General features: G+C 45.7%; 3 protein-coding genes across 3 annotated transcripts; 1 reads left to right on the forward strand and 2 right to left on the reverse strand.

Moving 5' to 3' along the window:
• Nucleotides 1-8,301: 8,301 nt before the first annotated feature.
• Nucleotides 8,302-14,544, reverse strand: LOC136508146 (uncharacterized). Its single transcript, XM_066502776.1, has 3 exons — nucleotides 11,890-14,544; nucleotides 9,373-9,683; nucleotides 8,302-9,007 (listed from the first exon to the last, which is right to left on the reverse strand). Exons 1-3 carry the CDS (start codon nucleotides 14,331-14,333, stop codon nucleotides 8,661-8,663), a joined length of 3,102 nt encoding a protein of 1,033 aa, XP_066358873.1. The 5' UTR covers nucleotides 14,334-14,544; the 3' UTR covers nucleotides 8,302-8,660.
• A 10,436-nt stretch (nucleotides 14,545-24,980) lies between these two features.
• LOC136506773 (probable catabolite repression protein creC) lies at nucleotides 24,981-30,938 on the reverse strand. Its single transcript, XM_066501662.1, has 11 exons — nucleotides 30,512-30,938; nucleotides 29,769-30,086; nucleotides 29,577-29,685; nucleotides 29,375-29,477; nucleotides 28,523-28,607; nucleotides 28,338-28,421; nucleotides 27,369-27,465; nucleotides 27,183-27,270; nucleotides 26,570-26,675; nucleotides 26,392-26,481; nucleotides 24,981-25,801 (listed from the first exon to the last, which is right to left on the reverse strand). The coding sequence occupies exons 1-11, from the start codon at nucleotides 30,683-30,685 to the stop codon at nucleotides 25,373-25,375; spliced, it is 1,683 nt and encodes a 560-aa protein (XP_066357759.1). The 5' UTR covers nucleotides 30,686-30,938; the 3' UTR covers nucleotides 24,981-25,372.
• Nucleotides 30,939-45,448: 14,510 nt separating this feature from the next.
• LOC136508636 (transcription factor PCF3-like) lies at nucleotides 45,449-47,500 on the forward strand. The gene has a single exon (XM_066503369.1). It carries the CDS (start codon nucleotides 45,686-45,688, stop codon nucleotides 46,928-46,930), a length of 1,245 nt encoding a protein of 414 aa, XP_066359466.1. The 5' UTR covers nucleotides 45,449-45,685; the 3' UTR covers nucleotides 46,931-47,500.
• Nucleotides 47,501-71,861: the final 24,361 nt, after the last annotated feature.

Consider the following 71,861-nt stretch of genomic DNA (forward strand, 5'->3'; position numbering starts at 1 on the left):
CCAATATAATTGCCTTTGCCAACCAACTCCTGGGCGGCTGCTGACTGCTGTAGTGACCATTGCTGCACTTTAACTGCCACCAAACAAGACGGCGCGAAAATCTGGTGGTAGTTAAAGAGAAGCCGCGTGGATTTTACAATGCTCGATCAGGAAAACCACGTTAGCCGAACTTATTAGCCCGGCTGATTAGTTATAGTACAATTTTTTTTTCTCTCGTAACAAAACAACATTAGTCGGTTTATCAGTCGCAAATACCGTCCACCGAACTACCTCATAGATTGTGTATCCGGGATGTGCTGCTATCAAAATTCTTGTAGCGTAGCAGTACTATGGACACCCGTTGTCTGTCGGGCTATTGGTTGATTGATTTCTGAACTGATAAGTCCGGCTGATACTGATTTGTTGTGAAAGAAAAACACTGTTGACTGACCCAACAGATAATCTCTAACTAAACTTTCAAAACAAGAAGAGGGGAAGTGCACCTGCATCTATACGGCCTTGATCACTGTGCCCCTGTAGTCTTGGGTCAGCTGCCGACCGTTGCCTCCTGCCTGCGCTCTGCGGAAGCCAATGCCACTCGTGGTGCCCAGGCGGCCAGGCCCATTGCTCGGCTTTTCTGCACAGGAGCCAAAAAGGCAGAGGAAGCATGCATGCAGGCTCGGTGCTCCAGCTCCAAAACGTTTTTGCATCTCATCGATCCTCTGTTTTTTTTTCAATTACATAACACAACACTCAGACACTTACCACGTATGCATACTCACCCCTAAAAACACATGTATAAAAAAACTACCTTTATGAGCATCTTCCAAGACTTCGACAAATACTCGAGATTGACGAAATCACCACAGGCGAGGCGCTGTTGACCGGAACGACGCCTACCATGAAAGTCTAAAAGCACAGATGCTATTAAATCCTATAATATTTGCTTCCACAGGTTTTCCCTTCGTCCACAAAAGAATATAATTATCGGATATGTGTGAGTCAAACTAGTTTAGTTTTGACAAAGTTTATATCGAATAGTATTAACGTTTTATGTCTCCAACTAAATTTATTACGAAAATATATTTCATAATAAATTTAATATTATTTATTTTATATTATAATTGTTAGTGAATTTTTATATAATTTTGGTCAAACTTCAAGTCAGTTATTTTATGGGTGGAGAGAGTACTTTCTCCGGTCGTGTCTAACTATCTAAAATTTACCGAATTTAAACGGGCCTGCTAGCACCCTGATGTCCGAACGGACGGGGCATCTGGACGCCCACGCCTGCAGTGATTTTTCCGTGCCATTTTGCACGCCCACATGGAGGCCGCGCCGCCCAAACGTCACCAATATCGAAAAGAGAGGGAGGAGTCGGTGGATGCCCAGCCAGCGCCGGGAGGAGGAGGAGACACCAAGACGAGGTAGCAGAAGATGAGGAGGGAAATGCAACACATGATTTACTTTTGAAACATTCAGATACAACACTTGCAACATACGTTTGAAGACAGATAAAACATTTGAAATATTTGCAAAAACACCTGACAAACACTTGAAACCATTGCAAAAACATACATAACATCCATATAAAACACTTGCAAACATATGTGTGAAACATAACATCCAGATAAACAACTTACAACATACATATGAAAAAACAGATGAAACACTGGGAACAAAAGCTTGCAACATACGTCTAAAACCATTGCAACATATGCATCATCTCGGTCTACTTTTGCAACATCCATATGAAACACTTGCAACATACCTCTAAAACAACTGAATCACTTAAAACAAACGCATGCAACATGCGCTTTCAAGCGCAACATGTACTTGTTGCTTGGACAAAACTAGAGGCTCGTCGACATGGGGCTCGACGCTGGCATGGAGCTCGATGCTATGGAGCGGCGCAAAGGTTGTCGGTGTGGAGCTCATCGGCAGCACGAACCTCGACAGGGGCCGCGGTAGGCGGATGGAGCATAGCTGCAACAGAAGGCGTGAGTACGGGCGGGGGCGCGCAGGATCCATCCCGCGAGCAGGGGGGCGCAGCGGGGGTACGCGGCGCGAGCGGGGGTGGCACGAGGGAGGGCGGGATCCGTCCCGTGAGCAAAGGCACGTAGCGGGCAGACGCTGCAGAGCGAGCGGTCAATGCAAACGGGGGAGCACGGGCGAGGTCCGTTGGGCGACGCGGGTGGGGTCCGTCTGGACGGACGTACAACAGGAGCATTACTGAATTTATATAAAACTAGGTAGCGTTTTCGTGCGTTGCTATGGGATAACTAAATCTTTTATAATAAAAACACACGAATCGTACGATAAGATAACAATACTGTGAAATTAAATAATGACGTTAAAGTGACATTTAATTCAAAAAGCAAAGATCCTGAAATTAACACAATCACGGAGAGCACGACGTCGTATGCTCACAAACTCTACTGTATAGACTTTTCCTTGATATGGCTAAGATATTATTTTAAATCGGCAGGAAGAAATCACTAATATCCATTTCTTTCATGCGCCAATAAATCCACGAATAAGTTCCGCCGTATCTCATACCATCCTGTACATAGGTTCGAGTATATATGTAAATATTAGTGCTTGTTACATGGGTAATACTGCATGCCTTAAAAATCTCTCACAAGATCTTAAAACAAAGTATGTTATACTCATCGTATAAATATGTATGGCTTTAGGATTATTTCACACAGACATATATTGTAGAATAAGGTATCCACTTAAGTGTCTGTATCAAGATGTAGAATTAGATGTTGTAATTCTTAATTTTGACATATTTTTAGGTCAAGGCAACCAATGGTGACACTTTTCTTGGTGGTGCATAATTTTATGGTGCACTTCTTGACTATCTGAGTGAGGACAAGTTAGCACTGCAAAGGCTTAGAAAAGCTATTGAGAAGGTCAAAGTTGAGTTTTCCTCCACTATGCATACTAAAACCTACGTCCCCGTTTATCATTGTCGATGCTTTTAGTGCAAAGCAATTCAACATTACCATGATCAGATACAGTATAAGTTTGAGTCTCTTGTGAGAAATCTCATAGAGGGACTCACATCTTTTATGTGATCTGCCTCAAGGATATTGGCATCTCTACCTTACATCGTTCTCTTCAGCAATCAATTGATATAATTTTTAGGGTTGAAGGAGTTGCCTGATCTTTGGAGGAAGCCTTGTACTGCCCTAATAATACGATTTATTTTTCATGAATACATGCAGGTATTATGATAACACTAACTACACCAAATGAAAGAATAGAGAAAATTTACATAGCCTCCAGAAGGGTTTATTTATTGAGTTCTTTGGACTCTACAGGTAGTTTTGAAATATCTGTTTGCATGTCTTACCTCGTATCCCAATTCAAAATTTTGTAGTTTAATTAGAATATTTAGGTGATTGTATATATATAATATTCAATACAAGAATAATCTATGCATGTCCTTGAAAGATTTCTATGGTGTAAAGACATCTTCGTTTTTCGTGCATGTCCGTGCTAACACTACGGTAAAAACAAAAGGATAATATATCAATTAAAAAAATAAAACAAAACTCATGCTCAAAGTCAAAGAGATAAATTATGGATGCTTGAATTTTGTCATCCATTATCTATTGGCGTGCCTATAAAATAGACTGAATAAACAATTAAACATAGATAAAAAAAAAATAAATTAATGAAAGGATCATTGCAAGCCATTAATCATCTCATAGCTTCGGACAATATCGCAAAGCTACTAAAACTGTAACCGTGCCCTCACCTTAAACATTATTCAGATAAATGGATTACAATGAAAATAGAAGCAAATGTTAATACACATGGTAATAAACGCACAAGTAGAGTAAATAATGCAATTTCAGGGAAAATTTTCTAGGGTAAACTTCTAACCATATCACAAGGAAAACTATCTTTTCAGGAAACCACAAAATCAAATTTTGTCCACCTTATAACATAGGTTTTTAAATTTGCTTGGCAAAGAAAAGCATCAACTCTTCATTGAGGTTGATGGCTGTCAGGTTTACTACCTCCCGAGCACCATCTAGTTCCAATGAACCTCTACATGTCTAAAGTTTTCAACACCATCAAAGCATCATCCCATGCTTGACCATCCCCTCGTAAACAAGCTCTGCTCCTTTCATCCCCTCCACACTATATGACCTCCTAGTCGCACGATCCTAGGACCTCACCGCTTCATGGAAGTTGTATGAGTGCAAAGAAAATGCATGGTCATCCTCTAGCCCTAGGAGTACCCTGCAATTCAGAAACAATGACATGTCAGATTTTTGAAACATGCCCTCATGATACTTGCAAAGTATAGTTTTAACTCAAGTGCAAGCTACCAGACAACTAAGTTACTCCCTCCGTCTCAAAATAGATGACACTTTAGCTATGAATCTACAATCTAGACAATTGTCATCTATTTTGAGATAGAGGGAGTACATCCTAATATAACTCACTGCACTTGCAATTGAACGACCTGTCTTGTGGTCTTAAAAAAAGAATGACCTAACACAAATATTCCCTGCTTGTGCCTTCCATTTGCAGTCTGAAAGGCAATAGTTTCAAAAATCAAATACTGGTGAGTGGTGACCAGTGCCTTAGTGATATTCGAGATGGCTGATACAGAGTAGTTAAAGAAAATGATGTACTCTCATTGAATAGTTGTAGACCATCAGCAATATAGGAATCATCAATTGTCAGGCTGTTTTTTTGAGTAAGCTGAATCACCATGTCAAATCTGGGTGGCAAAATATTTGTGTTTGACTGACTGCTTCGATCGCTCTTTTCAAAATTGTTGTTCTATTGGTTTGGTATCTGCTGCATCTAGAAAGGACACCAAATAAAGAATCGAATAGGCCATATCCGAAAGAACTGAGTCCTTGCCATATCCAAATATGAGAATTCCAAATCTAGTATAGTCCAATTTAAACGGGAGAGAACTGCCATGTAGCAATATAGAGCATTATTATTAGTCAAGAAACAACAATAAGAAGGAGCTCAAATACATTTGTCATTTCCAACTCTTGAGAAAAAAAATAGTGGGTTTTGAAATACAAACCAATAAAAAAATGGCTCCAAATTTCAGTACAGTTACAATATAAACTACAAACTGCAATGGAAAGCATTCATATTTTTTATTCACACAGTAAGATACTTGTGCTACATAACATAGAAAGTCAAACAACTGATCACATCGGAAAAAATAAGTCCAGCGTAGCAAATAAACAAAGCCTAAGTAAAACTTGAATGTAGCATGGCATTCTCGATATAAAAACAGACCACCTTGTGTGAAGAATTACCTGCTTCTAGCACAGTAGAATTAACATAATCTTCATCACTCTCGCTAAAGTTCCCAGCCATGTATCCATTGCCATCGGAAGATGAGCTAAAGCTACAGCATGGACCTATGTTCTTTGTAGATGGCTGAGATGGGAGAAATGAATCTTGAAATGTTCCTGTATTTTGAAATGGCACCAAACAATGCAGTCCCAAGCTGCCCGGATTTGGTCAGGGACTGTTGATCAGCACAGCAGCAGGCAGTTCCACTTGCATCGAAGGACGGCATAAAACAGGTCCCCTCCATTGCAATCAATCTGCCTACATGGCAAAAATGAAACCAATAAATAAATATATGTGCCCGGATAATGCCACGGAGAAATAATCAAGTGACCTATAGCAGCGGAAAAGTCAGAAAATGATTCTGCCCTGCTCCTATGCTACAACTATCAGTTTTTAATTTCATGACACTGACGTATGAACCTACAATTTGGATTCAGAAATATATAATCTGGGTACCCTTGATCCATAATTAAGTGTCCAACCTTATTTTGTATCTCAACCCCAAAACGTAGCGTCGGATGCGTAATGTTTCTAATAAAGTGTAATTTGTATTTGAGTTTTGAATCGTTTAGATGAGGTTTTTCCGCGCTCCCTAAGTCCATGACGTCGTGCGCGCACTCGGCAGACGCGCCTCAAGCACTGACAGTTCCACTGCCTGTAACCTATACAAATACTCAGAGATCAACACAATTTAGTTTGTTGGATCCACTTTTCACTCTTTTAATTTCATTAGATAGTGATTCTCTGATTCGCATGGTCGAACATTCAAATACACTATTATGCAATTCCACCAGCTCCGATGTAAAAAAAGAACACACATAACTGACCAACCGATTGCACTAAACGCCCAGGAGAAGACGGGCAAGGAAAATAGGTGAACTGAGAGCAAGAACGCATCACCATGTGGAAGTCCCTAGCGACTTGCGCAACAATGTCCTCCTCAAGCGATTGCTCGTGAACCTTGCTGGTGGCCGGCCGACCGGCGCCGGCTAGTCTCGCTGAAGAAGAGAAGGATGCAGGCACGCACAACCATGGTAGGGGGCGGGGATTGGGAGGGGGCCGTCACTCCGCCGCAACGACAGCTGCTGGTCACGCGCGGAGGCTCAGGCTCCGTGGCTTCCCCAGCATCTCGATCAACGATTCTGCCTGGGCAATCGGAAACGGAAGCGCAATTAATCTGCTATTCGTATAGGGTTAAGCTGAGATGAGCAAATTGATTGGATATTTTTGAATTTCCAAAATATGATTTGTTCAAACAAAATTTAAGGACCGTAAATAATTTCAAATGAAAAAAATCGATAACTACAAAGTTGTAGATCTCATTGTGATCTAAAACATTATAGTTGACGACTATTTTATTTGAAACAATTTACGGTTCTAAATTTCTGTTTGAAGTTTTTATATTTTCAAATTGATCAAATGAACATGAATGAAGAAATTACTAAAATTAAAGTTGTAGATCTTGAAGAGATAAATTATATATTTTTTAAAAAAAGTGTTCCGATTTCATATTTTTCTGAATTAAAAAGAAATATTTATGAATTATAGAGATTTACCTAATATTCTATTATTTTTTGAAAATACATATATAATCAAAACAACCCTTCAAACCAGAACTAATATCTTTCTTATTTCACAAACATAACACCCATGCTTTCCTTATTTGACACCACAAACATTTATACTTTCCTTATTTGACACCACATAGTTCTGATATAGAGAGGACTTGGGTCATTTTGGTGGCCATTTAGCACCATTAATGAAGAAAATGAACAGTATGCCAAATATTGAAGAAAATTTTAACTCCGTACTAGATAAGGAATTTCGATTTCACGAGTGTCTTAAAAGTAAGACTGATTTTTTCAGTGCCAAATAGACAGTTTTCTCAGTTTTTGTTTTGGCCTTTACTAAACGCACGCAAAATTTGTTTTCGCGACATCATCACTTGTTCATGGCAAAAGCATGACTTGCCTTCTCTTGACGTCACAGCTACTCGGACAAGCAGCCTTAAGCAAAAGAATGTGACTTTGAGCAGTTTCGGATACAGGATACTAGTGAACCGAGTAGTTTATTTGCGGTACTTCACGGTTCCAAGTTCAAGGCGTCTGTATCCGCTTCGATCTCCTTCTTGCTCCTGATATAATTAACATAGATGTACTAAACAATATGAACATCATGTTTGGGTTCAACCGCCCTTTCTTCCAGCCATAACATCCAGAAAATACATCTGCAAGGATGCATGTCGCTCAGGAGATAAGTCAATTCACAGCACAGACCATGTTTAGGCAACCATGTTTTAATGTCTGATTCCTTCTCTAGCTATGCCGCCTCGAAATCTTTATTGTGCACACACTATCCATCGACCTGTTTCATGGCTTTAAAAGCTTCTCAAGAAGCTTCTGCCAAATTGCCAATTGCCTAGAGCTATTTACTAGTCTAGTGAAGTAAAACTTGCTCATTTATATGAAGTCCTTAGGCCCAGTTTAGTTCCAAAATTTTTGGCAAAATGGGCACCGTAGTATTTTCGTTATTATTTGACAAATAGTGTCTAATCATAATCTAATTAGGCTTAAAAGATTCGTCTCGTGGATTTCGTCTAAACTGTGTAATTAGTTTTATTTTTTATTTATATTTAATGCTTCATGCATGCGTCTAAAGATTCGATGTGACGGGGAATGTGAAAAATTTTGCAAAATTTTTTGCAAACTAAACTGGACCTTAGTTGAAGCAAACTCAAGCTGATGAGCTGGTTGCCTCCATTATAGCATAAATTAACAATGCTGCGCATGGCTTGAGGCTACTACCCTCATCTTCAACGCCTTTCTCATGGATGCAAGGCCTGAGAAAATTCTCCCTGCAGCTGCTATTATGCATACATGTCAACCTGACAAGCTTCAACTAAACAGCACACCACCAAACCTACAGACACTTCACAAATTATACATAACTTCACGCAGCAAAAGACTTGAAAAAGAAGGGATTCCATAATATAAAGATCCATCAGCCTTAATATAAAGATCCATTCGATACAAATAGTGAACTAGGTTCTTCGATCAGGAAATTCTGCTTTTGCCATTAAGGAGTGAAACCTTCCGTTTAGCCACTGGGAGCCACAAAATGTTTTTGCCTTGCACACCGAGGCAGGCCTTTCCCAGACAGAAGCCAACAGAATTTCATCACTCTTTAATGACAAAAGCAAAATTTAGATATTTTCTTGACGTTACAGCCACAAGGACAAGCAAGCAGCCGCAAGATGAAGCAAAAGGAGGACCACTTTTAATGGTTCAGATCGTACTATACCTAATAACCTATGATCTAATTTGTTTGCAGCTTCACGGTTCTAAATTCAGTGTTGCATCTGCATCTGCCTCAATTTCCTTCTTGCTCCTGACCTTACATCTCTTCTTTGTTCCGTCATCCAGCAATCCAAGGTCTTCCACGACCCCAATATGTGCATAAAGCAGCTCTTCCAGGCTCTCAGTAGAGGCAGCCTTCTTACCTTTGCTGCCTCTCAACAGCTGGAACTCTTCCTTGCCATGGTTCCTGATTGAGAAATGGGTATGGACTCTCATGGCTTCCTGAAACCCAGATATAGTTGGCTGGAACTTCACCAAGAACACGCTCTGATTGGCTGGTCTTCCATGGCTAACCCTCGCCTTCTCAGGTGGTACCCCTATATCTGGATGAGTAAGACAATGTAAACAAATTTTATATACGAGTTAAACAATACTAATAACAAAATATAGCGTGAGGATACTTCTAAGAATTATTCTGCACCACAAAATTGTAACAATAATAATAGACAAAAACATTCATTTTGCTCTGCAAAAATACTACCAGAATTGCAAAAGAACAAACAAAGTATGCCTACAACTACAATAGGCTGCTGAATAAGTCGATCTCATCATAACATCTCTTAAGGAAATATAACAGAAGACAACATGAGCACATATTTAGCCACTATCCTAAGTTGCCATACAGACAAACAAAATGTTAACTAGGCGCTGCACAGATAGGATCTTTTTAGTCTCAGTGAAAACTAACCTGCCAATACACCTTCAATTTCTTCTATGGACACAACCTTTGCACCAGTATCCTTTGCCTCATTACCAGTCGAGCTGTTCTGTATCACAACAACTGGAGGCCACAGCATGAGGTCTTCCCTCATGGCATTTATTTCCTCAGATGGAATGGAGTAATGAGCTTTAGATGTGTCTGGAGCAACATGCCAATTGCACCCCATCAGAACACAGAGTGCTTTGTGAAACCCCAAGTGTTTTGTCTTCAAACCCGCCTTGCATGTATCATAAGCATGTGATAGCAGTGCATCCAGGTCTGGAAACTTCCTCGCTACACTGTTGTAGGAAGTAAACAAAAGAGCAAAATAAACAGAGTATTTCTTCAGGTTAGAATCTCAAGTGATTGTTCAGTCAATCAAACTATGCAGATAAAAGAAACTACATTTCGACAATCCTCTTGGGGGGCATCATGATCACGATCATTCACATCACAGTATTGAAAACGATTCACAAGGGTGTAGCTACCAATTTTCCCAAAAAAAAATAAATCAAGTGGAACACAAAGAGCCAATAGCAAACTAAATAATCAGAAGATAAAACTTTGTAAAAAATTTTGATCCCCAAATCTCCGCCGCACTAATCCAGAAACATCCAAGCAATGTTTCAGAACTATAACTGAACCCAATCTCTGTGCACTAACTCAAGGAAACAATGGAACAAACTACTACTGCTTCAATGAAAAACATTTGGACCAATGCCTGAGCTTAAATTTGATGTAAATTAATCAAAATACAGTGACATCTGGTTTGGACAAGCAAAATAAATCAAATTTGCAGCATACTGCACTTAGTAATCTAAAGTTATTGTTGAAAAAAATAAACCAAACACACCTTTTATTTGATCATAGAAAGGTTACGATAATCACTGATAGAAAACAGTATAAATAAATAACTATAGCTAAGTGATATGCCTGTATAAGTGGTGTGTTGTATTGGTACAAGTTGATATGCCGTTACAAACACTATTTAAAACCTAGAACATGAAAAGGACAGCAGTCTATATGGAGCTGATCAGTACTGTATGTACTAGTATAGATACCATAGTAAAACTAATTAGATTTCATGCATTTCAAATGCAAGAGTAGAATTCATGGTCAAATTACCAGGGCAGCAAAAGGTAAGATACTTATAAAAACAACAGCATAGAGAAACTTATAGTTTAAACAAAACCCTTGGTTAGTTCAGACCAATAGCTCAACCTACAGACTCTAGCAAGCAATAAATAGCAGCATGCCATACAGCCCATGCATAGCTCAGGCTGCTCTACTGCTCCAGACATACGTAAGCGGCAACCTTTGTCATCTTGATTTGGCAAACCTGTGCACGCATGGTTTTCAAACTGTGCTAGCGAAATTCTAATATACTGGTACTGGTAGGCTAGGTACGATCTAAAGAAGTAAACATGCTTGAGGGCTCGATAAAGAAGCCATAATGTTATTCCTCCAAACAAATTGCCAAACTTGCACAATGGTCTCCAAATTTGCACATGTTTAATGGTCTCCAAATTTGCACATGTTGCCTGCTGAGTGTGTTCAGTCCATGTTACCAAGGAGAAAGAGCAGTTTGGCAATGTGGCTACCTGACTTCACAGGACAGAATCATGTTTGGTACCAAAACATTATCAACAAGAAGTTCCGACAACCCAACTAACTCATGGCAACGACACTCTGAAGCTAATTTCTCATCAACAGAACAATGCTGTTACTTTTACTTCCTTTCAGCCGTATTGTACAAATACACCTGAAAGACTGCAATGCAGTACTCCATGCAAGCTGAATCACCATCTGATCTCGCCACAGGATAGAATGGCAGTTCACAACAAAGACCAATGCTCAAACCTTTGGACGCCAATGTTTTTTATGTCTGAATCCTTATAAAAAGCACCAACATGCTTTAGAGATGTGAGTGAACATTGAACCGAGAATGTTACCATAGTCCAGCACATCCACATGATGGTTCCTCAAAATCTTCATTATGCTACTCAATCCCATCAGCAATGTCCATGTTTGTCACCGGGAATGCCATTCCCGTTCCAGGAACGCGGGAACAATCTCATCCCCAAAGTGAAAAAAAAACTTTCTTAAGGAGCGTTCAATATTCTTCGATCCCCGTTCCACGACCTAATTTTCCAAGGAACTTTGTGACTATGCCCATGAGCCTACATCCTACTAATCGCACATATACATAATAACGCGCCCCACATAAAACATGTTGATTTAACGAGGGGCAGAATGGGCACTAAAGCTACATAACATTCTGCCAATTTCCTAGAGAGAAATATCAATTATAACTCAGTATGTTAACCTAAACTATAGGGTTAAATTATAAAGCTTATCTACTGTATGAGGTGCATTTTATTGTTACTACAGAAGACATCACTTTTCCTTCGATTTCTCCATTCCAGTCACCATACCCAGCAAGTAGGCAACTGCTAACAAAGTTATAGGAGGAACTGTTTAGTTCGCAGGCAAAGAAAGACAAACCTGCGACAGACACAGCAAGACAAAGATCCTTTTGATGCCTCACGGTATTTCTTCTGCGTAGCTGGACTCTCATTTAATATCTTTGTGTACTTAAGAAATGCTTCCTCAACCTGTTTACTGAACTCCTCTGAACCTTCTGGTGGATCTTTCTGCAGAGGAGGATCCTCATACTCTGGAGCATCTTCATGCTTTACTTCAGAACCATTAGGTTCATCTTTTGCCGACTTTGAAAATTTATTTGGCCTAACAAATTCATTTCTATCTGATGGGTACCCACCATCGAACTGATGAGGAGCAGTTTTCAGTCTCTTTTTGGCACTCTTAGTCAATCCTCCTCTTCCTCTTCCTCTTCCTCTTCCATGCATGGGAGCTTCCCCAAATTGTGAGTGGAAATTAGGTCTAGACAGCCTCTGATACATAGGTACGTGTTTTGAATACCCATAACCCAAGATGTCAGAATGAGGATGGTTCCCCCGATCCATGTCAGTCCATTCCCCATAGGTTTCATGTGGCAAAGCAAGCCTTGAGAAAACATCACCATTAGTTGGCACATCATGTCTTTCATCACATTCATCACCATCAAACATGACATATCGTGGCATTCTTGGTGGGGGTAGATCATATTCATCAATATCATCATCATAGTACTCATGTCCTGCAAACCCATGATCAGCTTGATACACATCTATCTCATGATCATGATATTCAGGACTCCTGCCTCTTTTCCTAGAAACCACAAGGGAAGCTTCTTGATCACTTGAGTAACCAAACGAATCAAACTCATGCTGACGAGCTGGCCGCCTCGAAATTCCAATAGGTTCAGTTCCAGGGGAGTGGGAGTAGCGATCATCACCACCCCTTGCTGTTAGATACTTTACAGAAGCATCACCACCATAAGAATGCTGAATTAAGTGCTCTGTGTCCTGATGCATGGCTTCTTCAAAGCTACTCTTGTCTTCTTCAATCATATGGGATAACCTCAGATTGTCGTTAATCCTTTCATCCCTGAGACCTCTCAAAGATGTTGAGCCTGATATGTGCCTTGAATTCAGTGGGACATTCCCACGTATGTTCTCTGATGCAGTATATGTATCATGTCCATCATACTCCAAGGACGCAGCTCTTGGTGTATGCCTAGAGTGTGCCTGCCTTTCAATATCCAGTAATGTTTCATCACCATGACCACTGCCATGCTCTAATGGACTTCCTGATAACCTATGAGGATGACCACTCCCATACCCCAGTGAGTCATGAGATGACCTGCCAAGGCCATCCATGTTGTATCCATTGCTTGTCTCATAGCCAGGTTCAGTGTGCATCCTGTATGGATTGTGGTCCTTGGCAAGCAAGGCTGAGGAAGAATCACCAATGCCCCTTCTAGAGTAAAGCATCTCTGTTTCTCTAATCCTCCCAGCAGGCACATCATCATAAAACCTTTCTGCACCTCCACCTTTCTCAACAACCAAGTCCCTACTGCCAGAATAATGCCTCTCAGTATCTCTACTCTCAATATATGGGGCATTCTTGTGGTACTTAAAATTGCCATCATCGTGCAGTCGCTGGGTGTTTCCAGCAACATAACCATCACTGGCCTTCATGGCAGATCCTCCTGTCAAGAATCCAGTCTCGTGCGGCACAGTGGGATACAGAGGTGGTGGAGGCGACAATCTGCGGTCTTGGAAGTGCATGGCGCTAGTCCTTCCCATTTCAGTTGCACTTATTCTAAGTGTCAACCCACCGCCCCCAAGGTAGTCGTCCTTGAGAAGGCTACGGTCGTCACCAGAGCCGCCAAAATAGTCGCTTTCCTTCCTCCCGGCGCGCAGGGACGCCGGACGTCCGAGGTCGGAAGGGTGGTCAGGAAGCATGTAGGCCGGCGGGGAGTCGTGGCCGAGATCGGCAACGCGGACAGGGCGGTCGTACCTGTCGCGCTCCTCGCGGTAGGGAGACCTTTCGTAGTCCCTGGCCCCGCGGGGCGAGCCGCGGCTATCACCGTATTCCCTTCGCCCGCGGGGAGAGGCGTGGCGGTCGCCGCCCAGCGGGCCGAAGGCGTCTTTGTGTGGCGCATGCCCACGGCGGGGCGACGCGTCGCGGTCACCGCCGTAGCCCGCGCGCTCGCGCCGTGGCGGGCTACGGCCGCCGCGGGGCGGGCTGCGGTCGCCGTAGCCGATGCGGCCGCCGCGGGGCGGGCTACGGTCGCCGTAGCCCATGCGGCCGCCGCGGGGCGGGCTACGGTCGCGGTCGTTGTCCTCGCCCCTGGGGCGGCGCGGGCGGCGGTCCGGGGACGGGGTGCGGCGGGAGCGGTAGTCGGAGCGCCTACCACGGTCGTCGCGGTAGGAGGCGCCGCCGTGGCGCGCGTCCCTGCGACCGGAGCCCGCTCCACCTCCTCCTGATCGCCCTCCTTTACCTCCACTTCCCCTGCCTCCGCCTCCGCCTCCGCGTCGCATGGCGCCGGCGAGGTCGCAGCTACGACCTGAGGGTGGGGGTCGCTACCGTGACGGTGGAACGGCGGTGGGTGAGTGGCTGTGGGATCGAGGCGAGCTTCAGATCCAAGCCTCAGAATCTCTTCCGCGTCAAGGTGGCGGCGGTTGTGGCAACAGTCATCGCCGTAGCGATGGGCGATGGGAGGCGGCGGGCGGCGGGGGAATGGAATGGGGATCGCGGTGGGTTCGGGGGCGGTTAGGGGTTGCCGTTTTATGCTGCTGATGTGGTGGTGGGCCTGCGTTACTTGGTTGGGCCTGTGGAGCCCATGTCCGAAAGCAAAAGAAAGTTAGACCGGTTCGGTTTACTCCATATTTAACTTTTTGATTTTTTTTTTTCAGTCGGAACAATATTTTTCTCTCATAATAATTCAGTCAGAACAGTGATTTTTCAGTCAGTTTCAGCCAAAATTCTGCCAGCCGAATGGGACCTTAATCAAAGGTCTCTAAAAAAAGATAATCAGTTGCTAAAAAAAGTTCATCAATGGCAACCACAAACAAAAAAAATTATTCGATTTTCAAAAAAAAAGTTAATCAAAGGAAAGGGAAAGGCCAAAGAAGAAAAAAATGAAAAAAGATATGAAGTTTTTCTTTTACAACGACTCTAATTTATATTAAAACATAAGCACAGTACAGGGAATTGGGAAGACAGCTCCCATGAAGTACATGTGTAGCTGCATAGCTACGATTATAGAGCCAACGCAGTGACTCAAACTAAGCTGCTCAAGAGCAAGGATACAAAAGGATCTAGAAAACCGTCGTCTACGATTCTGGACAAGCCAACACAGGAGATGTCGTTGGGGGCGCCGGGCCTTAGCCGAGAAGTAGCCACAGCAACAACATCTAAGGGCCTCGTTCCTCTTGCTGAAACTTAACTGAAACTGGTTAAAAAACAATGTTCTGGCTGAATTATTGTGAGAGAAAAATATGATTCCAGCTAAAAAAAACAAACAAGCCGGCTTCTGGGTAAGCCGAACGGGACCAAGATTCTCATCGTCGCACTCCGATAACACAATCGACGCTCTCCATGACTGTCTTCGCACTCCGATAACACAACGTGTCTTTGAGGATTTAGAATCTTAGCCATAGACGTTGGTTAAGCGTAACCGGACTCGAGATATAAGCTCTACTTCTACCATCGTTAAATCTGAGGACCATCTTCGACGAGAATCGAAGGTCAACCCGAACGATGATTGAATCTTTGTCCCTACCGTGTATTCTTTCTTCAGAATAGTAGAGCTTCGAAGAGTAATTAAATGTACCCTTTGTTGGATAACCATGAGTAGTGCCATGCCATATCCAGACTGCAGCTTGTACACGTACACCAAAGGATGTACTCTCTGTCCCATCACGTGGCAGCGCACCGTCCATCCTGCTGCAACGAAGGCCCAGTTTAGTTCACAAAATATTTTACAAAATTTTTCACATTCCCCGTCACATCGAATCTTTGGACACATGCATGAAACATTAAATATAAATAAAAAATAAAACTAATTACACAGTTTAGACGAAATCCACGAGACGAATCTTTTAAGCCTAATTAGACTATGATTGGACACTATTTGTCAAATAACAACAAAAATGCTACAGTGTCCATTTTGCCAAAAAAAAATTGAAACTAAACTGGGCCGAAGTCCTGCATGCCCTACAACGTCGAACCCACAGCACGTTGCCTCTCTGCGCCCGCCGCAAGAATTGGACTGGATTTTGCACCGTCAGTCTTGGGGTCGCTCCTCCACGGACTCGAAAGAGACTGCTCCGGCGAGCTCGAACAAGCTCCGTCGGCAGAGGAGTAGCTTGGCAAGAACTCTGCGGTCTGGCAGTTGCTGTCGCAGGCTAGCAGAAGCTGTGGCGCAGGCATGGTGTAGCGTCGCGCAAGGCAACAAAGGCGTCACGGCACGGCACGGGCACGGTGGCCCGTCGTGCCATGCCTGTTAATGTCACCGTGCCTAAGTGGCAGCCCAGGCATGGCACTATGGAGGAGAAACCGTGCCGTGCCGTGCCGTGCCAGCAGTCACGGTGGCACGCCAGTGCCCGTGCCGCTCCAGACACTAACATATTTTTAACCCAAGTTCATCAGCGCAAGTGCACAACTCAACTAGTCAGAAAAACACAGCAAACACACAGAGTTAAGAAAATAGGAATATATTTGGAGCATGCGCAATGGCTGCCTTATTAAAAACCTGCTAGGTAAAACTCACCCTTGTGAAAAAGCCTAGTTAGGAAAAGAGTACAGCCTAGCTCTATTAAAGTTTAATGTTCTTACATCATTGTCCAAGTCCAAATTCTCATATTACAGAGCCAAGTTCAAGCTAAATGTAAAGACTAAACTAATAAAAATATACTTCAAGCTTCAAGTTCAAGCTCCCAGCTGGCCAGCTGCAAAAGAAGAACAGAGTTAACATTAGGAGCACTGATCAGTTAGCAAAAGAAGAAGAGGAAGTTAGGGTTGTGATTTACCTTGGCGGCCGGGGCACTAATCAAGATAAAGCTCTTCAAATGTTTCCTCTAGCTCCGGGTCCTCCACATTGTGTTGCAGCCTTGCCTCCGTCAACTCCCAGTCCTTGACGCAGGTGAGCTACTCCACCATCTCTGGCTTCAGCCTCCTCCACCGCTCCTCGATAATCCTACCAGTCATACTAAACGTAGATTCTGAAGATATGGTAGACACAGGAACAGTTAAAACATCTTTAGCCATGATGGACAACACTGGATATGTCAGTTTGTGCTCATGCCACCATTTCAAGATGTCAAATGAATCATTCAACTGGCTAACAGTGTCACAATCCAAGTATGAGATAAGTTCAGAAGCATTAGAAGCTGTAGAAGTAGCAACATGCAGCAAAGAAGTAGCAGATGTATCTCTAGACAGATTAAGAGAGGAATGCAGCAGTGAAGTACCCCCACCAGAAGGACTAGGTGTATCATCATCATAAATTTCATTCCAAGCATACCTTTTCTTACCAGACAGGTTTTGAGGGACAGTCCTCCTCAACCTAACAGCTCCATATTTCTCCTCATACTTATTGAAAACATCAGTAAGCCTAGCTTTAGTGCCAACCTGGTAAGCACTGTAATCTGTACTGGTAAGGTTCATCAGCTTCCTCAGCACTTTTGCAAAACCCTTCATTTTAGCTATAGGGTCCAAGATGAATGCAAAAGAATAGAGCAAAGGTATGTCCCTCCAATATTTATTATATTTGTCTATCATATGTTGAATCACATTTCTCAGGTGAATGTCATTACTATAATTGTTCAGGTGTATAGCAATCTTAACTAGATAATGAAGCATAAGTGAAAATGTAGGATAGTAAATACCAGACAATGCAACAGCAGCATCATAGAACAGTTCAAGAAACACAAATACTTTTTCAGCAACAGCCCAATGTTCTTCAATTAGAAGCAACTCACTATTCTCACCTCTAGGATAATTGGCATGTATGAAAGTAGTGAAAGGATCTTTGTGAGGAAGCAAAGTCTTAAGCATTAGATATATAGAGTTTCACCTTACATCCATGTCCAACTTAAACTTTCTAGGCCTAACACCAGCTGCAATGCAAAGTCTTTTGTATACTACAAAGTCTTTTGTATGCTGCAAAGCCTCGACTGTCTCTTCAGAGGGGGGCCAGGGAGGCATCGCCACTGGCCTCAAACGGCTGCACAAGTGCACATGAGCAAGAAGAAGTAGATCATTAGATCAAGATTCAAGAACAAGAAGAAGAAGACGGTCAAGATCAAGAACTAAAGAAAGAACAAGAACGGTTAGGGTTAGGGTTTACTGCGGATTCTTACCTCAACGACGCCGGCGACGTAGACGGAGCTCGGAGCAGCTGCGAATCAGCGGATCTGAAGAAAGAAGAAGAAAAAGATCAGGAAGAGAAAGCATCTTCTGTGCCGGAGCTGCCGGAGGGCGAGAAGAAGAAGATGAGTGCTCTTACCTGCATCTTCGGAGCCCCGGAGCTGCCGTAGGGCGAGAAGAAGAGGTGGGGACGGCGGCGGGTCGCCGTCGCCCGTCGGAGTCGTCCCACGCCGTCGGAATCGGAGAGGAGAGACAGAGAGAGCGAGAGGAGAGCGCTCGGGGGAGGGCGAGAATGATTTAGGGTTTGGGGTGCGAGGGGGAGCTGGCCGACGACGCTGCTTATATACACCCCCACCCCAACGGCGGAATCCAATGGCTAGAATTGCAAGGGTCGGGGGATCCAACGTCCATGATGGCTCGAAGCCGTGCCGATGCCGGGCCAGGCCTTTTTTCGTGCCGTGCCTCGTGCTGGCCCATGGGCCGAATGTGTGGCCCAGGCACGGGCACGGCTGCGGGCCGTGCCAGGCACGGGCACGATGCCTAGCGGGCCGGGCCGGGCTAGTGCCGTGCTTTTTAGGGCCATGCCCGTGTCGGCCCATCAGGCCTGGCCCATTTGAAAAACTATACCTTCGCGCCACTGTTGTTGACGATGTTGCTGACCGTGCTTGCGCCTTGGCTCGAGTAGGATGCGAGCAGCACCATGCTGTCCGCAGCGCTATGGAGCAGGCAAAGTAGAAACAGGGTAGGAGAAGAGGGCTTGATTGAAATACTCACCGCATCGAATTGGAGGAAGCTCGCATCGGCCATCATGGCCGCGAGAAACCCGCCCACCACCAGGCCGATGAAGGTGAGGAGGACTGAGATCCTCAAAACACCCAGGTCACGTATTCCACTAGAAAAACTCAGGGGGACTAAAGGTTTTATTTTTTTTCTATTTTTTTGTTTCAATTTTTTTTTCTATTTTCAATTGATGATTCCTTCGCATTCTACGTTGCTACCGGGAATTTCAATTTTTTTTCTTTTTTTGTTTCTATTTTCAATTGATGATTCGTTTTGGCTTTCGAATACGAATTCTACGCTACTAGAATATATGTATTCTACACGTTTATAATGTACGAAGGACTTTTAGTCAAGGATGCAACGGTACGATCTTATAGAACATATCCTGTTCAAGTAAGATCGTGGTGCATGGCTCCGGAGCTAAGCTTTTAAGTTAGCTTTCACTCTTCTGAGCAAGCGAGGTGGTGCTAATAGGTGGGACTGGCCAGCAATTCCAGCATATTGCGTACTGGTCCGCTCCATTTTGGTATATGCTCTCTCCTATGTGTGGGCTTTAGGTCGAGCCAGCTCCTGTAAACGCCCGGGACTAAAAGACCTTTAGTCCCGGCTCGTAATACCAGCCGAGACTAACCTTTAGTCCTGGCTCGTAATACCAGCCAGGACTAATTGATTTGGTCGTGTTCAGTTGTATCGGACCCATGGATGTTGCATGTGTCGGCATGTGGTAGATAGAGCAACCGTGAATGTGTCTGACAACAGTCTGAGGCTATAGCTGAGCCCCCACCGGCATAGCAGCCGAACGAACAGACTATCAATTCACCTATGCTGATTTCTGGCCTTCTGGTCCGTTCATGTCATAATTGTTCGCTCCACGCATGGCATGGTATACTGGCCACAGGTATGGCGGATGCGTTGGCCGCAGATTATGGTTCAGAAAAGACTGGATTCAGCTAACGTGCACCTTGTCAGTGTCAGCCCAAAAGACTGCATATTACAGTTTCAACCTTTAGTCCTGGTTGGAGACAGCAACCAGGACTAAAGGTCCCTTTCTAATCTAGGACGGAGCCTCCAGCCAGGAGTAGACTTTTACTCCCGGTTGGAGGGACCAACCGGAAGTAAAAGTTAACCTTTAGCCCTGGTTTGTATCTCCAATCGGTACTAAAGGTCCCCTGCAGCAAAGCCTGCCGCAGTAGCCGTTGGGTAGGGACCTTTAGTCCCGGTTGAAGCTACAAACCAGGACTAAAGGTCTCTTTAGTCCTGGACGCGAAATATACCGAGACTAAAACCAAATTTCGAGTTAGATCAAAGGTCGTTTCTCTACTGGTGCACGACTCTAAAGGAGAGTGAGTTGATCCGTGATAGGGCGATAGTTTTGGATATGCTTTGCCTTTTGCCGGTAGTTATTGGATATACTTTACCTTGCATACAATGGTAGTGAAAGGAATGTACAGTATGCAAGGTGCACTCTTTTCTTACACCCTCGATGCTTAGTTTCTTTTGAGCCTTTCTATAGTAAATTGTAGAAATTGTCACGAAGTTAACGCGCGACTTTGTGAAAAAATTCAGAAATTCAATCAGGAATCTTACTTGTAACCAAAATTTCGGAGGAAATACATACTGGATATAGTTCACCGTATCTTTTACCGGTTATACAACGTAGGACGTATTTCGGTTTATCACTACGGTACACTTTTCATTTATGACTTTTTATTATATATGATGATTAGATTATTAAACTATGCCAAAGGAATGAATCCATTTTGAATAACTTTTCTTTGCAACAGTCTCGGTTCATTCGTCTCCCAGTGCTTTGGGTTTTCCTCTTTCCATCATTACTTAGAGTATCATTTCTCACACAAATATATATATCATTTATATTTATATACTCCCCCCTACCCATCAGGCTGATTGTCCTCGTACGATCCAATTCGTAACGAATTTGCGTAGGAAAGACATGATGCGAATAAATTTTAGACTTCCTATATAAATCCTATTGTTTTTTTAGAATAAGAGGGGTCAAGCCTGACCTTTATATTCAAATTCTTTTTTAGTGCTAGAATAGTTGCTTACATTAATTTTAGCATGCATTAGACCTTGTGCAACACAATCTAAATCAGTGTAAGTGCGGTGCAATATTTGGTGTTTGGTTGTCATACAAAGAGCTACAGACAGTCGCATTTGGTAAAATTATGTTTGATTGCTAATATTGTGTGGCAGTAGTCATATCCTTATGGTAGAGATACAAAATGCGAGAATGTTTCATTTTATGTGCTCTATTAACGGTGTGTTTGGATCACTTGAGCTAGCTACTAGTAGTTGGAGCTAAAAATTAGCTCAAGTTAACTGAAGTTCTTTTTTTATAAAAGCTTCGTTAAGACTCAGGAGCATCTTACTTTCAGGAGCTCAAAAGAGCTCTAAAAAACATGAGAAAAGAAGGCATGTCTAACAGGACATCGGAGAACACTGGGTTCATGACCGTACGTTATATTATCATAAGAACCAAAATGAAGATCACAGTAATTAAATGTTCCATATGTACTTAACTGACACAAATATGATGTATTGCACGCACCATGTAGTTCTCTTCGTTGGGTTCTCGTGCCCAGGATGATGGTGTGACAGTTGGGCTATAGTGACTTAACAGTGCACCATTAGCGAATACTCTGCAACAAATGATCGGACGCTACTGCAACGAGAGGACCGTTGGGCGTCAACGGTTGAATTCAAATAATCTACGAGCGGACGCTACTGCAACTTCGATTGGACGCTACCGCAACTTGCATCGCAGGCTATTGCAACAATGCACCGGACGCGTCCGGTCATCCCGACCAGCGAGTTCGGTCGTTGCGCAGGGAGCCCCCTCTTGTGCCTAATGGCTCTATTTCGTTTGGGGTCTTTAAATAGACCATGGCTGGCCTTAGGCTCCCTCTCTTGGCACTTTGACATACTTGACATCCTTGTGAGCCTAAGCAAACACATCTCACCCATCTCCATCATTGATTCATCATCATAGTGAGATTGAGAATGATTCCAAGTGCATTTGCTTGAGTGAGTACATCTAGTGGCACTTGGGGATCGTTGTGGCTGTGGATTTCTTGTTTCTCTTGGTGGTTGCCGCCACCTAGACGGCTTGGAGCAGCGGAGGAGCTTCGGCACGTGTTGATGATTGTTCGTGGCCGGCTCCGGTGATTGTGAGGGGTCTTGTACCTTTCCCGGCGAAGAGTCAAAAGATAACTCTAGTGGATTGCTCGTGTCATTGAGTTACCTCACTTGTGGGTAGGTTCTTGCGGTGTTCATTTGTTGGACGAGGTTTGTGCAACACCTCTTAGCCGCCGAACCACCAAGTATTGGACGACACAACGGGGACTAGCGTGCCGGCAAGCACGTGAACCTCGGGAGAAAAATCTTGTATCTCTTGTGTGATTGGATTGTCTACATATTATGATTGGTTCATTCCTCTACACGGCGGTATAATCATCATATCCCCTTCTTTACATTGTTGCAAACTAGTTGTCAAGCTCTTTAGTGTAGCTAGTCTTTGAGAGCTTGTTAGTTTGGTTAGTGTGGCTCTTTAGTTAATATTTGATAGCACACTAGCTTAGTGAGTAGTGACTTAGCTCTTGTGTGTGCCTAGTGATCATAGCAACTAGAATTGTTGGGATAGATAGCGTGCAACCCTTGCAAAGCTAGAGCAAAATTGCATTACGTCATTTGTGTTACTAATCAATTGCTTTAGTGCCTTGTAGAATTTTTAAATAGGCTATTCACCCTCCTCTAGCCATATTAGGACCTTTAAGAGAGAGTGAGTGAGTGAGTGAGTGAGTGAGAGAGAGAGAGAGAGAGGAGGAGGAGGAGGAGACGCCACTGCCTTGCCACGTGAGGATGGAGGAGGTGGCGAGGGAGGGGGATTTCGGCGGCGTGGATGGAAGAGGCGGAGAGAGCCGACACATTTTTGACAGAGGGAGGGGATGCTATGGGAGAAAGAAGATAGTTGAGGGATTATGAGTTTTTTTATTCCATGTGGGTCCCACTTATAGGGTCGGGTCCGGCTCTATACATTGTGGGGAATTTATCAGGTGAAGTCACATCTCGCTGTAGGAATGGGGTTGGTTCGATACACTGTGGATGCTCTTATACTGCAGCTCCTCCCCTGCCTATGGATCTTCCTGACTTGGTAAGTATTGTTGTAACTGAGATTTTTTAATCCTTCTGTAGCTGGCTTAATAGTCCACAGAGGTTTAGAGATCACTTTAGGAGAGTTGAGGTAGGAGACCGGGCTCTGGTTGTCAGAGAGATAGGTGACCTTGTGGCAATTGGCAATGATGCTTGCTGCTAGAAGAACCATAGCCTCAACTTCAATTACCTAGTGAGCTTGACACCATGTGGCTTTCACAAACACAGAGTTCATAGTTTGCCCCAAAGGAATCACAATGAACGCTGCAATGCCTTGGCTAGCTAGCTGACTAACAGGGTATGGTGGGACGGCCAGTTCCGGTCAATCGACGACGTTCGGCAGCGAAGGGCGGGTTCACTGCTGCGGCTACGGCGGGCTCCTCGTCAAGCAACATGGTTGATGTTTCTCTTCTTCGGCGATCTGCAAGGAGTTGGTGACGACTCGGTTGGTTGCGGTCCTTTTGGACTGGCGCTGCGGTGGATGGTCGCGCATGTCTGTGACCAGTCTTCTGCAGCTGCGACAACCAGTTGTAGGTGGCTCTTCGTGGCTGGCTGGCGGTGTGGGGATTCGACATCGATGGCTGCAAGCTTGTTGGTTCACCCGCAGCAACTTTGATGTGGCCATTCGTGGATGTCCGGTGGGATAGTGGCGGCTTTGAAGCTGGCGCCATGTGGACAAGTCACGCATGCCTGTGACTTGTTAAGCATAGTAGCATCTTCCCACTAACGGCAGCTTTCTACGGACATTGCCTCGGTGGCTAGCCTCGCATGGCGTGGTCTAGTTTGGTGCGGCAATGGAGGGCCTTTTGTTTTGGGGGTTCGATTAGGATTTGGGGGATTTTCGGGCGAAAGCCCTCCTCGACTCTATCGATCCAGCAATGGTGTTGCTTTTTGCATCATGTTTCTCGTTGGAGGCATTGTCGTGAGGTCCCCCATCTCTTGAGTTTCTCTTGGTTGAAAAACCTAGTGCCGGTCTTTCGGTTGACGATGGCGGCGTCTAAGGACGTCGCAACCACCTTGGAGGCATCGTTGTTGAGAACCCTCTCCCCCAACAAAAGCTCGCCTTACTCACATAGGGTGATCCTTCGTCGTCAGTGCTTGGGTTTCTTTGGTGGTTGTCGTTGTGTGAGTTTGTAGTGTTGTGTCTTTGTAACCTTCTCCTTTATCAATACATGTCCGGCAAAATTCTTGCCGGTAGCTCTTAAAAAAATGTTTGGATGTGTTTAGTTTTGGCTAATTCTCTTGTATCCAAACGGGTCCTAACTCATGCAGATTCGCATTACGATAAATCCTGGTGTACTAATTAATGCGCTAAACTTTTCAAAATATGTTCTGGTTCTGGTCATATGGTTCTTCATCCAATCCCACACCTCTTTCTATCGGAACTCTTGAGAACATCTGCTCCGACTACTTAAGGGTGTGCCGAAAGAGTCTATGAAATTGTACATCCGACTAAACATTTGAAACTACTAGTGATATAATACTATTATATATCAAAAAAGAAAAAAAATGATTTTGTGTTAAGGGCTGAGTGTGCGCAAATTTACATGTGTATCTAAAAAATGTTGACATTCGACCACAAAAAAAAAAGACACACTGTAACGCCGCCAGGTTCAAAACGTCAAATCTATTCAATCCTTAAAGTAAACTTATATAGTATTGTTGTTTTTATCTTATTTTCAAAATTAACTAGGAACCGTGGCTTAGCCAACCCTGTTTCCAATTCCTCCACACACTGTAGCAAAAGCTAAGTCCATGCTAAACAGGACCTAAAGCATCACAATCAATCACACGTCAACATCGTATAAAAACAATATACAAGTATGGTGATGGTTTTCCACTATAATAATTGACAAAATGCAGAAAGAAATAGTAACACAACTTACAGGTAAGACTGAAGCATTCCTTAGATATTACGATTCATAATTACAAGCCTCCTAGAAGTAACAAAGCCTAAGGATACCATATCCACCAGCTAAAATGGATACATGGTCGTCCAATCATCTTTTGGTGGGTATTGAATACTATGGAACGGACACAGTGAATTTATACAACTTTATGTGTCTGTACAAGAGCATATCCCATTATTCTTTCGTGCCACAAAACCGGCAAAACATCTACAAACAAATGCTCACCCTCAAACTTGCAGCCTCCACTTGAAGTTTCACGCCCATCAATCATGGAATAAGTAAGATCCATATCCACTTATGCCACGTTAAGCAGAAATACCCGCAAGAATCATCCCGTTGATTCGTCATGTGACAAGAACAGACGACGGCTTCTTGAAGCTGGAGCTACTTGCCTTATTCGAAGATGTGATCACCCTATCCTTTGAAACAGGGCCTAAAACAAATTCTGAGGGATTTGATTGTTGATTGTTTTCGCTCTGGTCTGGTCGAACCCAGATTTTGATGAGGCCCTCACGGCAGATGGTGAGGATTGATTCATTGGTGAACACCAGACCTGATAGGGGATCAGCATGTACTCGGTGGGCAACAAGGGGCGAGAGTTTGGGGACATCTCGCATTCTAGGAGATGGTTGAAGAACACCTGTTGGAGGACATGCATTGTCCCAGTGCGCGGAAGGGCTCCCGCTGCTAAACGTCGGTGAGGCACTTGAAGGATGCCGTAGTGGGACAACAATCTCATCCAGTGCCAGGTCCCACAGAAGTAGTTGGGTGTCCTACAAGTATGTAACAGTGAAAATTTACGCCAGCAATAAATCATGTTGCAAGCAAAATGCCAACTTGCAATCTAAAGCATGTCGTGTGGTTATATTTAAGCATATAGTAGTATGCTCAAGAAATGATATCTGATCCAAAAGTTCTAGACAAATAACTCCATGCCAAACAGGAATACAAGGAAAATGGCTGCCCAATACTTATGTTTACTTAAATAAACATAAATTATTTTAGAAGTCATAAGAAAATAACCCCATCAGTACTGAAAAGAAGAAGTAACTCTTATCCCTGATCTCAAGAAAATAAAGCAAATTGATCAGTCCCACACATTTCAATAGTGCACTGAGAAATCTGCCCACAGCTACATTAATATTAGGTCTCAAAATAAACCAACAAGGCAAGAAAATGGAAAGGCTGGTCTTCCAATTTCAGGTGGCATTATTGTTTTTAACAAAATCCAGTATCTTAGCCTTCTATAAACATAGTTAGGTTTAGAGCTTGCAACAATTCCCATATGTTTTGAACATACATAGGTTGTGCTGTAATATTTCAAAATTCAAACTACAGTTCTAGCTATATAAACTAGGCATACCTGACCAACAGAACCAAAGCGATAGACATTTTCTCCATTTCCATCAGAACTTGGTGGGGACCAATATGAATCAAAAGCAACTCCACTAACCTGCCACCAGAAGAAAAATAGCCTCATTCTCAATGAACAAGATTTGACAAGAGACACTGAGAAAATTTAAGGCAGGCGAAACTATTACCCATGAATTATGTCCTTCACCCCAAGCAACTATCTTTCTATCATCCATGCCCCATACCTGCACAAGATCATCTTCACCACCTGTTAATAGATATTTTCCATCTGAGCTGTAGACAGAACAATAAATAGGTTAGAGGCTGAAATGTTATTTTGTGTGACAAACCCATATAACAGTGATAAAACATTTGCAGATACATAGGCCAGTGAAGTATTTATGTAGAGATCAAATGAATGAGGCAATGCAACTTTACTGAAACTGGGATATTAGACCATGGTGCCGAGCAAAAAAAATGAATTGCATGAAGAAGCCATGCTACAAAAGTGTTGTGAATCACATGACTAAAAAGACACCTGTTAAGCATGAACAACCGAGGGCAGATGGAAGCCAACCAGTGATCAGAAGTTTAGTAGCAACATATTTTAAGCTTTGAGAATTGAGGCTGAGCAGGAGCAGTCAGCAAACTTAGTTGTCAAACAGCACAAGCATGGGTCATGACTAGCAAGTACCACAAAACATAAAAAACGTGGATAGAAGATAGAGAGCATAACAAGGGAAACACATAGGTGGGTATATTTCCCAAACAAATCAAACTACACAAGTCATTCACATTTACCTCCAAGTGCAACACAACAGTGCACCATAATAACTTCTTCCACCAAATATTAGTTGTTCCTTTGAAAAATCGAAAACTCTCAAATAACCTGCATATTGTTTATCAATGTTAGTTTAAGAAGAAAGAAAATCAGTGGATCCTATGATGAAGTAAAAAAACTTGAGATGCCTAGGGCAAAGCAAGTACCATCTCTCCCAACAGTCGCCAAGTATGCGCCATCTGGTGAAAAGGAAATTGCATTGATCGAACCTTGACATATATGCCATCTAGCGACTGGGTTGCTCTGCAATGTTATTCATGACATAAATCCCAGTTAATTATGTTGCCACATTTTCAAGGCAAATCATGTTCTATACCTTGATCAAAACTCTTCTAGTCAAATGTCAAGCAGGAATATTTACAAGATACTCTAACAAGTAAGAAGGGCAGGCCTGGTGCAGTGGTGAGAGCTGTCTCACTGAGTCACCAGGTCGTGGGTTCGAAGCAGCCTCTCTGCAGATTTTGCGGGGGGGAAGGCTTGCCTCGGTTTTTCCTTCCCCAGACCCCACTCATGTGGGAGCCTCCGGCACTGGGTCTGCCCTTTTTATACTCTAACAAGTAAACTCATAGAACCATAAAGTTCTTGTAGCACAATAGATTCTACATCAAGTGGTCAAAACCAATAACACTGCCCAGGTGGAGGTAGTACAAAAGTATAGTGTTCAAGACAAACAGCATCCCACTGCTGGAGGTAGTACAAAAGTATAGTGTTCTACCAAAAATGTTGCTGAATGCTAGGAGCAAACACTGAAATGCATGCATAAATCAATTAAGTAAAAAATTAACGCTCCTAAAGGACAACTTTAATATTTTAGTTCAGTCACTTAAGCATCGGTACTCAGCACCTGGAATCATTTTAACTGAGTGCTCTCTTAAATACTTAAGATTTGTGTCATTACGTGCAACGTTGACAGGAAAAGTAATATGGTAGCTATCACTGTTTAGTATATAACAGAATGCTCAATGCTGCATAGAGCTGAAGGGTTGAGCCATTCTCTAATACCAACAGCCAAAAAGAGCACATGTTATAACATTAACTGATGCTAATGGCTAAAGCATCTTGCTTCACCAAAGTAATGGACTTCAGGAAAGCAGTCACGGAAGAACCTAAAATACCTTACTCGACTTTGCATGTGCAACCATAAACTGGGATTGATCCTTCACAGCTGGAAACGTACAGTCTATGTTCCCATCCTTGTTCTGGAAACAACAAAAGATAGAACATCAATTCAAAATCAACCAAAAGCCCAAAATGAAGTTTGCCAAATTATTATCAAACTCTATAACTAGCAGCTGCTCACTTTATCATACACGTACAAATTTCCATCAGAATGGCTAACGACGAAAATGCCTTCACGCTCTGGCACCCATGCGACAGAAGTGCACCTACAGCAAAACATTAATATCCAAATCTTCATTAGAGAACTAAGTTAAATAAATATAATACGATAGGCATCCACATGGACTATAACAAAACAACATTATGCTTATATTGCACCGATATCAAGCTTTAGATAGCTTGGGTGCCACTGAAAGAAGTTCCAGAGAAGCCAGTTAAGAAAACTCTCTCTTTACTTTCACTAGCAAACAAGTTTAAGGATTCAAAGGCATGCAAGCAGCTGCTTTTTTTCACCAGAGGATGAGCATGCAAAGGATTAAATTATCCAAACTTCAAAATAAGATTGCTTCAGGCAACAAAAACAAGTTTGGGCTTCGAAAGTGCTCCTTGAAAGCACAGTCGAGGAATATATATAGACATAGAACCCATTGCTTTACCACAATGCTGTGAAGGACAAGAAGAACTGGCTCCACTAAGATTAGATTCATAGCATTGCTGAAGTACACATTTATGTCAGAACTCTAGAGTAGAAAGCTAAAAAAAAGGCTTAGAATCATGGTGGATGCAGGTAACTTTGCTAGCTACTAAACTTAGTCTCATATCTGAATTTCTGAACTTAAAACCACATAAGAATGATGGGTTCATGTATCCATATTAACAGACATTAACCTATGCTACCTTGATCATGTCTGAATCTGATACGCTAAATCACAGAACAGTAATAAAAAACATGTAATCTAGAATATGTATGAACAATGTCGATCATACATATCAGGTATGTCATTCAAATTAATAATGAAAAATTCAATCATACCTTCCATTGGGTGAGACATCTTTATCACCCTTATTGTAATGTAGAGCTGCCACGGGTTTTCTTCCAGGATCTTGTAACTGTTGCCTCAGCGACATTGAATAGACTGCAGAACAGCCCATAAAAAAAATGAAAATGAAGATCTCATGCTTATGCACAGTCCAGTTTGAAGCATAACAGGGCTCAACTAATCATCTCCACTAACCATCCCCTGATCCCATCCCAATGATCAGGTCATGCCCCTCTTTGGCCTCTGGGTCGAATGCATGGCACAGTGGGTTTGAGTTGCTGAAATGGATGGACTTTAGTGGATCCTAGTGCAAGTAAACAGATGATCAGAAAAGAGCAAGACACCAAAAACTGTGCGTAGCTTGCATCCAGTAAAATGACTGAATACCTTCTCCTGAGAATTGAGATCGCTGATGAATAGTGTATCAGCAGCATTGAATACAATATATGTACCCTTTCCATCATAATTTGTGGCCCCTTGTGATCCACCAAGGCCTGTAGATGTACCAAGGCCTCCTCCTCCTATACGGCTGCTTCCAGCAACAGCCCGGTTCGCGCCATTGCCGCCGCCAAAGCTAAGTGCCTTGCTCCCGTTCCCAGTGCCCAGCAGCCTTGCTGCCGCAGACCGCATCCCACTGCTGGAGCTTGGTGTCGATGGCTGGGAGCCCTGGCTAGCAGGCTTCTCCTTGAGGTATGCCACTGTCAACTGTGATAAAAAAAAATGCAAAGCAATGGCCATGGTAAATCATTTCCCAATCAGAACATAAACTTATTATCAAACTGTAGAAGTCCAAAACGTATGGCAGAATAGAGAAATAAACCAACAAAGGTCTTCACTAACATAAAGCTTCCATTTATTTATACTGAAACCAAACAGAACCACAACTTCACTGATGAAGCGTCCAACGAACCAACAGCTAAACTAAACCATCCAAAATGCTTGGAGATGGCTCTATTCTGTAGTACCAAGCGCATAATTCTATGATCACTTCCGTTCCGTAAATTTGCCTCAAACGGATCCTAAATCCCAATCAAAATCCTATTAGCAGTGATGAAAAGCCAATCAAAAGCATCCATCCACCGCAGCAGCCAGCGTAGATCCCCTAGCAGAAGCACACTTCCCATCCGTACCTGCGAGACGGTCTTGCCGCCGTGGCTGTAGTGCAGCACCGCGGAGGGCGTCTTCTCGTACTGCAGCTTGTACCTCCCCTCGGGCGTCTTGAAGTAGGTCTTGAGCCCCGCCGCGGCGCCGCCGCCCCCCGCCCCCGCCCCCGCGCCCGGCCCGAGCCCGGGCGCCCCCGCCATGCCAGGCGCCACCGCTGCCCGCCCTTACTCTCTCTCTCTCCGCAATCAATTCCCAGCCGCAACCCTACCGCCGCTAACTCCGCCGGCTCGGCGCCGGTCCGCGGGGACTAGGGGAACGCGGGTTCCTGGAGGCGGAGATGGATCTAGGCGGCGGCGGTGAAGTGGAGGGGGGCGAAGAGCGGTGGCTTGCTGGCCCGATTTGGGAGAAGAGGCCGAGACGACGAGGAACAACTGCTTTGGTGTAGTTTGGAGGCGAAAAAATAATTAAAAAGCGATGTTAATGTTATGTTTTCGCTATAAAATTAAAAATGGCAGCAGAAAAAAGAGCGGAGCCCACCAGTCAGCAGGATTGCCGCCCGCGACGCGAAGGGGCGTTCCGTGACGTCACCGAGACTCATCCTGCATTCCTGCCACTCCCGCCAACTTGCCTTCCTTGTCTCCCACCCAGCAAGGTACTTCGGTGCTTCCTTTGTGTGACGACTGACGAGCCCGGGAGGCGTCTCGGGAGCATGGACCACGGCGGTGGGGGAGGAGGGGGCGGGGCGCCGTCGAGCAGCAACAGCGGCGGGGCAGCTGTTGCCCCGCCGGCGGCGCGAGCGGCGGCCGCGGGGGCGACGTGGAGCCCGTCGTGGCCAAGCGGCCGTCCAAGGACCGGGACATCAAGGTGGACGGGCGGGGTCGGCGGCTTCGGATGCCGCCGCTGTGCGCGGCGCAGGTGTTCCAGCTCACCCTCGAGCTCGGCCACATATCCGACGTCGAGACCATCGAGTGCTGCTGCAGCAGGCGGAGCCGGCCATCCGGGCGGCCGCCAGCACCATCCCGGCCCACTACTCGCTCAACATCTCCATCCGCTCCGGCGCCGCCAACCCCGCCGCCCGTGCCGCGCCGTTCCCGGCGGCGGCGCTCCACCCGCACCACTACTACCAGACGCCCCCCCGCGTAGCACCACATGTCCGCCAAGATGGCCGTGGCACCCAACGCCGCGGCCCCATCCGGCGGTTTCTGGGTGCTTCCCATGTCCGCGAGCTTGGCCGGCGCGGCGCGGTCGGCCGAACAACCCATCAGCGGCGGCGGTTTCACGAGTGTTAACCCTAGTAGCGCCGCCGGCCTTCCGAGGCGAGCCCAGGACCGGTGCCCAGCGCCGCCGGCTTCCCCCGCCGAGCCGAGCACCAGCGCCCCCTGCTCGCCCCTAGTTCGGCCGCAGCTCACCCCCAAGACCGGCGACCAGCACTGCCGGCTCGCCTTCTCCTCTGGCCGCCCCTGCTCGGAATCTGCAGTGAAGGTCCCGGTTCTGGCCCCCTGCTCCGAATCTGCCGGAAGGTCGCGGTCCCCGTCCATCTCCCCCTGGGGGGGATCTGCACTGAAGGTAAAATGTTGTTTTCATGTTTTTTTAAGGGCATTGCAATTTGTTTAGATGGATAGGGAATGAACAAAACTGCATGTTCAGTGCCCCTTTGGAACGTAGGAATTTTACTAGGCAGTTCATTTTTTACAAGAAAAAATACATGAACGAGAAAAACCCCGTAAAGGAAAGGGCAAGAAAAAGGAAAAGGATGAGGTTGGATGCAAACTTGCAGAGCAGAATGGGAGAATCCTAAGATGACTACATTTTTTTGTAACATTTGTGTTGAAGAAATCAGAGATGGAAATAGAAGACCTCTAAGTACCATGAGCCTGAGTGCTAGAGGTTATAGGAATTGGGCGGAAAAATTTTGGCTCAAACAGGGAAACAGTATACCCTGACAACTGAGGAATCGTTGGTATAACCTCAAGGCCTTTTATACCTTCTGGAAATCGTTGTGGACCGATACTAGCCTTGGGAGGGATCCAGATTTGGGGACAGTCACGGCTACCCCGGAATGGTGGGAGAAAAACACAAAGGTTAGGAATCTGTCATCTCTATGTTTGTTGCCATTCTTTTTTTATGTATGCAAATGCCCAATGTAATTGTCTTTTTTATGCTGTTTGTGCAAGGGGGACATGCGCGCAGGGAGAAGAAGTTATGTCAATATGGCCCTCCACATTGCTTGAAAGAAATGGAATTCATGTTTGAGAAGAGCCCTGTCTCAGGGCTCTCTGACTCTGAATGCATTCCCGGTGAAGATGCTATTGGAGAGAGCCAACCCACTGAACTCAGTGAGCCTTTAGAGGAAATTGAGCCGGATCAATTACCTCCAAATGCGTGCATTTCCGGTGAAGATGCTATTGGAGAGCAACACACTGAACCCAGTGAGCCTTTAGAGGAAATTGAGCCGGATCAGTTTACTCCTGATGCTATTGGAGAGAGCAAACCCACTGAACCCGGTGAGCCTTTAGAGGAAATTGAGCCGGATCAATTTACTCCAAATGCATGCATTTCCGGTGAAGATGCTATTGGAGAGCAACACACTGAACCCAGTGAGCCTTTAGAGGAAATTGAGCCGGATCAGTTTACTCCTGATGCTATTGGAGAGAGCCAACCCACTAAACCCGGTGAGCCTTTAGATGAAATTGAGCCGGATCAATTTACTCTTGATGCTATTGGAGAGAGCCAACCCACTGAACCCGGTGAGGTTACAGAGGAAATTGAGCCGGATCAATTTACTCCTTCGTCAAACCGCAACAAGAGGAAGGGAAAATCTAGTAGCCCATACAAGAAAGGGAAGACCCTACGGTGGATGATGTGATTAGTACCAACTCTGTGACCTCCAAAGCATTGATCCGTGACTTCAACTTCACTCGTGACTCAGTTAAAGAGGCCATGGCCATGGTTAAAGAATGTGGAGCTGTTGAAGGAAGTGATGAGCATTACATTGCAACCCAACTGTTCAAGCATACTGCAAATCGTGATTTTTTTTTTTTTTGACATTTGAGACGAACGAAGGAAGGTTTAATTGGCTCAAGAGATGCTATGAAGAAAGGAAAAAGTAGTTGGGCAACGAAGAATTGTCATTGTATCCTATCTATGTAGCAACTATTCGAACTCTTTCTCTTTTTGTTTGTTATATATGTGTGCGAGATACTATTCCTACTGGCTCCATTTATTGTGCAGTGTGTGATTTGTGGGAGCTTCTATTTTCCATTTATTTGTGCCAACTTTGTTATCTGTGATGTGGCAGCTACCATTTTTTCCATTTATTTGTCCTGAACTTATTTATGGGATTCTCCAAGTGTGTTTGTGCAGATGAGTTCTGCAAGCGATGAGTCTGTGAGGATGATTATTATTCAAAGATTTTGGATATTGCATGTTCGCTTGTCTTATGAACCGTACTTTTTAAACGAAGGAATGGTGTTTTTCTCTCACAACAAATCAGCCAACAGTACTTTTCAGTCTGGCTTTTCAACGAAGCGAACGGCGGGACATGACTTTGATATGGGATAATTATATTTATTAGTGACTTCATATTTGTTTCTAAATTAATGGATAATGACCCATACAATTTACTACAATTTTTGCTAATTAAAGTTTGCAAATATGACCATTACTCCCATGAATTACGTATGGTTAACATACATAATTCGTTATGCACTTTGATGTTTTTTAATACCAAGTGCTCATTTGGGCCTAATGGTCATTCAGCCCTGCATAGATGTCAGATGAGAAGCAGGTCTGCACCACACAGTACGAGATGCGCTTGCCGGCTTGCCGCTCACCTTGTCGTCGTGAGGGAGCCGATCTGGCTCTCATGGATGTGCAAGGATTTCCTTGCTTGGAGAGGCAAGCTAGACTAGCGAGGCAATGTTTTTTACCACTACTAGTACTAAACACATATTCTGCCCAGCAAAGTCAGGTAAGGTTGGGTAAAGGATCCGAACACCCTTAGGGCCGGTTTGATTTAACTACCATTGCTGGGTAACGAGGCTACTCTATTTTTGGATGTCCCTTTTCTCTATTAATATATGTCCGACAATTTTCTTGCACGAGGCTTTTTTTTTTTTTTAAATGGATGTCCTAAGTAAGGATGTACGTTTGGCTATTATTTTGCCTGGGAGGTCCTTAGAGCTTGTTTTTTTTTTTCCGAGAATTACACAGTACAACGTAGACGTCCACAACACGTATACACCCATCCCTATGAACACACGTACGCAAACCCTACCCCTATAAGCACCTCCAAAGGACTGAGCTGGCAGACCTCGAGATTCACGAAGTCACCACGGGCGCCTCGCTGTCGACGGGAACGTCGCCTACCATTGAAAGCATAACGCCGTTAAATCCTAAAATAAATCCAGAAAAATACGAGCACGCATGCTAAGTCGAAGACTTCAACCCTGGGTGGACAGGTTCCAGCACAAGAAACCCAACCAACTGTGTTTGGCCAGACAATTTTGCCTGATTATTATACAACAATTGAGGTCCTCAATGGTGTGTGCGTGGATTTGCCTGATCCAAATAGCTGTATGCAGGCCGGGCTCCTCACTAGCTGCAGTTGACACGACGGACGGGACGAGGGCGTAGCATAGCAGCTGACACGATGGCCACACACGTGCGTGCGTGCATGCAAGAGACGTTAGGCCCTGTTTGGAAGGAAAACAGAAGAATAGAAAAAACAACAACACAAGAATAGGATGGGTGTATAGTGAAGGAAAACAGAAGAATAGAATGGGTGTACAGTGAGGAAAGAAAAAAAAACGTAGAAAATGACTAGGCAGAGGTATTTGTAACATAGGAATTCATAACATCGGAATCACAAAATATGTGAATATAAGTGTCATTATTACTGCTTAACGATAATATATTAGTAGTACATTTTGTTCGTGACTATTTAACACGTGGCCTGCTGATCCATGGACACTGTATTATAGATTTATACCGGTGGAACCACAAATAAAAACCTGGCAACCTCTCTCTCCTTATCCGCGGACGAGGCCACGCGCCGGCGAGGCAAAGGGATCGACGGAGCGGCGCAGCGGGGTACGAGGCGCGGCGAAGCGTCTGGGCGGGAGCGGTGCAGGCGGGCCAGGTGCCCGCGAGGCCTGGAGCTGCACGAGTGGGCCGCGGCCTCCGGACGTGGCCGGGCAAACATCACTCCGCGCTCCGTGTGAGAGCTCTCTCTCTCTCGCGCGCGAGAGCGCCTCGGACTTCCACGAAAACTTTGGCTAGAAGTGGGTGTAAAAATTCCCGTGTTTTGTTGACCAAAGGAAACCTTTCCCGAGGAACGGGAACTTTGAATGCATCGTTCAGCAAAATACAGGATTGGCAATCCTGTGAGAAATTCCTTTGAAAATACTTCATTCCAAACAGGCCCCGCCAGGTCCAGGTCCAGGTCCACGTGCACCCCTAGCAGTGGGCGCCCGGCCCAAGCAGGTCCGTGACTCCAGCGCACGTTCCCGCGGTCCCGTAGGCCCGCATCTCCATTGGGCCCAGCAGGCTCGGCGGCTGGCGGCCAGGCCACCACGACGGATGGGCCTCGCCCCCACGCCAGTGCGACCAATCACCTCCTCCTCCCGTGCTAGCTGGCATGCCACTCCTTCGGCGACAGGCGTCATAGGCCTAGGGCGTGTAGGAGTAGCAGGAGTATGGGCCGGAAGAATGCCACGTGGAAACGTATGGAATGGTCTCGGTCTGTCAGTCTCCAAAACAAGGACAAGAGCCTCCTCCTGCAACCTTGTCACGGGGCTCCAGCAGCCGCAGTCACTTCGTCGCTTTGGCTTGCGCATGTATACCTCCTACACGACGCGACGCGACTCGATTTTCATTGCATGCAGGCGCAGACCGCGGCCAAGGTCACGTGCATCAGCGTCTACACCGGGTCACGGCGAGAGCGAGAGCGAGACCGAGACCGACGGGCGTCGGATGTCATTTCACCCTGGGATTTGGAATTCACCGAGGAGTGAGAGAGGTGGTGTTAAAATCTAGGTACGTCAGGTCGAGAGAGTGTTTGAATAAAAATAATAAAATAAATTATAGAGCCCTTAGTAACATGCGAGACGAATTTATAAAGCCTAATTAATTTGTCATTGGCACATATTTACTATAGCACCACATTGTTAAATTATAGACTAGTTAGGTTTAAAAATTCATTTCGTAAATTAGTCACAATCTATATGATTAATTAATTTTTATTTATATTTAATACTCTATACGTGTGTCGAATCTAATAGGAAGTAAATATGAGGAGAGGGAGACAAGGCCTGAATGGTAGGGTGGGGGACGCGGATGTCTTTGCCTCTCTGCCCAACTTGCGTTGCAGGATGATAAGGATAAAAATAGTACTACAGTAAAAAGATTCCAGAGACTGGAGATAGAGAGAGAAAAGCTGGTACTGCAAGGTTGACGACAGGGTGGTGGCGGTACAGAGGATCCAGATGGACAAGACGCGGGGTAAAAAAAAAAAGTACCGTCCCTAGCGTACTGTACGTGCGTGCATGCAGTGTAACAAAAGGTTGGCCTGGGTTTGTTGACGGGCCGTCGCCGTTGGGCCTTGCAGGACGAGTCAACAAAAATGTGTGCGTGCGCCAATTCGCTCAGTTGACATCACAAATTTTGATGCATTCAGCTGCAATAGTAAAGTGTCAACGCGAGATTCCAGTTCTTTTTTTGAGATGGGTTCCAAACGTAGATCAAGTAAGCCACACCTACGTGAACCTAGTACTAGTCCATACTTATATTATTCTTCCCAGCAAACGATTAATGGTGTGAAGTTAAGTTTTTAGTTCTAAGAGCTAGATATGCAGCCATACAGATCGTAACGATAGTAACATTTGTCGGGGTTTCGTTTTGGACGTGGGCCGGGAGAGAGATATATAACCGTGAATCCATGATGTAGGAATGGACTTTATATCCCAAAATGGAGCTGGATTATTCATTTTACGTTGGGTTTGGGTTGCAAGTTGCTAGGATTTTATATAGGATAGGCGTAATCCATTGTTTAACTTGACGCTCAGAGTCAGTGAGAGGCAGGCCATGCAGGGTGCTCTGCTTTGACCGGCTGGCATTTGACTGTTTGTGTTGTGCATGGGAACCGCCACCGGACCGACCCATTGGTGGAGCCAGCGCACAGACGTGCAGTAACTCTCTCTCTCTCTCCGTCTAGGGGCTGGTTTAGTTGCCCAAAGTCGCGCCGCCGGATTCACTGTAGCACACTGTAGCGCTCTGTAGCATTGCGTTTGTATTTGGTAATAATTGTCCAATTGTTGACTAATTAGGCTCAAAACGTTCGTCTCGCAAAGTACAACCTAACTGTGCAATTAGTTTTTGATTTCGTCAACATTTAGTACTCCATGCATATACCGCAAATTTAACGTGACAAAGAATCTTTTTTTTACATAGTGTCAAAGTTGAAAGTTGGAAGCAACTAAACACACCCAGTACGTGCACGAGAAATGATGGATCCCCGTTCATTAATCGCGTCTTTTTTTTCCGGCTAGAACCGTGTTTTTCTCCCATTATTTTTAAGCTGGTACGGAATTTTCCCGCTGCTACAGTGTCATTTTAATGCCAGCCGAACGCTATCCTCGTCTTCTGCTGACCACGGAAGGAAGGAACGGAGATGGGTGCAACGTGCAACACAGCATTTGACACCAACCGTGTGTGAGCCCGAGCGAGTACTCTCGGGAAATGCAAGCTGCAGGGCACTGGGCTCCTTGTTTAATGCGGTCTGGGCTGGAGTTGACTGGCAGGAGACCCCAACAAAGCTACTAGTACGTGTACGATACTGTGCCAATATACAGCACTGTACTGTAGAGGCTGTATGTATAGTTGTACGAACATGGAGGCATGCAGTGTCAGCAGCATTAGATGCTCCCCGGTCTGACACCCCGCACCTGCAGTGTCTCCCCTTCCCCTCCAGCTCCGCTCAATCATGCGCAAAAGCTACCCACACTCGCGCCATGGATTGAGGTACTGAGGTGCCACTCATTGCCTCATCCTCCAGCTCGTCAACCTTTGGCCTGCCTTTGCAAACAAGATCCAGCCAGCCAGTTACGCACCAAAGCAGCCAACCACTTTTTCTTTTCTTCGAGTATCTACTGACCTTAGTTTCATTTCTCACCACTGACCAAGGTGGATAGATTCATGAACCGGACCATCCTGCTCCATTTCACAAATGAATGAGGTACTGTATGGGAGAACAAAAAAAGAAAACATGCAACGTGAAAGACGCAGAGAAAGCAATAACGCCGCCAGCCACCACCACGACCCTTTTCCTTTTCAATGAAAGGGTGGGGGGTAAATAACAGCGCCATGAAGTGGCCGTGTCAACCCTCGTGAAAACGAAAACCACATGCAGGAATTGTTTGTTACTTTTACCGCCGGCGGGGACGGACGGGACAGACAGAGGTCGTGAAAAAAGCGATGGCCGGCATCGACCGACCGACGACGGTGCAGGTGTGCAATAGACACGACACAAGGTAGCCTACTATTACTACAGGGGGGACGGAGCTGAGGGAGCCGGGAGTAGCCCCCATGTGAAAAACATTCCAAACTGTCAAAATCCGGCACCACTCGCCACTGCTGCTGTGCTCTTTGACTCTTGGTCGCGTGCGAGATTACGAGTAATGCTGGCCACATGGAAGGGATCAGGCTATCAGAGGACCAGTAACCTCTGCAATTAGATGGTTGCTCATCCATGTGCTAGGATCTCAAAGAAAGAAAGAAATCATCCAGCCTGTGGGGCTTGTGCAGCAGAGAGACAGAGAAAGGACCCTGCGGAAAGCAGCAGCGCAGCACAAAAAAGAGGGAAAAGGGTCTTTTACCTTTTGTTTTGTTTTTATTTATTTTATTTTACAGGAGAATTCCACTCTCAGTCTCAGTCACGGTCTCAGAAAATTCTGCTCTAGCGCCACCGCCGACTTTTGGTAAATCATCATGTTAAGAATATGCCCCGCAACTCAGCATTTGATGACTCGACTTATATTATTTGATTTGATTTGAGTGCTGTTCGCTCCTGTCCAATTATAGTATGTACTATACTCCAGTTTTGTTCTAAGCTGACTTTCTCTAACTTTCATAATGCTTATATAAAATACGAACCAAAATCTATAGAGAAAATGTCTCGACATTGCATCTATTTCAACTTATATAAGTTAATAAGTATATTTTCCTAACAAAATTGATTAAAGTTGGAGAAATTTGACTCTGTACAAAACTAAAGTGACATGTGATTTTGAATGAAGAGAGCACTACTACGTTCGAGAGAAAAAAAAAACCCGAACATTCGTATAACAAAAACGAGCAAGACACAAAGGCTATATTCCTCTTGTCCAAAACGTCACAGTAAACGAGCAAGACGAATGCTTATCCTGGTCCTTGACTTGTTTCTAAGACGTACCTTGTGGGTCAAACTAGTCCTAGGATGATCGACATAAAACGTCATATAGTCGGGGCTATTAGGCAAACCAACACGTAAGAGCTATCCCGTTCTGTGTGTCTAGTCTATCGACGGTTAGGTGCCACCGCTGCCTTTCCGGTCTTTTGCTCTTACAGTTCGTTGTGTGAAGCCACAAGAGATAACTGTGGATCTAAAGTACATGTATGAGACCAAGAGAAGATAACCGCTTAGCTTTGTACCGGAACTAACAAAAAAAATCTGTAAAGTAGGAAAGGAAGGAAAAGCTTGTCCTAAAAGCAGCATCAACAACATTTGGTTTCTCGGGTCTCGTCTTGTTTGATTTGCTTATTTTCAGGCGAGCTTTGAGGTTTTTAGGTGGTTTGATCCAAGCAAAGTTTTTCGAGCCCTAGTAAAAGTTGTTTTAGGTGGGCAACACATGTAAAATGTTAGACGAGAGCGATTCAAATGCGGTGTCACATTTCGAGTCTACGACAAAATTGTTATCGCAATCAATGGCTTTGTAACTGCAATGGTCGTTGCACGGTAGCAAAAGTCCTACCATATTCATTCATGACAATGGCAAAAAAATGATTCATTGCGTAGAGTTTTCACATCCATGATGACTTGTGAGTCTCTTATGTTACCATAAATGCCATCTTAATACTAATATTGATTTTAATTGCTATGTGTGGTATCTATTGAAAGAAATACTACAATTGATATAGTAACAAACCAATGCATTCCGTGTGTGCCATATTTTCTTCTCTATAAAACCAATTCACCCCACTTTTGAGAAACGAAACTCGAACATGCTTATCCACCCATTAAAATGGAGCGGAAGTGGGAATGTGAAAACAAGAGGAGACACTCCATCATCTGCTCTACATGGGTTTGATGGAATAGAGAATCACCGAAAAGGCTATAACATAAATAAGAACTTGGTTTTCTGAAACCTTTTTGCCTTGTTTTCTGTTTGTGGGATAGCAAAAGTTGTCTTATGTTTTGTCTTGATCCTTGGATTGTTTTGTAAACGTGACGAATTGACGGTAACAAGGTTTCAAAATATATCTTGTGGTTCAAAATGGTTCTAGGACTGACATGAAACTCTATGTAGCTAGTGTCATTTGGCGAAGCAACACGTAAGAACTGGCTCGTTTTGTGTGTTTCATCTATTGGCAGTCAGGTGCGTCTGTTGGATTTTGTGTGTTTTGTGCTTAGTCCATAGCCTAAAGCCAAAAGATATATCACAGATATAAAGTGTTGTATGAGACTAGAAGAAGGTAACGGTTTAGCTTCGCGCTAAAGTTTGATTAAAAAACACATATAGAGTAGGAAAAAGGTGTAGTAACCATAATATTAGAACCAACACGTAAGAACTGATTCATTTTGCATGTTTCATCTATTGGCAGTTGGGTGCATCTATTGGCTTTTGCATGTTTTGCGCTTATAGTCCCTGAAGCCAAAAGATATAATCGTGGACATGAAATAGTCATATGAAACTAGAAGAAGGTAACCGTCTAGCTTCACGCTGCAGTTTGATTAAAAAAAGCCACATATAGAGTAGGGAAAAATGTGTAGTAAAAAATCATATCCATAATATTAGAACCAACACGTAAGAACTGGCTCATTTTGCATGTTTCATCTATTGGCGGTTGGGTGCGTCTATTCGCTTTTGCATGTTTTGTGCTTATAGTCCCTGAAGCCAAAAGATATTATCATGGATATAAAATAGTTATGAGACTAGAAGAAGGTAACCGGCTAGTTTCACGCTAGAGTTTGATTAAAAAAACCACATATAGAGTAGGGAAAAATGATATAGTAAAAAATCATATCCATAATGTCACAACCAACACATAAGAACTGGCTTATTTTGCGTGTTTCATCTATTGGCGGTTGAGTACGGCTATTTGGCTTTTGCGTGTTTCGTGCTTATAGTCCATATCCTCAAGCCAAAAGATATAATCGTGGATATAAAATAGTTATACGAGACTAGAAGAAGGTAACCGTCTAGCTTCACGCTAGAGTTTGATTAAAAAAACCACATATAGAGTAGGAAAAAACGATATAGTAAAAAATCATATCCATAATATCAGAACCAACACATAAGAACTGGCTTATTTTGCGTGTTTCATCTATTGGCGGTTGAGTGCGGCTATTGACTTTTGCATGTTTTGCGCTTAAAGTCCATAGCCTGAAGCCAAAAGATATAATCATGGATATAAAATAGTTGTATGAGACTAGAAGGTATAGCTTCACGCTAATGTTTGATTAAAAAAACCACATATAGAGTAGGAAAAAAGATAATAGCAAAAAATCATATCAATAATATTAAAACCAACACGTAAGAACTAGCTTATTTTGCGGTTTCATCTATTGTCGGTTGGGTGCGGCTATTGGCTTTTGCAATAGTCCATAACGTGAAGCCAAAAGATATATGATCGCGGATATAAAGTAGTTGTATGAGACTAGAAGAAGCTAACTGTTTGGCTTCACGCTAGAGTTTGATTAAAAAACCACATAGAGTAGGGAAAACGATAAGTAAAAAATCATATCCATAATATCAGAACTAACACCTAAGAACTGGCTCGTTTTGCATGTTTCATCTATTGGCGGTTGGGTGCAGCTATTGGCTTTTGCGTGTTTTGCGCTTATAGTCCCCATAGCCTGAAGCAAAAAGATATAATCGTGGATATAAAGTAGTTGTACGAGACTAGAAGAAGGTAACTGTTTCGCTTCACGCTAGAGTTTGATTAAAAAAACCACAGATATAGTAAAAAGTTATATCCATAATATTAGAACCAATACGTAACAACTGGCTTATTTTACGTGTTTCAACTATTGGCGGTTGGGTGCGGCTATTGGCTTTTGTGTGCTTTGCGCTTATAGTCCATAGCCTGGAGCCCAAAGATATAACTGTGAATATAAAATAGTTGTATGAGACTAGAAGAAGGTAACCGTATGGCTTCACACTAAAGTTTAATTAAAAAAACACACATATAGAGTAGGAAAAAGATATAGTAAAAAACCATATAATAATATTAGAAGCAAACCAACACGTAAGAACTGGCTCATTTTGCGGTTTCATCTATTGGTGGTCGGGTGCATCTATTGGCTTTTGTGTGTTATGCGCTAATAGTCCATAGCTTGAAGCCGAAAGATATGATCGTAGATATAAAGTATTTGTATGAGACTAGAAGAAGGTAACTGTCTAGCTTCACGCTAGAGTTTGATTAAAAAAACCACATATAGAGTAGGAAAAATGATATAGTAAAAAATCATATCCATAATATCAGAACCAACACGTAAGAACTGGCTTATTTTGTGTGTTTCATCTATTGGCGTTGAGTGCGGCTATTGACTTTTGCGTGTTTGCGCTTAAAGTCCATAGCCTGAAGCCAAAAGATATAATCGTGGATATAAAATAGTTGTATGAGACTAGAAGGTATAGCTTCACGCTAATGTTTGATTAAAAACCACATATAGAGTAGGAAAAAAGATAATAGCAAAAAATCATATCAATAATATTTGAACCAACACGTAAGAACTGGCTTATTTTGCGGTTTCATCTATTGCCGGTTGGGTGCGGCTATTGGCTTTTGCAATAGTCCATAACGTGAAGCCAAAAGATATATGATCGCGGATATAAAGTAGTTGTATGAGACTAGAAGAAGGTAACTGTTTGGCTTCACGCTAGAGTTTGATTAAAAAACCACATAGAGTAGGGAAAACGATAAGTAAAAAATCATATCCATAATATCAGAACTAACAACTAAGAACCGGCTCGTTTTGCATGTTTCATCTATTGGCGGTTGGGTGCGACTATTGGCTTTTGCGTGTTTTGCGCTTATAGTCCATAGCCTGAAGGAAAAAGATATAATCGTGGATATAAAGTAGTTGTACGAGACTAGAAGAAGGTAACTGTTTCGCTTCACGCTAGAGTTTGATTAAAAAACCATAGATATAGTAAAAAAAATTATATCCATAACATTAGAACCAACACGTAACAACTGGCTTATTTTACGTGTTTCAACTATTGGCGGTTGGGTGCGGCTATTGGCTTTTGTGTGTTTTGCGCTTATAGTCCATAGCCTGGAGCCAAAAGATATAACCATGAATATAAAATAGTTATATGCAACTAGAAGAAGGTAACCGTATAGCTTCACACTAAAGTTTAATTAAAAAAACACATATAGAGTTGGAAAAAAGATATAGTAAAAAACCATATCAATAATATTAGAACCAACACGTAAGAACTGGCTCATTTTGAGGTTTCATCTATTGGCGGTCGGGTGCATCTATTGGCTTTTGCGTGTTATGCACTAATAGTCCATAGCTTGAAGCCAAAAGAAATGATCGTGGATATAAAGTATTTGTATGAGACTAGAATAATGTAACCGTTTAGCTTCGCGCTAAAGTTTGATTAAAAAGAAAACCATATATAAAGTAGATAAAATGGTGTAGTAAAAGAAATCATATCAATAATATTATGTTCCTGGAGGTCTCGTCGTCATCTGTTTTCTTATTTTCTGGTGAGTTTTGAGGTTTTTAGGTGTTTTGACCCAACAAAGTTTGAACTCTCATAAAAGCGAATTTGGATGGGCGACAACCGTAAAATGATGATGGAAGCGATTCAAATGTGATGTCAGGGGCTGTTTGGCTTGGCTCCCAGCCAACGCCCGCCACGCCGCTGTGGCGGCCCTGCCTAAGGTGTGGCGACAAAAACTGCCGCCTAAGCTGTGGCAAAAAAAATGAACTACGAAACGTGTGGCTGCGAACGCCTATTCATAGACCAAACACTCGCCTGGATATCCGTGGCTGCCGGACTTTGTGGCGTGGCACGCTGTGGCCGAGAACTAAGCATCCTCTTAGTCTTGAGTCTTCGGCAAACTTGTTAATAACTCAAATGACCATTGAAGGGTAACAAAGTCACGTTTTATTCATTCATCTCAATGGCAAAAGGAGAAAAAAAATGATTCACCACGTAGAGTTTTCGGAGAAAAAAAATGATTCACCACGTAGAGTTTTCACGTCTACGATGACTAGTGACCTGTGAGTCTCTCATGTTACCATTCATGCTATCTTAATACGAATATTAATCCTAACCACTATATACTATCTCTATTTGAAACACTACAATTTGATAGTAATAAACATACGAATATTAATCCTAACCACTATATACTATCTCTATTTGAAACACTACAATTTGATAGTAATAAACATGGTGCAACCGTGCAATTTCATGTGTGTACCACATTAGATAGAAACCACCTCAGCCCACTTTTGATCAGCAGCGAATTTGGGAGTCGGCTGTCCACCAATCAAAACGCAACCAGAGTGGGAATGTGAAAACGAGAGGAGACGCCACTCTAGGGTTTTATAGGAGAATTGCCGAAAAGGCGGCAGCATAAACGAGAGTGTACTCCAGCAAAGGCCGCGCCGCAGCCCCACCCTGCGCTGTCTGTCCCTCTCTCTCTCTCCGCCCCCGCTCCCCCCTTGGCTGGCTCCTCCCACCCAACCCCCACCCGCGCCCCACCCAACCCCGCGCCGCCTCTCGTCCCTCCCCCACCGTGCGTGCCCTGCACGTGCTCCCTCCTCCGCGCTACCACCTCCGGCCGCCGCCGCCACACCGCGTCCGGAAGCAGCGAAAGGCGCCGCCTTTCCATCCATCCGGCTTCCTCCCTGTAAAGGAAGGTTCTTCGGCGTTTCCTTTGTGTGCCGAGCCCGGGAGGCGGGCGTCTCGGGCGGAAGCATGGACCACGGCGGCGGGGGAGGAGGAGGGGGCGGGGCGCCGTCCAGCAGCAACAGCGGCGGGCGCGGGGGCGACCACCACCAGCCGTTCTACTACGCCGGCCCGGGGGCGTCCAACTCCGGAGTGCCGCAGCCCCAGCAGCAGCAGCAGCAGGCGTCGGCGTTCGCGGGCGCGCTCGCTATCACGCCCGTCCCGGAGCAGCCGCAGCCGTCGTCGGCCGCGGGCGGCGCCGACAACAAGAAGGCGCTGGTGCCTGTGGCGTCCCCCGCGGCGGCGGCGGGGCCCGTGGTGGCGGCGAAGCGTCCGTCCAAGGACCGGCACACCAAGGTGGACGGGCGGGGGCGGCGGATTCGGATGCCGGCGCTGTGCGCGGCGCGGGTGTTCCAGCTCACCCGCGAGCTCGGCCACAAGTCGGACGGCGAGACCATCGAGTGGCTACTGCAGCAGGCGGAGCCGGCCATCCTGGCGGCCACGGGCACCGGCACCATCCCGGCCAACTACTCCTCGCTCAACATCTCCATCCGCTCCGGCGGCGCCGCCAACCCCGGCGCCGCCCGCGCCGCGCCGTTCTCGGCGCTCGCGCTCCACCCGCACCACCACCACCACCACCAGGCGGCGGGGGGCCACAACATGTCCGCCATGATGGCCGGGTACCACCACCACCTCCTCCCGCCGCCGCCGCAGCAGCAGCAGCAGGACCCAAACGCCGGCGGCGACGCCTACATGCGGAAGCGCTACCGGGAGGACCTGTTCAAGGAGGACGACGACCGCCAAGATCCGAGCGCGCCCAAGGCGCGCGAGCAGCGGCAGGCGGCGGCTGCGACGCCCCCGCCGCCGCCTTCCGCCGCAATGTGGGCCGTGGCACCCAACGCCGCGGCCCCATCCGGCGGGTTCTGGATGCTGCCCGTGTCCGCGAGCTCGGCCGCCGCGGCGCGGCCCGCCGAGCAGCCCATGTGGTCCTTCAGCGGCGGCGGCGGCACGGGCACCGTGCAGGCACCGCTCCAGTTCATGTCCAGGGCCAGCTACCCCAGCGGCGCTGCTGCAGGAGGAGGCGGAGGCGGAGGAGGAGCCATGTCGGACACCAACCTTGGCATGCTCGCCGCGCTGAATGCGTACAACCGCGGCGGGAGCGAGGAGCAGCACCAGCAGCCCGAGGGGGAGCAGCAGCACGGCGGCGGGGGCAACGACGACGAGGACGGCGACGACAGCGCCGAAGAGAACAACGGCAACAACAGCTCACAGTAAGCTGGCTGGCGATGACGATGAGCAGGGAATCCGCCCGCCACCATGATCGCATCTTTCTGGTAGCAAAGCATCCTCATCATCGGATAGGTGTTTAGCGCTAAGAATTTTGGTGACTTGTTCGCGGGAGGATCGCCCTGAGCTGTCTGGATGATTGGACGGAGGAGGAAACCAACCGTGGGATCCAATCATGAAGAAAAAAAATGGTGCGCTAGCTTTTGTGCAGGAAGCAAGTGAAGCAAACCAAGCGAATGCTGGAGCAAAGCTTCTTTGCTAGTTCATTAGTTTTTTTTTCTCTCTTTGATGAATTTGTTTCAGTTGATTTTTTTTTTGGATTGTTCTATGAATGATTGCGTTGTTGAGCCCGGGTGTGATGGTGATGATGATTAGAGTGGGTCCGAATTAGGAGGGCCAGCCAAGGACAGGAGTCTGAGTCGAGTTTGTGAGGGATCTGTATATACAGCTGATCGATCATCTTGATTTTTTGCTGCGTTGTTGATTCTAGTTGTCGCTGGCGAGTTATTAGTACAAGAAGTGTTCGTCAGCCTGTTCGCCTGTATGTATATAAGTTGAAATATTATTTTTTTTAAACACAGATCGAACCAGCAATAAATAATTCACGAACGATTAAACGGGCTGTCGTTGGTTTGCTCATCGTTATGTCACCTTGAATTGTGACTTGTCGCGTTGTTTTATCCTGCTATTCTTGTGTTCTTGTTTTTTATTTTTTAAACCTTATCATGCAGTGCAGTGCGTACAGCCAAAACTGCATATCGTGACGTCACTAGATATGCAAAGCTGCAATTTTTGTCCTTAGGAGGCATTACACAAGGAGAAAACTGTTTCTCTCTTCTTTTTTCCCCTTTCACGTGTGGGTACGTCAAAATTAGTTCACAAAGTACATTTTCAGTAGAATCATCCTCAACGGATTTCTTCATTTTGGCCATGTTCCTTTTGCGCCTGATGAAAAACCATCATCTTTTATATTTGTGCTATGATGAAGCTGAGCATGGACATTTCTGGTAGGCTGGAAAGAACACCCGGGAGGCCAAAACAGAGTGAAGCAAGCAAGGGCACTGAATAGAGTGGGCAGTGGAGGTCATCAGCGTATCAGGGAGGTGCATTGCGTTGCATCGCAGCTGCGCTGCTGACGAAGGGACGGAGCGCTTTATTTATAAATATAAAAAATCAGACAGGGAGAGCGACCGCGACGGGATGAATTTGAATTAACAAAACCAAACGGAGGCGTCGTTATCCCCGACGGGTGGTGAAACAAGTTGGGATTATCCCTTTAATAATTGCCCGTCGCGTCAGCGCTCAACAGCGAGGAGGCTCTCCGGCCTCCGGCTCCTGTTCGCTTCGTGATATAGTATTTTTCTCACACAACAAAACAGCGTCACTCGATTTATACTGTATAAACGATCAAGCCAACATTACGATGATATTTGTTTTGGGCGTCACGGCGCTCTGGTCTGCATTCTGAAATCTGAACAAAGGCTGGCCTCTGTGGTCGCGTCGTCCGCGCTGTCGACAGGAACCAACTGAGAAATGAAATGCGAAAAACGTCTCTCTCAGGTCCTGTTTAGATTCCACCTAAAAATAAAAAATTTTCAAGATTCCTTGTCACATCAAATATTGCGGCACATGCATAGAACATTAAGTGTAGGTAAAAAAATAACTAATTGCACAATTTGCCTGTAATTGACGAGATAAATCTTTTAAGCCTAAATAGTCCATAATTAGACAATTTTTGTTAAATACAAACGAAAGTGCTATAATAAACAAAAGCAAAAATTTTCGGAACTAAACGCGCCCTCAGATCACACGATCTCCGCGACTTTTAGACAGTGCGAAGCAACGGTGTGCAAACAAAGCTGTGCTGTGCGTTATTCAGAGCATGTACATGTACTACTACGTAGACGTCGCTGCTGTCAGCGAAAGAAGACAGCGAGAAAGCGACGGCAGCACAGCATGATTTTCTCGGGAAATAATAATAGGGTCGCTGTACTGTCACTGTGGGCAGCAGATATGTACTACTAGTACTAATGTAATAACGCTGGTCTTACAAATATTGTAAAAAAAGGATTCCTCCACTCATCAGTAGCGATTTCCTCTCGCTCAAAAACAACTACTGCTTAGTAATTCGGACGACTCGGAGACGCACGGAGAACTGGATTCGCGCATGTTTGAAAATGTTAGTTTCCCTGGAAAAGGCTGAAACCCATGCCATGCCAATCTAAATAAATCAGACTGTTCGTTTAGTGACTTGTCATAAACAATTATAAATTTTCAATTAGAACAATTTTTTTTTTCTCTCATATAAACTAGTCAGCAGTACTTATTCACGAACTAGCAACTATACGAACCAAATGAATAGAGAATGCATGTGAGGTCCATCCAATCCAAAAAATACGTATATGGGCCTCGTTTAGATTGCAAATTTTTGCAATCTGGACACTATAGCATGTTTCATTTGTATTTGACAAACTTTGTCCGATCATGGACTAACTAGGCTCAAAAGATTCTTCTCGTAATTTACAACCAAACTGTGCAATTAGTTACTTTTTTATCTACATTTAATGCTTAAAGCATATGTCCAAAAATTGATATGATAAAGAAAGAGTGAAAAAACTTAAAACTTTGAGACAATCTAAACAAGGCCATGGTTGGAAAGGACACCTCTGTGCTGTGGGAAATGGCGAGACTGCGGCCGTCCGTGTAGACGCGGTCGAACCATCACCATTCACCGCGGAAAGTGATTTGATTCCAGGGCAGGGCGTGGCCCCCAGCGCCCAGCCCCCAGATGGTGGATGACACTCGTGGCCCTGCCGCACTGTTGTCGCTCACCCTGCTTGCTCTTGTTGCTGGGTCCCTCTGGTTAGGATCTATCTCCACCGACTTAACCCAACATTCAATTGAGCTCTTGATCCGTGCTCTGATTGAGACGCCCAACTGTATTTTTGGCAGCGCAATAAATAGGAGGTGGGGGTTGGGGCTCGAGACATGAGGTTCACCACAGCCGTCAGCGCCCCACCGAAGTTACTATCCCTAGACCGATCGAGAGGGGCGCTGTGAGCGACGGGAAGCGCCATCGCCTTCGCCACCGCCACAGCACCGCACCTGCACTGCTGCTGCGTTCGACGATCTGGACCATGCCTGCACGACTTCCCCTACTCCAACACCAGTGGCCACGTCGTTGCGGCGCCATGGCCGCGACTGCGTTTGGCAACCCAAGTCTTCTATCTAAGCTAAGTATTACCCACTGATCTACGTCTAGAAGTACTTTCAGATCCATCAACACTACCAGAGCCATGGTTACTAGTGGGTAGATCCAGTGTGGGGTAGAAAACCAAAAAGAAATCAAGAAAGAAGTGATCCAAATCGGATCAGAAACCCTAACCCTAACCCTAACAGAGAGGTCAACGAGGGGAGGGACCTACCCGGAATCTTCCTCACCGCCGGCGGTACCATCGTAGTGCGGGAAGACTGCGCGCGCTGGAAGAGAGCCGCCGACTCATTGGCACTCTGTGGCGTCGCGTACAAGAGTGCATGGCGCAAAGAGCACCACTGCGGTGCCACTCGATGGCGCCGCGCGCAGCTTCGGCCGCACGCGTGCATCGACGAAGGGCACCATGGCGGCGCCGCCACCTCCTGCGTCGACCTCGGGTACGGCGACTGTGGTGTGCGGCGAAGAGAGGGAAAGCTAGAGTTTAGGGTGAGCAAGGGCACCATCACCTAGACCGCTCGACGGCGGCGCACTTAGCCTAGGGCGAGCGCGCGCGCTGGCGTGGGGTCTGGCGGCGGCGCCGCTACTGCCGTTCTTCTTCTTTTGCTCGGCTACGTGTGCGGCGAAGAGAGAGAAGGCAGAGGAAGAAATGGTTAGGGTTTCGGGGAGCAGAGCCATGTGGGGTCAAGGGCAACGCGCGCAAGGCCGCTCAACGGCGACGCGCTCACCGGTGAGGGGCCCCACGGCGGCGCCACCATCTCCGACCACAATGTTGCTGGGTGAGAAAGGAGAGACAGTCAGCCGGCACGACGCTGAGAGGAGACGGGGGAGAGAAAGAATAGAATGAAATTAGGGTTTGGGGAGATCTACCGGCCGGGGGTTTTCTCTCGTCGAGATTCACGTCCTGTCGTTCGATCGAGATCAACGGCCGAGACTGCTTGGGCCGACATTTGGCCAAGGCGGGGCAATGGATTCCCACCCCAGGCCCAGGTTGCGGCCTGGGCGCGGAGGAGCGGGTGTGCGCGATGGGGATGCAGGCCGCTGGGCCGCGCGCGCGAACGTGCAATAGTGATGGGTCGGGCTGTATGCACAGTAAAGATTACGAAATGTTTTATTATTTTCAGAAGCAAATTTTGATGATTTTTGTCCAGTTTAAATCTCTGTCAAAATTTGAACCAACGGGACAATTTTTTCAGAGAGTAGATGAGTATAGTAAAATACTTCTGAAAAGTAGATAAATTATATTTTTTTGTTTCTGTTGCAAAATTTAATGTTGATTATCTTTTAATTAAATTCAAACCCACCGAAGAATTTAATTTGAAGAGCAGTTATATTTAATAAATTATGATTATGTTTATTCTCTAATTAAATTGAAACCAACAGAAAAATTTTAATTAGGAGAGTAGTCTGTTTTGTTTAAGTCAGATTATGGCATTGTCATTTTCTGACCAACGTTGATGATGACAATATTATAATGAGTTCAAGTTTGAGGTTTAAATCTCTAATAAATTTTACACCAACGTGGTCATATTTTCAGAGAGTAGATAAGGACCAAAAAATGCTCCTTAACTAATAGAATGTATTTTATTAACATGTTTTCGCTGCAATGAAATGTTTATTATCTTCTAATTAAATTTGAACCAACGAGAGAATTTAATTTTGAAGAGTAGTTATATGTTTTTCAAGTTAATTTATGAGTTTTATGCATTAATTCTATTTTCTGTCCAACCATGATGTAGAATTGATGCAGAAGCACCTTGCATGTTTCTATTTTAACCGACGAGATCACTAGGCTGCAAGCCAACGGGCTGCAATGCTGGGCTATGTGAATGAAAAGGCTTGAGTCAAGCTAGTTCAGGACTATTTTTAGTTGTTAGTTTACTAATTTTCTGATTAAATTAGAACCAACGAGAAGATTTAATTGAAAAATGAAGAATTAAGTGAATGTTTTAGTCGTCATGACTAAGTTTTTGTTATAGTTAATTGTTTATAGAGTTATCCCGCATGGGGAGAAATTTTGGCATAGTACTTATGCTAGTCAATCCTACATGGCGGGAGAAGCTTTGTGAAGATTCACACGTTTTGTATCCCACGTAGCGAGAGAAGTTTGGGCAGCTCTTATGCTGTCCTAGTATTGATCATGGCACAATAGAAATACATTATCATGGTCATTACTAACCAAAAGATAAGAAAAGATGCAAGCGTGACTTGCAAAAATACTGCTAATGAAAGACCTCGTTAAGTTCTTAAAGTGAAATAAGGAAAGTGTACTCCTATACAGATCAAGAAATAACTTTGTTTACATGACATAATCATGTGAATGAAGTAAATTATAAGTATCTCCTCATTCACAGGTTTTCTAAATAGTTCTTGAAATTATGGCAGTAAAGTTCATGCCATATTCCGAGAGGGAGAATATTAAGATCAATTAAGAAAAATACTCTTTATTAAGAGTGAGATAAAGATCAATTAAGAAAGATACTCTTCATTAAGAGTGAGATAAAGATTAATTAAGATAAATACGACCGTTGGAGAAGTACAACAGTCACAACAATGGTACCCCTAAGCAGAGAAATAGCTAAATTCCTGGACCTTTTAAAGTTTCAACAGGAAGATAGCGTAGTCAACCTCAAAGATGTTAAGGTGATGCTTAAAGCACCATATGAGGTTTTAACATATTAAACCCAAAATAAGATATTTGAAGATACACTATCTTTAAAAAAGATAAGAAGATCTGGAGGAGCACGGTATGTAGAGGTATGTAGAGATTTAAGACTTGAAGAGAAGGGGGACTGCGTGCCCACTCTAGTGACTCAGGAGCAACAAGTTTCTTAATACCTGTTGATGTTGTATGACTAATACAACATCTGTTGTTAGCTCTTCGAAGAAGGCAATACAGGTTCCTATAAAATTAATTGCCTCTTGGCAATGAAGAGCAACAACAGCCCCATATGAAAGTTCCAGTAGCTGAGGCCCCAGAAGGTCTCAAAGAATTAGTAAACCAGTTTTTCTGATAACTATGAAGTCTAAGTTAGTGAAGAAATTCAAATAGAGGGTGATCCCATCTCATTTGAAGAAGCCATGAGAAGCGTTTACTTGTTTGAATGGCAATAAGCTATGGAAGTTGAAATGAATTCGATGAATACCAATGATATTTGGGACTTAAAAGAAATTCCTAATGGAGCCAAAACAATAGGCTGTGAAAGGGTCTACAAGACAAAATGTGACTCCAAAGGAAATGTGAAAAGATATAAAGCATGAATTGTATAAAAAGGCTTTACGCAAAGAGAATGAATATATTATGATGAGAGTTTTCTCTCTAGTCTCATGCAAGGATTCTTTTAGAATCATAGTGGTGTTATTAGCACCTTATGATTTAGAGTTACATTAGATGGATGTAAAGACGACATTCCTCAATGGGGATATGTATAAAAACATTTACATAGCACAACCTAAAGGTTTTATCGTGGAAAAAGAAGAACGTATAGGATGCCGCCTATAGAAATCTATTTATGGGTTAAAACAAGTCTATAGACAGTAGTATGTGAAGTTGATGAAACGATAAGAAAGTTTGGGTTTAAAGAAAATGAGAAGGACAATAGCGTTTATGCGAAGTTCAAGAATGGAAAATTTATTTTCCACATCCTATGAATAGATGACATTCTACTCATTAGTAGTGATGTTAATCTGTTATTGGAGAAGAAGAAGTTTTGTCCTAAAGTTTCAATGTGAACAATTTTGGTGAAGCGTAATTGGTTATAGGAATCGAAATTCACTGAGATAGAAGAAAATGGGGTATTAGGACTATCACAAAGGCATACTTAGAAAAGATTCTAAAGAAATAAAGTATGCATGCGGGCAATATTTTTCTAAATGGTAAATGGTCTTTACACGGTCGCCCTTTGTTTAGCGTTTAGGTTGTTTACGCGGTGTTTAAATAAAGTTAAACGGTCTAAACGATTTTGTACTTAAAAAAACCTATAATTATATATGTGCATGTAAAAAATCAAGTATTCTAGCATTTATACATATTTATCCGAGTAAAAATCAATTATTTTGGTATGTTTATATATTTATGCATGTGAAAAGAACCAAATATAGATATTTATGCATGTAACATATCAAGTGTACACATTTATAAATATAATAAACTTAAGTATACAAATTTATTCATATAAAACTGAACTAGATTTACCTCGTGTTCGCCTAAACAACCGTTTAAACAGCTATTTAGCCCGTTTAATGCTGTTTATCTCTATTCCATTTAGGCCGTTTAGACCGTGTTTTTCTATTTTTTTGACCATTTAAACGGTCAACCGTTTAATTTCCGTTTATCCCATAAACAAAATAGTTTACCACCGTTTACCATTTACTGGCTGTTTAAAGGCCGTTTAGGCGAACACTGCATGCGAGTAAACCTATGCCTGCTCCTATAGTCAAGGATAATAGATTTTGAAAACTTTGAGTGTTCCAGGAACCGATATGAGATCGATCAAATGAACATGGTTTCATATGCTTCAGCTATTGAAAGCTTGATGAGTGTACAAGTACAAGTAAAAACTTACCCTGACGTAGTTTACGTATCATGGATATTTTGGCAGAAGTCCAGTCTAGATATAGATCACTGTAATGGAGTTGAGAATTACTTGCAATTTTGTAAAGCATTATATGTCTCATGCTGAGTAAGAAAGAACAAGTACCCTCAAATAGTTGTGGTTACAAAATATTAAGTCTTGACGAGATATGTAGTGAAATCCACAGTAGTTACTAACACTCGTAGTTAAAGTATTATTGTAGAAAAGCTCCAAAAAAAATAGTTGTGGTGTCATCAATGATGCATACCATAGTATAACTTGTCATGAGGCTTCAAGAACAGGCAAAAGGAGGTTAAGGAAATTTGTACCCAGATTTAATAATGGTAGTCAACAACAATAACCATTTAAAGTAGTTAACTCCTACGACAACAGGTCAAGTATGCTGCCAAACGCATTGACATTAAGTTATATGTTGTAAAGGAAAAAATCCAGAATCATTTTGAAAGCTTTGAGCATATGAGTACCAAGCAAGTACTTACGGATCCGCTTACCAAAGGCTAACCACCCAGTGCGTTCAGAGAATACACAGTCGACATGGGTATACAAAAAGCCTATGATTTCTGGATATTAAGGGCCTAGTTGAGAATCTGTTTCAAAACAGAGAGGTGCATTGTAGCTGTTAAATCTAATGGCAACTGACCGTAATGATGAGGCACGCTCTATGCACTGATCTGTGATGGAATGGGAAAAGATAAAGTAAGTTAAGTTTAATTCATAAGGTGAGATCAAAGGGAAGAATGTTAGGATTGATTTCCACCAACTTGGCCCAACGGTCAATTGGCTCTTGATCCGCGCCCTGATCGGGGGCGCCCAGCCGTTCTTCTGGCTGATGGGCCCCCGTTGCGTAGCGCAATAAATAGAAGCTGGGGGCTGGGGCTCGAGACATGAGGTTCACCGCAGCTGCCAGTGCCCCACTGAAGTTCATATCCCTAGACCAATTGAGAGGGACGCTGTGAGCGACGGGAAGCGCCATCACCTTCGCCGTCGCCACAGCACCGCCCCTGCACTGCTGCCATGTTCGACGATCTGGACCGTGCCTTCACGGCCTCCTCTACTCCGACACCAGTGGCCACGTCGCTACGGCGTCATGGCCACGACTGCGCTTGGCGACTCAAGTCATCTATCTAAGTTAAGTATTACCCACTTATCTACATCTAGAAGTACTTTCAGATCCATCACCTCTCCCTCTCCCTCTCCCTCTCCCTCTCCCTCTCCCTCTCCCTCTCCGGTCTCCACAGAAGCGGCCACTGCCACCACCCAACACGCAGCAAAGGGGCAGCAGAAAGTCTTTGCGTCTATTTCAACACGGCACGCCAAAGCCTTGAGGCGGTAAGCAAAGACTGTCTGCTCCATTGACCACCGCGGCGCCACGCCGGCAACCGCGTGCCCCATGCCAATGCCATGCATGCACATCAGCCCGTGTTCAGTTCCAAAAATAGTTCCAAAAAAGTGCTACAGTACCCATCACATCGAATCTTGCAACACGTGCATGGAGCAGTAAATGTAGACGAAAAAAAACTAATTACACAGTTTGGTTAGAAATCACGAGACGAACGTTTTGAGCCTAATTGGTCCATGATTGAACACTATTTGCCAAATAAAAATGAAAGTGCTACAATACCCAAATTCCAACTTTCCCTCCAACTAAACACAGCGCCAGGTGATATGGTATACGGATAGCCCTGTGTAGTGTAGGTGTAGGCATGTAGCGTAGCATAGGTTTCAGCACTTGTTAGTGTAGGATGGATCCTCTTAGGTTCGGCTTCACACTAGAGGATATGAGCTAAAGAAGTCATAAAACATGGCTTCGTCGGCCAAATATTGATTTGAGCAAAGTGGTAAAGAAAAACTGCTTCATAAAACACTACAGTGCTCGTGTTAGAAATGGGAGCGGGAGCTGTGAAAGCCTTTTTGAAATGGGTCCCTCATCATCGTTTCTCTGCATATTTCTATTTGCGCTTATGACCCCACTTAGACATTTATCATGTAGGATATCTATATTTATATTATATATTAGGCGCCTTTTACATCCTTTCATTTGAAGGAATCGAAATCTACTTAATAAACTAGGTTATTTGGTTTCGAGTTTGACATTCCATTACTTTGCAAAGTTCACATAGCCTATCTCAAATTCATAGGGTGAGAGATGGAAGTTGATTCTATAGGTGTCGGTGTTTTGAGTTATCACCGACGAGTAAATTTTTAGTATTACGCGTCTGGCTCGGATGGTGTGCTTAGAGGACATGAGGTTTATACTAGTTTGGACAGAAAGTCCCTACGTCCAGTTCATCGCTGCTGCTTGTGTTACTAGCACTGAAAGTTTATAGTAGGGGTTACAAACCGGTGAGAGAGGGAAATGATCCCAAGTCTTTGGTGAAAGGAGTGAGTGGGTGCTAAGAGCTCGATCGCTGCTCAGCTGTGCATTTGTGTCGTGCTCTTCTGCGGATCTAGCTCGGATCTCGATGGGTCGATCAACTTCAATCGGATCCCCTTCATGGGATGCCCTGCTTTCCCTTTTATAGGCCAAGTGAAAGAGCGGGTTACAGCGAAGGAAAAGAGAAGAACGAGAGAGAAGAAGGCCTTTAGGATCGCCGGGTCCTTCTTCTTCACGAAGGTCCCGCTGATCTTGTAGATGTCAACAGGGACGGCTCCACATCGCGGCCCTATTCGTCACTGGCGCCATGTGCAGGCGTCATCTGTCGATCATGGCGTCCCATTCTGTCCCGGCGGGCGTCGTGGTGAACTAACGCGCCTGTCAGCTTTCATATGATGGTTAGGTAGAATAGCATAGGCACGCCTGATACTGTTCTTGATGTGGATGCTCAGGTATGGCCCGCCATGGCCATGGGTTGCATTGGGGCGTGCCGGTCTCTTCCTTGGTGTTAGAGTTTTGACCCAGGCCCATATGCTTGGACCTAGAGTGGTTGGTGGAGGTATGGGTCTCCGTCGGGTGAGACAGACCCGCACCCAAGGGGTCGGGCGAGACGGAGCCTATGGCCTTGGGGTCGGGCGAGGCGGAGCCCGTGCCTCTGGGGGTCTGTTGGAGCTGTAGTCGCGCTCTTGACTGCTTAGATGAATCAATGTTGATGACCATTAGCTCCTCTTCTTTGGGTACCGTAGTATTGGTCCTCGACAGTAGCCCCCAAGCCTACGAAGGAGTAGAATACTCCTTCGAAGGCTTTTCCAAACGGAATGACTCTGAGGGCCATGGCCTTCTTTTGTCGCCCACGGAGTGTCCTAGGGACGGTGATTCTCTTTCATTGTGATCGGATCCCTTGGGGTATACCCGTGAGATTTGGTGGGTCAGAAAAGGCCTTTTTATGATTCCGACCCCTACGGGGGTCTATTGTTCTATGACCTCATGTTCGGTTTCCTTGCGAGTCCAACTTTCCTTGATCCCTCGCCCGTAGTAGGGGTCCAGTCGAGGGTCGGTTCGTCCTTGTGATTGTCTTCCCTTAAGCGTTTTTTCCGATAAAAATGGAGGGAGTGAGCCGTGCCATGATTTTCCTCTATGGACGAATCATGGTGCTTGGTGAGCTGTTAACAGGCTAGTCCGAGTGGGGCCCTGGCATCCCATTCACGGGGGTTCAGCTTGGGTCAGCTGGTGATCAACTCTAGATTCTCAGCGGTCAATCCATATAGTTCTCAGGCCCGTTCGACCGGTCCCAAGGGCTCTCTGCCTTTCTTCAAGAAAAAACCATGGATCGTATCCGACCAAGACTCGAACGTGGCTTGGGATGCCAGCGACGCTTGTGCGCCTAGGCACTGGCCACTAGCGGTCCCATCCCTTTCCACCCCTCACTCTAAAGGTGCCCAGAGCGGTTGTCAAACCCATCACTGGGCCAACCTTCAAACTCTTGGACCTAGACGGGCCGTAGGAGCATTTTTAGCTCCGTATCCCTCTTACCTATGATGGGCCATGGCCCGTTTGAGGAGGCAAAATGTTCAGCGCTTTTTTCGAGGGGATGGCCATAGGTTGCATGCGCACGCCCCACGATGAGACATGGTGATAGGTCGTGGTAGGCACGGAGATCTATGCGGCTGGTTGGTTTCGTTGCACCCATCGCTCCTATAAAACCAAAGGGCTAGCCCTCTGTGTTTCATACGCATGCCTGCTTCCTTACCTCCATAGCCACGCTGCTGCCACCAACGCTTAGGTTTCCTGCCTCTGTATCTCCGCTGCCGTTGAGCTCGCATTCATCTGCCCCCACCTCCAATGGATTCGTGGTGCCATTCTGACGTTACCTTACAACGCATGGAGGGCCTCGTCCATCGCAGTCTTCTCCATGCATGGACCTCGGCTGAGGAATGGTTGCTGCCTGGCGATGAGGATTCGCCGTCGCCGCTCGACGGCTATGTGGTGTCGTTCACCCACTTCCACGAGCGTGGGCTTGTGACCCCCGCCCACAAATTCCTCCAGGGGCTGCTGCACTTCTACAAGATTGAGTTGCAGCATCTCAATCCCAATGAGATCCAGTACATGGCGATGTTTGTCGCGCTGTGCGAAGGATTCCTTTGGATCAGCCCCCACTTCGACTTGTGGAGGTATTTCTTCGCTATCAACCTCCAGAAGAAGAGGGAGAAGGGTGGTAGGCAAGAGCTGCACATGCCGATGGGGTGCACCAGCATCCAACTTTGAAACAATTAGGTCGGCGAGTACCCGTCCATGCGGCTCTCGATGTCCAACAAGGGGTGGCACTCGTAGTGGTTCTACCTCAAGAATGACGCCGCCGCCCCTCTATCGGAGTTCACCGAGCGCATGATCGGAGAGGCTCTAGAATAGTGGAGGAAGTGGGGCATCCTGAAGAAGGATAAGAAGAAGATCCGAGACCACATCGCCGCCATCCACATCTTGAAGGAGAATGGCCTAAAAGGGTTGGGCATCATTGGGGCTTACCACACAAGGAGGGTGGGGCCATTGATGCCGCGCGCGCTCCCATTATACGCAATGGCGCTCAAGGCGTCGTTCGATGGAATGATGCTCATCGATGGAACGCTCCCCAACTCTGAGATTGCACAACACATCAAGGAGGTGATGGAGCCTTTGCGGGATGACGCGGGTGCCGCCCTCAACTTTGTCTACCCAGTGCTGAGGCATCCTTCGATGCAGTCAGAACCAGGCTACGTTGTCTTCATAAGTTTCCCTTTCTCTTGCCCTATCTTCAATTGATTTCCTGACCCTGTGAGACTAACTCTGAGAGGGGCCGGACCAGTTGAGGGACCCCATCCTCATGGATCACCTGACATTGCTGACGAGGGATTTGGCTATGAGGGTGGTGAATCACGCCAAGGGTGAGCGGCTGAGGAAGGCGATGAAGGACAAAAAGAGGAAGAAGGTGCAGAAGCTGTGGGCATGGGAACAAGGGGAGGAACCTAACGACGACGATGATGATGACAATGGTGACGACGATGAGGTGATGGAGAAAGAAGAAACGGTAGCCGACGATATCGAGTGGGACAACCTGGAGAATGAGGATGCACTGATAGGCGTCGGTTCATCCTTGCAGGTTTCGGGACCCTTCCTGTTCCATGGAGTGGAGGGCACGTCTGGGGAGCCAGCGGAGGCGGGCTGTTAGGATGACGCCCCCTAGGAGCCGACAGAGGTGGGACGTACCATCGGCCTCCCCCAGGAGCCAACTAAGGCGGGTGGCTCTACCATTGCACCCGAGGTGCCAGCGGAGGCGGGCAGTTCTACAGTCATGCCCCAAGAGCCAAGGGCAGCGGGGCATTCCGCCAATGTGCCCCAGGAGCTACAACGGGCAAGCCCCTCTACCCTAGAGCAAGGGCGGGCTCAAAATGGCCTCGTTTCGATGAGGCAGAGCAAGGGTCATGGGGTTCATCCCCCAAATGCATCTGCTACCCAACGATGCTAAGGTGAGTTATCAATTCATCTGTTTTTCCTGCTTTAGTGGGATTTCATTATGACTTATGTTTTTTGTCCCTTGTAGCGTCGGTAGGCTTCAGAATCCTTTAGCGCTGGGGCCAAAGAATAGCATCACCCTCTAATCTGGATGGCGGCTATCGGCTAGTGTTGCGCCCATTTTGGTTGGGAGCAGTGCTAGTGTGACCTCGTCACCAGCCGGTTGGGCACCGCCGATGGTGGAGCCCATGCCCTCGGTAGGACGGGAGGACGTAGGCATTCAAGGGGCACCTTTGGAGGTCACAGAGCAGCCGGTGATGGCTGCAATACCACTACCAATGGTGGGGCAGATGGGGCTACCAACCATGCTCGTGGCGCCGACCGTGGCTAGCACGACATAGCCGGTCGTGACCCCACCGATGCAGGTGGAGGTGGCAGCGTCGCCTGAGGCATTGGCATGACCCATGCCATTGGTGGCCCAAGCAACATTGCCTGGCATGGTTCGGACAGAGGGAGACATGGCCAAGGGGTCCTCGAGAGTCTTGGTTGCTGGGAGAGAGGTTCGCGTTCACACCATTGACCCGTTCTGTCACCAAAGGGGGCGTCTCGGTGGAGACGTCATGGCGAGAGGGGTCGGTGGTGCTTGGGGCCAGTGGGGAGTCATCCCAAACCCTGACATCGGTGGGCAGCGGCTCGCCCACACAGGGCAAGCCCTTGCTCTAGTGGATGGATCTACAGGATCCGGCGTCGACGCTTTTTACCCTTAACGATGCCGTAGAGAGCATGAAATGGGAGAGCCTTGACATATGGATCGCGTCCGTGCTCGAGGCCTTAGACCACACAACGGGCGCATTGCAGGACATTGTTGTTCCCTCCGACCGGGTATTGTTTGGTCCTACTTCTTGCCCTTTTCTTTGTCTACATACTTTTTGTATCCTGACCATCGTCTCCCTGTAGTCCCTTATAGCTCGTAGCTAGGGGAAATCTTGGTTCCTTCATCAACAGAAGGAAGCCTTGGACCGCATCATCGAGGAGGCATGGCTACGCGGGTAGGTGACAGCTTAGCTCGTTGCCACCTAGCAGAGGGTGGTTGAGCTAACTCCCCTCGCCGTGGAGGTGGCCAATCTTCGGTCGTGGGTGGTCGAGGCTCGTCGGGATGCTGACAAGGCTGAGAAGGCATTCGAGGCCCTATTGGTGAGGTCGTGAAAGGATGACAAAGAAGCCACCAGGGTCAGGAAGGAGCGAGATGAGTTGCTCCAGAAGGACACCGAAACCTGCCAGTGGATCCTTAACCTTCTAGGAGAGGTTGAGAAAGAAAGGGATTTGAAGATGTGGGCCGAGGGGAAGCTCGTGGCCCTAGAGAAAAAGGGCGAGCCTAGATGCCATGACGGTTACTCGGCTGAGCAAGGAGCAGGATGAGCTAATCCAAACCGTGGAGAGGCTCCACTCGAAACGCAGCGTGGCTCACGAGGAGCGCGACTAGGCTTTCCAAGAGCATGACTAGTCCTACCAAGAGCATGATGATGCACAGCAGAAGGTTGGCTCCCTCGAGGCTGAGCTCAAAAGGGAGACGACCCAGAAGCCAAAGGCCGAGAGTGCTTCTGCTGGGCTAGCTGTGGATCTCACCGAGGTGAGGAGAAATCTTTAGGCGAAGAGTGATGAGCTTGGTATCCTAAGTGCCGCCCTTGGAGTGGTCTGCGATGACCCTGAGGTGGTGCGGTCAAAGGGGACCAGCTTGCTCACGGCTCGTGCCGTCGAGATCATGGCTCGGGTGCGCTAGCTCGAGAGGAATGCCCTTCACGCTGGGGTCAATTAGTCCTTCACGATTGCTCATTCTCATTATGGGGACAACATTGATCTAGAGGCTACACACCCCATTATGAAGTCCACAAGCTAGAGGAGATGGAAATGACGATGGGTCCCCTTTCATAGGACCTAGCGGATAGTATAGAAGGCGTAGTTCTACCCCAGTGGGGCTAGTTAGTTAAATAGGTCAGGCAATCATTTTTGTAATTAGCGGACAAGTTCTGACCCTTCTGCCTTGTTTAAACAAGGTTGTCATTTTGTTTCATTTGATCAAATCTATTCTTTTGTTTTGGTTGAACAAATTTGTTCTTTCTCCCTTTTTATGTGTAAAAAGGGGTTAATGTGTTTCGACCCTTCCTTTTGTTAAGACCATAAAGTTCGAGGTGTGGGCGGGAAACTCTGATCACACTAGTAAGCAAGAGTACCGTAGCCGCTAGGGCGTAGGTTTCTTGCAGTCCGACTAGCCTTACTAAGTTGTTCATTTTCACAAACCTTGCCTCTAGGTTTTTAATGTGAGGAAGGGGTCAGGCACGACGACTATTTCAAAAAGGGTATATATATACCCTTACAGCCCCCGAGTGAGACCCGACCCCTTGTCATTGCTAGGGTCGGGTTTCACTAAATATTGTGGTGACGATAACAAAACTAGTAGGAGAAAGCGTCTCTGGTTTTGGAAATGTTATTCTTAGTTTTCATACGTATCTCCTCCCAAGGATCTGAGCCATCGTTCTGTGACTGCACATTCGGTCTCCTTGTAAGTCCAATTTTCCTCGAGCCCCTGCGCATAGCGGGGGTCCAATCGAGGGTTGGCTCATCTTTATGATTGTCACCCCGTCCGTGGTTTCCGCAACCAGAGGGGTTGAGCTAACGTCACTTGCCTTGATGGCTCGAGTGACGCGCTCGGTGAGCTCGCTAACAGGCATGTCCGAGTGGAATCCGGGTATGTTGTTCATGATAGGCTCAGCATAGCCCTCATGTGGCCTTCCACTGCTCCTTAACCCACCTCCCGGTAGATGCCCGAGTCATTCCGGAGAACCAGGTGGCCCGTTGGCCTCCCCTCAATGGAAATTCTATGGGCTTGGCTCGAGGTTAGGATCAAATGAGAAGGTCAAGATGACCCTGTCCACTTTTGAGCGGGTCAAGCAAAGGCTGCTAGGGCTCTTCTGTGTTTTCTCCCCTAGTTCTGTTTGACATGAGGTGGCCTTGAGCCCTTCGTGGGCCGGCCTTTGAACCTCGGTTGGTCGGATTCCTGAGTCAGGGTCAGGCGGCTTGAGCCCCCAAGCCCCGTTGGGCTCGGTAGGGGTCGGCCGAGTTTTATGCTTCACCCCGTCCGTGGTTTCCACAACCGGAGGGGTTGAGCTAATGACACTTGCCTCGATGGCTCGAGTGTCACGCTCGGTGAGCTCACTAACGGGCACATCCGAGTGGAATCCGAGTCTATCGTTCATGACGAGGTCAGCATAGCTCTCATATGGTATTCCACTACTCCTTAACCCGCCTCTTGATGGATGCCCAAGTCATTCTGGGGACTGACTCAGGTGGCCCACTGGCCTCCCCTTGATGGAGATTCTATGGGAATGGCTTGAGGTTAGGATCAAATAAGAAGGTTGAGATGACCCTGTCTGCTTCTGAGTGGGTCAGGCAAAGGCCGCTGGGGCTCATCTGCATTTTCTCCCCTAGCTCTGTTTGATGCGAGGAGGCCTCGAGCCCTTTGTGGGCCAACCTTCAAACCTCGATCGGTCGCCGCTCATATCGAATGAGACGACTACCGCTTCGTGACGCGACGCGAAGCGTTGTGATGCAATAATTGTATATGCGATGCTTGGATGTATGGGAATGGATGAATGAATGCTCGTGCACTAGAAAAGTAAAGTGGGGATTGGTAAGGTTACCTCGATGGCTCGAGTGACAGGTTTGGGGGAGCTCTTATAGGATGAGTGGAATCTAGGTCCATCATTTGTGACGGAGTCGGCCTAACCCGCATGGGGCATCTTGCTGCTCCTTACCCGTCTCTCGGCAATGGCCCGAGCCATCCGATCGATTTGGGCGACCTACTGGCCTCTCCTCGATGGTGATTCCATTGGTGGGCCCCTCCAAACCCTTCCTAGGAAGGTGGAGGCTAAAGCTCAGGGTGCGGGCAATAAACTCTGATCACGCCGATGAGCAAAAATGCCATAGCCCTAGGGCGTAGGTTTCTTACGGTCTGACCAGTTTTACTCAGCATTTGTTTCCACAAACCTTGCATCTAGGTTTTTATCGTGAGAAAGGGCCGGGCATAGAAAGTGTCTACTAAATAGACATACTCTTACCCTGGAGTGAGGCCCGACCCCTTACCATTGCTAGGGTTGGGTGTCACTTAGAGATCATGGAGTCGATAGCGAAACTAATAAGAGAAAACGTGCGTAAATTAAGGGTGACCCATCTCTCGGCAGTGGCCCAAGCCGTCCTATCGACTTGGGCGACCTGCTAGCCTCTCCTCGATGGAGATTCCATCAGTGGGCCCCATCAAACCCTTCCTAGGAAGGCAGAGGCTAAAGCTCAGGGTGCGGGCAAAAACTCTGATCATGCTGGTGAGCAAAAATGTTGTAGCCGCTGAGGCCTAGGTTTCTTGTGGTCCGACTAGTTTGATTCAGCGTTTGTTTCCACAAAACTTTGCCTCTAGGTTTTTAACGTGAGAAAGGGTCAGGCACAGAGAATGTCTACTGACTAGACATACTCTTACTAGCCCCCGAGTGAGACCTGACCCCTTGCCGTTGCTAGGGTCAGGCGTCACTTAGAGATCGTGGAGTCAATAGCTAAACTAATAAGAGGAAACATGCGTAACTAAGGGTGACTTGTCTCTCGACAATGGCCCGAGCCATCCGATCGACTTGGGTGACCCACTAGCGTAGGACTTACCTTGATGGCTCAAGTGATGGGTTTAGGGAGCTCTTACTAGATATGTCTGGGTGGAATCCAGGTCTGTCGTTCATAACTAGGTCGGCATGGCCCTCATGTGGCATTCCACTGCTCCCTAACCGTCTCTCGGTAGTGGCCTAAACCGTTCGGTCAACTTGGGCGACTTGCTGGCATAGGACTTACCTTGATGGCTCGAGTAACGAGTTCGGGGAGCTCTTATCGGATATGTCCGGGTGGAATCTGGGTCCGTCATTTGTAACGGGGTCGGCATAGCCCTCATGTGGCATTCCACTGCTCCCTAACCATCTCTTGGCAGCGGCCCGAACCATTCGATCGACTTGGGTGACCCACTGGCACAGGAGTTACCTACGGAGATAGAGGACAAGATCACCCCAAGAAATTAGTTAGGCAGATAAGCTAGGCGGCAAACTCATAACAAGTGAACAAGCTCTTAAATTTTGATATGGCCAAACAAATTTTTAGCCCTTCTCCCCTTTTTGTATAAAAAGGTTAATGCGTTCTGACCCTTTCCGTCATTAAGGCTTTAAAGCTCGGGGTGCGGGTGAACAAACTCTGATCACGCTGGTGAGCAAAAACATCATAGCCGTTGGGGCATAGGTTTCTTGCAGTCCGACCAGTTTTACTCAGAGTTTGTTTCTGCAACCCTTGCTTCTAGATCTTAACGTGAGAGAGGGTCAGGCACAGAGAATGTTTGCTAGGTGAATATACTCTTAAACGTGTACCGGCTCTTTCTATCGTTAAGGCTAAAAAGCTTAGGGTGTGGAAAAAACTTTGATGACGCTGGTGAGCAAAAACACCATAGCCACTGGGGCATAGGTTTCTTGTAGTCTGACTAGTTTTACTTAGAGTTTGTTTTCTTAACCCTCACTTCTGGGTCTTAACGTGAGAAAGGGTCAGGCATAGAGAATGTCTCCCGGATAAATATGCTCTTATTGGCCCTTGAGTGAGGCCCGACCCCCTACCATTGCTGGGGTGGGTGTCACTGAAGATCGGGGAGTTGATAGCGAAACTGATAAGAGAAAGTGTGCGTATATCAAGAGTAAAAATGACGTAGTTGTTCGATGTTCTAGGCGTTGACGAAGACTTCACCGTCGATGGTCTTGAGCTTGTAGGTGCCTAGTCGGAGCACCTCCATGATGATGTACGGTCCCTCCCATGGCGGAGAGAGCTTGTGGTGGTTCTTGTTGCTCTAGACGAGGTGGAGCACCTGGTCCCCGAGATTGAAGGCCTGACCCCGCACTCAACGGCTGTGGTACCGGCGCAATGCTTGTTGGTACTTGGCCGAGCGGAGGAGGGTAACATCTTGTGCTTCATCTACCTGGCCTCATTCCTATGCTCCCCCTTGTTGGAGCTTTCGGACAAGAACCGCTTCAAGAGGACGCAGTCCTTGTATAGGTGCTCAACGGGGAAAGCATGGTTTAGGCATGGCCCTTGGAGCAGCTTCTCAAAGTGGTCTGGGTTAACATTGGCAGGTTTCTAACCCCCCTTGAGGTCGGTGGTTGTCATGAGCGATCCCTCGTGCCACTGCTTATTCTTCTTCTTATTGGGATGGTTGGAGGCACCTTCGTTGGTGTCCTCATCCCATTTTGTCTTGCCTTTGAGGCGGTCAAAAATTGCCTCGACCACCTCCTCGCCTGAGGCATGGCTGGTGTCGATGTCGAGGGCTCCTTGGTGGTTCATGGACCCTTATGTCCCTGCTTATGAACCAAGGACTCGTAGGTGGTCCCAGACAGGTAAGCTCCTATGACGTCAGCGTCGGCGATGTTGGGCAGCTCGTTGTACTACCGGGAGAAGCACCAGATGTACCCACAAAGAGTTTCCCCGGACTTCTATCAATAGTTTTTGAGATCCTAGGGGTTCCTAGGATGCACGTATGTGCCCTAAAAGTTTCCCATAAAGATCTATTTTAGGTCTGCCCAACTTTGGATTTCATCGAGCGGAAGGTGTTGCAACCATGTTCGTGCTGAATTGGCCAAGAACAATGGAAGATTGAGGATAATGAAATTGTCATTATTTGGCCCACCAGCTTGGCAAGCAAGCCGATAATCCTTAAGCCATAGTCCAGGTTCATTTCCCTAAAGTATTTCGGGGTGTTGGTTGGCGGTCAGTACCGCTGTGGAAAGATGGCATTGAGGATGTGTCGGCCAAAGGCCTGAGGTCCCGGCAAGTCAGGGCTCAGGCTTCTGTCCTTGCCGCTGTTGTAGCATCTGCCATGACAAGGGTGGTAGCCACGGCTTGCCCCCTCCATCGCATCACCGCGGGTACATCTACGGGCATCGAGGGTGTCACACACGTCATGGTGAAGGTTGAGACGCTGATGCACCAGGACCATGGTGCATGGCCTGCCACCTTTCTACGCCTAGTGGACTGACACATCCATGTTGGGTCGAGCTCGCGTCATCGGGACAATGAGCTCTCGGCCTGTTCCGCCACCACATGCTCGAGTAGCATGCGAATCTCACGATGGGCCCAACGATCCTCAGGCATTGTGGGCCCCAGGAGCCCCTAGAGCAAGGCCGCTGCGGCGGTGATGTTCTGGCTTACCCGGGTGAAGTGTGGGAGGGCTTCATCATCCTTGATAATCCTCCGGTTCACATCACAAGCCATGGCGCATGCACGCCCATCGTCTTCATGGTGCTCGATCTCTTGCTTGAGCTCTTGGTGCTGGGCCTTTAGCTGCTCTACCAGCAGGTGAGGTGGGGCCCCTGCATCCCTCTTGACCTCATCGTCGAAGTCATTCGTTGGGGTAGCTTCTCCCTCATGGATGCTTTCGACATGTCCCTCAAGGGTACCTGCCATGAAACATTCATGAGAGGGGTCATGGCTCCCCCTGTTGGAGTCAGAGCTAGAGGGCGACTTCGATTCTCCTACAAGGAGGTCATGGAAAGATTCCACGATATATTCGGTCATCCCCATGAACTCATCATTCGTAGGGGATGGAGGAGTGCATTGTGCCACAAGGTGGCCAATGGTCTCTGCAGCGTTGCGTAGACCAGACAGGAGCGTCGTCGGGGTGCTCCGGATGAGGTATTCTGGGGAGAGCGGCTCTCCTCCAGCAAGCTTTGTCATGACATTGGTGAACAAGAAGGTGAGGTGGCACAGGTCCTCTTGGGATGGTCGGGGTCCTAGGAAGGCACCGAGCTAGCGCCCTAGCCTCCCGTAATCGAAGCCGAGGAATTGGTCGCTCCCGGGGGCATTGGCCTCCGGTGCATACAGGTGAAGTTCCTCAAGCGCCTCGGTGATCACATCAAGGCCGGCGGAGTGGAGAGGTTGGATAGCGGTGGGAGCCTGCACCAATTCTCCCTCCATTGTGACGATGAAGTCTAGGTTCCCAAAGCACACGTGTGTGTCTGGGACCTAGCTGACGTCGTGACTAGCCATCTGAGGCCTGGTGTGGACGTTGAGACACATAAAAGGCCGCTACCTAGCACGCCAACTATCGATGTTTTGAGTTACCACCAATGAGTAAATTTGTAGTATTGCGCATCAGGCTCAGATGGTGTGCTTAGAGGACATGATGTTTTTACTGGTTCGGGTAGAAAGTCCCTACGTCTAGTTCGTCGCTGCTGCTCATGTTACTAGCACTGAAAGTTTGTAGTAGGGGTTACAAACTAGCGAGAGAGGGAAAGGATCCCAAGTCTCTGGTGAAAGGAGTGTGTGGATGCTGAGAGCTCGATCGCTGCTTAGCTATGCATTTGTGTCGTGCTCTTATGCGGATCTGGATCGGATCTCGATGGGTCGATCAACTTCAATCGGATCCCCTTCATGGGACGCCCTGCTTTCCCTTTTATAGGCCAAGGGAAAGTACGGGTTACAGTGAAGGAAAAGAGAAGAACGAGAGAGAGAAGAAGGCCTTCAAGATCGTCGGGTCCTTCTTCACACAGGTCCCGCCGATCCTATAGATGTCAACAGGGATCGCTCCATGTCGCGGCCCTATCATCACTAGAGCCATGCGTAGTCATCGTCTACCGGTCATGGCGTCCCATTCCATCCCGGCGGGCGTCATGTTGAACTGACGTGCCTGTCAGTATTCGTACGAGGGTTAGGTAGAATAGCACTGGCACACCTGACGCTGTTCTTGATGTGGATCCTTAGGTATGGCCCATCATGGCCATGGGTTGCATCGGGGCTTGATGGTCTCTTCCTTGTTGTTAGAGTTTTGACCTAGGCCCATACGCTTGGACCTAGAGTGGTTGGCGGCGGTATGGGTCTTTGTTGGGTGAGACAGAGCCCGCACCCAAGGGTCGGGCGAGGAGGAGCCTGTGGCCTTGGGGTCGAGCGAGGCAAAGCCCATGGCCTTGGGGTTGGGTGAGGCGGAGCACAAACCCAAGGGTCGGGCGAGGTAGAGCCCGTGGCCTCGGGGTCGGGCGAGACAGAGCCCGTGGCCTTGGGGTCAGGGAGGCGGAGCCCGCCCCCAGAGGTTGGGTGAGGCGGAGCCCGCGCCGCTGGGGGTCGGTTGGAGCTATAGTCGCGCTCTTGACTGCACGGATGAATCAATATTGATGACCATTAGCTCCTCTTCTTCGGGTACCCTAGTATTGGTCCCCGACAATAGGTCACCATGCTACGTTTCTACTTTGCAACTTATAACACGCTCTTCAACTCGCTTCCTTACGGTAGAGAAGAAATGCAACACATAAATATCATAGCCAACAATATACAAATATAATCCATATACAACAATATGAGCATAATTAATATGTGTCTAAATTGTGATTATTAAAATGAATTTAATTCCAAGGATCCAAAAGGACCTTTAGATCAAATTATTCTTTCTTTCGTCTCTCACTCTCTCCTCCCTCCGTTCATCCCTCCCTCCTCTTCTGTCTCTTGGTCCATCACCCCTCATTCTAACCCTTCTTGCTTTGAGTTTGGAGCTGCAAAACCTGTGTTAGTGCAGCACCACTCATGTCATTGTAAGCATCAAGACATCATCATCTAGAAAGAAGATCAACACTAATATCTATAGCTTATATAAAACTTGCACATTTTCCATTCTGAAATGTTCCATAGTAGGTGAATCACTTTAACTAATTAAAAATTCTAAAAATTAGTGGACTTCCTCTTCGGAATAGAAATTGGCTATTTCTACGTAGGGAAAGTCGTGTGCAATGAAAAATGCAAGCACGATTTGGGGAGGGTTTTTTTTTCTTTTGTAACAAGGAAGAATTATCTACTCCATCCGACTAGTTCCGGGTTCGAATCCCGGGCAACCCATATGGAAAATAGAAAAGAGCAATCTGAGTTTTGAATTTTTACTAACTTCATTTCCAAAATTTTTAGATTTGGTAACTGAAGTTATACGAAAATACAATCGTTGGGGCTAGCTTGGTTGACATTGTTATATGGACTATGTTATACTGTTAAATAATAAGCCTTCTATTATCTATTTTCTTTCTAGTTAATACGTGTGCTTGGAAGTCCTTGCAATTTGAAAAAACCAAGATCTTACCATGACTGCAATTTTAGAGAGACGCGAAAGTACAAGCCTGTGGGGTCGCTTCTGCAACTGGATAACTAGCACCGAAAACCGTCTTTACATTGGATGGTTCGGTGTTTTGATGATCCCTACCTTATTGACCGCAACTTCCGTATTTATTATCGCCTTCATCGCTGCTCCTCCAGTAGATATTGATGGTATTCGTGAGCCTGTTTCTGGTTCTTTACTTTATGGAAACAATATTAACTCATATATTAACGTTTTGCAATGTTTATTAAAGTAATCAATTAAATTTAGAGCACTCTCAAAATTGCTTAAATGACCATATTTCGTATGTATGCATCACATGCCACAGTGTGCATTATCTTTAGCGCCTATGAAAATTTTAGCTTATTTCGAGTGTCTTTAAATTTGTTTCAAGCTAAAACCTAATGTTGAGCATGCTCTTTATTAAGGAACTTTACATTTTACGTAAGCATGTATGCCAGTAAATTACATGATAAAATATTATTTTTCTGACAAAGAATTAGATGATGTTTTTAGATTTTTTGAAACCATTTTAAGTCTCAACAGCTTGGCCGAAAACTTAAAATATTGTTCTAGGAAGAATATTAATTTGAAAACTACGAAAGCTATAACGCAGAATCTAAGCAAAATGACCGTGCTTGATTTTTAGCATTTATTTAAAAAGTTATAAGATTTTTTAAGGTCCCTAGGTCCTTTGTTTTGGATTGACAGAAAAACTACATAGTATAATACTCAAATATACGTAAAAGAATTTAGTTTCAAATCTACGAAAGGTAGATTGTGATATTTGATATAAGCAAAGTGTGTCATCTTTATTTTATATCTAGATCAATAATAACAAAAGGTTAACAATATGAGTTACACCAATCATTACTCAAACACGGGTTGATGATCTGCGTGGAAAGTGTTTGCGGCGATACCAACACATCCATTTAGGGCCGATGGATTTGAAAAAAATTCTTATTTTTGTATTTTTTCTATGAAAATAAACTAATAATTTATATAAAATTCTTACTCAATTTCTACCGCATGCACGCGTTCCAAAAGGGTCCTTAAATTCA

Source organism: Miscanthus floridulus, chromosome 15, assembly GCF_019320115.1.
Source record: "Miscanthus floridulus cultivar M001 chromosome 15, ASM1932011v1, whole genome shotgun sequence".
Lineage (NCBI taxonomy): Eukaryota > Viridiplantae > Streptophyta > Magnoliopsida > Poales > Poaceae > Miscanthus > Miscanthus floridulus.

Coding starts and splice junctions, on each gene's coding strand:
- LOC136508146 (XM_066502776.1), bottom strand. CDS start 14,333: ATGCGACGCGGAGGCGGAGGCGGAGGCAGGGGAAGTGGAGGTAAAGGA. Junction 9,684..11,889: donor TCTTGCTGTGTCTGTCGCAG/GTTTGTCTTTCT, acceptor TTCCTACAACAG/TGTAGCGAGGAAGTTTCCAG. Junction 9,008..9,372: donor AATTGAAGGTGTATTGGCAG/GTTAGTTTTCAC, acceptor TTACTCATCCAG/ATATAGGGGTACCACCTGAG.
- LOC136506773 (XM_066501662.1), bottom strand. CDS start 30,685: ATGGCGGGGGCGCCCGGGCTCGGGCCGGGCGCGGGGGCGGGGGCGGGG. Junction 28,608..29,374: donor GATGTCTCACCCAATGGAAG/GTATGATTGAAT, acceptor GTTTTGCTGTAG/GTGCACTTCTGTCGCATGGG. Junction 27,271..27,368: donor GGCGACTGTTGGGAGAGATG/GTACTTGCTTTG, acceptor AACAATATGCAG/GTTATTTGAGAGTTTTCGAT.
- LOC136508636 (XM_066503369.1), top strand. CDS start 45,686: ATGGACCACGGCGGCGGGGGAGGAGGAGGGGGCGGGGCGCCGTCCAGC.